At 50.2% G+C, this 70,271-nt stretch overlaps 2 protein-coding genes across 11 annotated transcripts; one reads left to right on the forward strand and one right to left on the reverse strand.

Moving 5' to 3' along the window:
- The first annotated feature begins 3,625 nt into the window (after positions 1–3,625).
- Letm1 (leucine zipper and EF-hand containing transmembrane protein 1) lies at positions 3,626–34,255 on the forward strand. Its single transcript, XM_038345636.2, has 14 exons — positions 3,626–3,884; positions 8,556–8,616; positions 13,404–13,854; positions 15,387–15,530; positions 16,323–16,460; positions 17,029–17,232; positions 20,503–20,622; positions 23,836–23,967; positions 24,383–24,523; positions 25,092–25,226; positions 29,244–29,378; positions 31,191–31,378; positions 32,652–32,790; positions 33,959–34,255. Exons 1-14 carry the CDS (start codon positions 3,806–3,808, stop codon positions 34,106–34,108), a joined length of 2,217 nt encoding a protein of 738 aa, XP_038201564.1. The 5' UTR covers positions 3,626–3,805; the 3' UTR covers positions 34,109–34,255.
- Positions 34,256–39,217: 4,962 nt separating this feature from the next.
- On the reverse strand, positions 39,218–53,089 carry Fgfr3 (fibroblast growth factor receptor 3). Of its 10 annotated transcripts, none has more exons than XM_038326611.1 (18): positions 52,937–53,089; positions 52,391–52,593; positions 47,324–47,593; positions 46,985–47,038; positions 46,245–46,414; positions 46,038–46,161; positions 45,761–45,951; positions 43,935–44,079; positions 43,283–43,473; positions 42,815–42,960; positions 42,447–42,568; positions 42,251–42,361; positions 41,986–42,176; positions 41,753–41,875; positions 41,605–41,675; positions 41,283–41,420; positions 41,057–41,162; positions 39,218–40,905 (listed from the first exon to the last, which is right to left on the reverse strand). In XM_038326611.1, exons 2-18 carry the CDS (start codon positions 52,491–52,493, stop codon positions 40,759–40,761), a joined length of 2,403 nt encoding a protein of 800 aa, XP_038182539.1. In that variant the 5' UTR covers positions 52,494–52,593; positions 52,937–53,089; the 3' UTR covers positions 39,218–40,758. The 10 variants fall into 10 exon arrangements, with proteins under 10 accessions (XP_038182539.1, XP_038182531.1, XP_038182521.1 ...); XM_038326603.1 differs by having other exon boundaries at positions 42,815–42,963; XM_038326593.1 differs by lacking the exon at positions 43,935–44,079 and adding an exon at positions 44,760–44,910.
- Positions 53,090–70,271: the final 17,182 nt, after the last annotated feature.

Consider the following 70,271-nt stretch of genomic DNA (forward strand, 5'->3'; position numbering starts at 1 on the left):
ACCTACCCCTCCTCTGCCTAGCTATTGGACATTCAACTTTTTGTTAGACCAATTATTACCAGGTGCTTTATGTAAACAATTTAAAACAGCAACATATCTTTACTGTTATTATCAAATCAAATATAATATAATATATATAAAATAATATATATATAATAAATATAATATAATATCAAACAGTTATTCTGCAACGCAAGCAAATGGAACACATCTTTACATAATCAAATAAATACAGCATGAACAAAAGCAACACCTCTATATTTTTTTAAATATTTATTTATTATATATGCAATATTCTGTGTGTATGCCTGCTGGCCAGAAGAGGGCACCAGACCTCATTACAGATGGTTGTGAGCCACCGTGTGGTTGCTGGGAATTGAACTCAGGACCTTTGGAAGAGCAGGCAATGCTCTTAACCTCTGAGCCATCTCTCCAGCTCCAACACCTCTATATTGTTAAAGAAATATTCTGCAACACAAACAAATGTAACCCATCTTTACTTAGTTAAACAAATATTATATTCCACAACAGGTGTCTGGTTCTTTTTCTCTGAAAAGACATAAATTTTAAAGGTAATATATCTCTGTATTAACACATGTATGGAATATGCAGTGTGCTAAAGATAAACTTTTGTTTTATGTTTGAACAGGTAAAAGGCATTTGTTACTTTTACAAGTTGGTTTCGACTGTACAACCAAACCTCTATTCATGCCATATGAAAGAATGGCATGTAATAATAAGTCATGAGTCCTCAAACCAACAAGATTTATCATGTTCACCCAGTTTCAGGTGTTCCCATGTTGAGGGATCAGCATATGAGTCACTGTTCTGTAGTATTTCTTGGCTTTTTCTCCTTTATGTCTATAGTCAAGATTTTCAAGTCTCCCGCAGTCAACTCTGATATTCATTAATTCTGAAGGAATCCATAGCTTTTCATTTCCTGTGGAAACAAAACTACTGCCTCTTCCCCAACACACACATTTCCTGACTTCCATTCTGAAGTTAAGGCATTCTTAAAATATATAGTTTGATTTAACTTAGCAGTTTCCATAATCCAATGTCTCTCGGAAGCTATTGGTTTTGTTCATTAGCATTTAAAAATTTAAAGTTAAGAAAGCACCATACAGGATCCAGATGTCCTATGTATCTCCCATCTTTATGTGGCTTATTCTTTTTATATTACTCTTTCTTTAAAGACTTTCTTATTCTTAAACTATTTTTTTCTATGACTGTCTATACTCATTTTTTTTAACGGTACCTGTTTAGAAATTTTCTCAGTCTGGACTGCTTTACTGTGCACCTGCAGCCTTTTCTGACCACAAGAACTGAGCCTTAAACACACCACAAGGCTCTGCACATGGTTCTGGCTGGCTCAAGCCAGCGGGCAGCAGCTAGGGGCCACGTTCTATACACCACGGCCTGCCTGAGACTACAGGACTAGGAAGCTGTGTTTGCTTCCATGTTTGTGTGTTTGAAACTTTTTTTTAAAGCTTTCTCAGGTTCTATGTGGAAATGTGTGTCCCCATGTTGGATGCCATATGTAGTTGGATTTTCCTTTAGGCTGCCAGCTCACGCATAATGACACAAAGACTCTTATTAACTATGAAAGCTCAGCCTATAGCTTAGGCTTGTTCCTAACTATCTCTAGTAACTTAAATTAACTCATTTACATAAACCTATGTCCTATCACATGGTGTTACCACTCTGTTGTGGAATATTTGTATACTATGTGAAGATGTATTGCTAAGATTGGTGTAATAAAAAGCTGCATGGCCAATCGGTAGGCAGGAGAGATAGGAAAAGGAGAGGAACTTGGGATGAATCTAGGCATATGAGGGAGCCGCCAAATGAAACACAGGTAGTCAGACATACAGAAGGAAAGAAAGGTAAAAAGCCATGAGGCAAAACAGATTAATAGAAACTGGTTAATTTAAGTAATAAGTACTAGCTAGGAACAAGCCTAAGTAAGCTATAGGCTGAGCTTTCGTAATTAATAAGAAGTCTCCATGTCATTATTTGGGAACTGGTTGGTGGGTCAGAGAAAGACTTGTTACATCTCTCTTCCATCCTGCACCTCCTGTTTCCTTTCCGCATCTCCTGGTGTCTCCCCTGTACCTAGATCCCTCTTCCTCTTCCTTTCTCGCCCCAGAAATTCTGCCTCTACTTCCTGCCTAGCTATTGGTCTGTCAGCTTTGGTTGGTTGGTTGGTTGGTTTTTTGAGACAGGGTTTCTCTGTAGCTTGGGAGCCTGTCTCGGAACTCACTCTGTAGACCAGGCTGGCCTCAAACTCACAGAGATCTGCCTGCCTATACCTCCCAAGTACTGATATTAAAGGCATGTGCCACCACCGCTAGGCTTAGCGCGTTTTTGGGACGGGGAGCGTTGTTCAGCTTTTTATTAAACCAGTCACAGCAAAATACACTTTCACACAGTGGACAAATATCCCACAACAGTTAAGTCCAGTGCAGGGGTTTGGGGGGATTTATAGAACAGGATAAGAAACTTTTTGTGGGGTAGTTTTATAGTCAAAGCCGAATAATGCTTTTCTTGTGAGGCAAGTGTTCTTATCTTTATGCTGAATTGCCATCCCTATGCTTGACTTAACTCAGTATCTGCTGTCCACACTACCTAGTGCACAGGAGAGCTTCCAGACATCGTTGGGAACTCTTGCTCACCTGAGTCCTGTGATGGGAAATCCTGCCCACGCAGGCCCAACTCTTAGGTTCTGGTTCAGAAAAAGGACCAAGTAGGTTAATCCTTCCCAATGGGCTGTGCTGGGATACTAGTTAAACATCCTTGCCGGAGGCCAGCTGGAATTAGAACTTGCTTGCATCCAAAGAATTAAGTTCATACTGAGGATCCTCACCTACTCTGCTGAGTTCACCTACAGGAACACGGCAAGAATGGGAAAAGCATTCCTCAGAGAACCAAAGCCGGGTGGTGGGAAGCAGGAGAGTCTCAAGGAAAGGTCTGGTGCTCTGGGATTAGGTTGCAGATCTGTGGAGTGCGTAGGGTTTTAGGTCTCCACAAACTCGCAGCCTGCCATTCCAGATGGATCTATACTGCCAGATCTATTCTGGAGTGGGCAGGGTAGCTGTGAGCTTCCACAGAGGTGACCCGCCAAGAGCACAGACCATTACGGAGTAGGATTGCTGGCCTGACCTCGAACCAGGGAGCTAGGGCCAGCTAGTAAAGCCTCTTCCCGGAGTCTGTCGCCCTGTCCTCGGAGACCGGTCTGCTCCCAACCTACCCTTCAACAAAGTCCCATGAGCCATTTGCTACGCTTAGGCTTAGTTGCAAGAAAGCAAGAAGCCGGTTCTTCTGCCGCCACTACGCCGATAGACCAAACTCCGAGGCTCGGTGCTGCGAACAAGCAAGACTGACTCCAGGAAGTCCTGAGCTCAGCGAGAAACCGCAAAAAGCTCATCCTTCCAGGACGAGCCTCGGCGAACGATTGTAGTCCGGGTAGGAAAGCCACCGGGTGCACGCTGGGATGGCTACACCGGGAACTGGCCGCTCGTTGCACACTGGGATTGGTAGTCTGGCGCGGGCTCGCCCCTCACCTAAGCAGAGCGGGCGCCTCCGGGCCAATGGGAGCAGCGCCGGCCCGGCCAGCCCCGCCCCGCGTCTCCGGACGTCTTTGCCGGGACATGGCCGCTGCCGGTACCGGGTCCTTGAGCTGAGCGCCGGCTGCCGGAGCCAACTGCTGCCGTCAACAGTCCGCGCGGGCCGGTCCCAGGCGTCGGGACGGCGACTAGCCGCCGAGGAAGCGGGACCCGCCATAGGACGCCGCCGCGGCGGGCGCATGGCGTCCATCTTGCTCAGGAGCTGCCGCGGCCGGGGCCCTGCCCGCCTCGCGCCACCCCGCGCCGCCTCCCCGCGGGGTAAGTGGCCGCCGCGCAGTAGACCTGTTGTGGGTGGCCAGGGTCCTGCGCGGGACACCCATCTACCCCATGCCCCGAGGCAGCACGGCGATGACAAGCACCCGGCGGCTCTATGCCGCCGGGGCTGGGCAGCTTCACTGTGACCTTAGTTGCCCTGGTCGCCGCAGGTCACCGCTACCGACGGAGGCGTTGGGAAAGTTCCTTAGGGCTGTGGCTGCCCTGGCGCTCCCCTCGATGAACGGAGCCCAGGCGTGCCCTTTGGCTAGCTCAGGCCTGGAAGCCGGAACTCCGGGGAAGGGAGATTGGGTTTTGGGTGATGCCAGCACAGTGGGCCGCTCCCTGGGGTGGGGTGGCCGCTGAGTGGAGTTTTTAAGAAAACTTGGATGTGTCCTGTTTGTAAGTTACGGTAAGGATAAAACTTGGTCTGCGAGAGTGGAACCCAAGACTTTATGGTTTACTGGTAGAAGCACAGTTCTCACCTTAATAGTTGGAGCAAGGCGTGGTGTGGAGCAAGGCATGGTGGCATATGCCCTTAATCCCAGCACTGTGGAGGCAGAGAGAGGCAGGTGAATCTCTGAGTTCCAGGCAAGCCTGGTCTACATTTCGAATTTTAGGCCAGGGTACACACAACAAAACAGCAACAGCAATGAAGTCAGTTACGATCGGTGAAAAGACAGCAAAGTCTGGGTTTGGTGTGGTCTTTCAAGCTGCCTCTGCCATAAGAGCTGTCCACCTGTTAACCTGTTCAGGATGCTGTAAAATAGTAGTACTTCTGGCCTTTCTTATTTCTATGGCCTATTTATGAATTAAAAATTAGCTGGTAATTTTTGTGTATGTTCTTATTATTCTAGGCGTAAGAATGTTTTCTGTAGTTAACCAGTGCCCTTTGAACAAAAGTACTGCTTCCCTGATAGTGGGTTAGTCAGCTGGTTAGCTGCGGAACCAATAGGGCAGGGCTGGGTAGCTGGTACGGGACTCACTGGAATAATGTGCTGTCAGAGGCAGTAGGCGGCATAGGATGAACATCGTTGTTTTTAATCATAGTGAATAAATTGAGGACAACATTGTGCCAAAATTCTCTTGACTCTGGAGTACCTACCTTATTCTGCACTTTTGTATGACATACTTCATTCTGATGTTCTCTTTGTGTTTCTTCTTTTTCTTCCGAGACACTTTCTGTTAGTCCTTGTGGCTCTTCAAATTGTAACAATTTCCCCTATTTTCTTGACCTTGACAGTTTTGATGAGAACTTAGGTCAGGTGTGTTATAGTGTCTCTTTTGGTGTTTTACTGAGGAGTTCTGGGGCGGAAGGGCACAGATTTTAAGTGCTTTTCTCATACATGCTGCCAGTTAAGGTAAACTCATCATGTTTGATGTTGACCTGGTTCCCGGGCCGAAGTGTGGCATTTCTTTCCTTCCCCTTCGCCTTGCTATGCTGTCCTCTGTGAAAGGAAGTCACTTGGTATGCAGAAGTGGGGCTGACAGATCTAGAGTGTGTGAGAAAGAAACATCCAGTCCACACTGCCACTTTGTAAGCCTGTGAGGACTAGTCAAGGCTCAGGGAAACCAAAGAAGACTGGCTTGGGGTGAGACGAGTTCCTGCAGCTGTTGCAGCTGTTGACAGCTGCAAGGTGCCCCAGACCTGGAAGCTTTGCATGAAGGTGAAGGAGACATTGCCTGGAAGGATATAAAAGTCTCTTGGAGACCAGGTGAAGCAGGGAAAGACATTTGGTCTTTATCCCTGTTCCTGAGTGATTAACAGCAATGGGTTTTACTCCTCCTCCCCCACCCAGACAGGGTTTCCCTGGGTAGCCCTGGCTGTCCTGGAACTCACTCTGTAGACCAGGCTGGTGCCTCTCAAGTGCTGGGATTAAAGGTATGTGCCACCACACCCAACTGGGTTTGTTACTGAAGGGAAGTGGGGAGTAGGCCTAGGTAGATGAGGGGAGGCCTGTAGTGAGATTAGAGGGCTAGGACTTAACCCTAACATCCTAGGAGGTGGAGAATATAGAGTGGTCAGTGGACCAGAGGAGAGAGTGCTGCAGAAAGAATCTGGGTTGCTCAGGACTGTACTGGGCGTGTCCTTGTCTCCTCTGGCTATTCACTTGTATGCTTTGTGGCAAGCTGTGACAATGACCAGAACACTATGCTAGTTTCTGTGAATTGTTCTAGCAGATTATCAAAACCAAGAGGGTCTTAAGAGACGGCACAGCAGTTAAGAGCACTGACTGCTCCCGAGGACTTGGGTTCAATTCCCAACGCCCACATGGCAGCTCACAGCTGACTGTAACTCCAAGATCTGGCAACCTTATACAGATGTATATGCAGGCAAAACATCAATGCACATTAAATTTTTTTAAAAACCTTATTTTAGACTTTAAAAATTTATGTGTACTTGTGTGTCTGTATGGGTATGTATACTGTATGGGTGCAGGTGCCCATGGAGACCAGAACTCATAGAACTGGAGTTACAGGCAGTTAAGAGCCAGCCAATGTGAATGTTGGGAACCGAACTCAAGTCCTCTGCAAGAGTAGCAAGTACTTTTAACTGCTGAGCTGTCTCTTTAGACCAAACCCCAAATTTACAGACAGCAGAAATATAGGCAGCCTGTGCAGCTTAGTGGAATATGGACCTGCAAGCCTATCACCCTGGATGACTTTGGCAGTGGAGCAGGAACAACCCTCAGATGTTATTTGGGGGAGAACCCAGGAAGGGATCAGAGTAAAGTCCACCCATTCCATCTTCGGGGTGCTCTGGGGGTGTTTCCTGTAGAAGTAGGATTGGAAGGGACAGAAAGGAAGTTCTGGGCCTCTTTGGATTAAGAAGAGTCTGGAAAAGTTTGGGTGACCCTAGTCTATATTTAACATGTAACACTTTCTGTCACAGAAACTTAACAGAAAAAACAAACAAACAACAACAACAAAAAAAAAAAAACCATGTAACACTTGTTGCTTGTAAGAATGTAGCTGAGGGCCAGCTAGATGGCTCAGGTTCTTGTTTTCTGACCTGAGTTCCAATCCCAGGACCCACATGGTGAAAGAATAGAACCAAATCTTGCAAGTTGTCTTCTGACCTCTGAATGGGTGCACATACAATAAATAAATACAAAAATAAAATTAAAAACAAACATGATTTTATAATAACAATGTAGCCAATATCTTTGTTATGAATTGTGAATAGTGGTGAAGGAACCAGAGTTTTCCAGGTTCTAGCAGATCCTAAATGTGACCTCTTTCCCCATAGAGCCAGAAGAGCTCCCTCCTGACATAAAAGGGTATATGGAGGGGGCTGGAGAGATGGCTCAGAGGTTAAGGGCATTGCCTGCTCTTGCAAAGGTCCTGAGTTCAATTCCCAGCAACCACATGGTGGCTCACAACCATCTGTAATGAGGTCTGGTGCTCTCTTCTGGCCTGAAGGCATACACACAGACAGAATATTATGTACATAATAAAGAAATAAAATATTTTTTTTTTTTTTTTTTTTTTTAGTTTTTCGAGACAGGGTTTCTCTGCAGCTTTTTTAGAGCCTGTCCTGGAACTAGCTCTTGTAGACCAGGCTGGCCTCGAACTCACAGAGATCCGCCTGCCTCTGCCTCCCAAGTGCTGGGATTAAAGGCGTGCGCCACCACCGCCCGGCAAGAAATAAAATATTTTTTAAAAAATGGTAAATGAATGCTGTTACTGCTACTCCCACTGCTTGGAGGATTGGGCCAAGATGACCTTGCTGGCCCTTGCTATTGCCTGACCTCTACATGGGCCTCCTGGCCCCTGCTGAGAATGGTACCTCTGGTCCCCACTGTACAGAGAGCCTGTTCTCTCCACCCTTCCTGTTTCACACAACGGTGTGAATGAACTCTCAGTGTGTCAGGAGAATTAGAGTGGATTAGGGAAAGTGTCCAAAGTGTGTTCTAGTGATCATCTCTACTGCTTTTCCATAAGTGGCTTCTTTTAGAAACTTTGCTTTGCTAGATGTGATGACACATACTTTTTATCCCAGCACTTGGGAGGCAGAGGCAGGCATATCTCTTGAGTTTAAGGCCAGCCTGTTCTACAGGGTGTTTCAGGACAGCCAGGGCTACACAGAGAAACCCTGTCTCAAAAACAAGACAATAATAATAAGATAAATAAAAATTTTGCTTTAATTACATTCATTGTGTGTGTGCATGTGTTCCTGGACATGCCATAGCATGCTTATGGAGGTCAGAAGACAACTTGTTGGGAGTTATTTCTCCTACCATGTAGGCACTGGGATTAAACTCAGGTCTTCAGGGCAAGTGGTTTTATCCACTAAGCCATCTTGCCAGCCTTATAGGGGCTTCTTGGTATTTTTTTCCCCAGTAGTTCTTGTCCCTTGGAATTGTTGTTTGGTCTGTAAGGCTGTCTGTTTGCTAGGAGTCAGTGTGCCCTTCACCCTGCCTACCTATACCAACAATAGCTAGTAGGGAGGAGTCCCACAGTGGGAGAAGACCATGGGCCTTCAGTGCCCCTTCCCTGGGGCTTAGCCTGAGACCCAGTTTCCAACTAGGGAGATGAGATACTCTGTTCCACCGTGCTTTGAAGCCCTTCATCATGTACAACAGTCCTCTAGAAACTTACTGGTAGGTTCCATTCAGACCTTCAAAGATGCCTGGTTGACACCTGTTTGCTGACTTTTCTTTGTTTCTGTCATAGGCAGTCGGAGGGATCGAGCTTGTCTCAGCTGTACCAGCACCGTGGGGTTGATAAGCTACGAGTAAGTAAGCCCATCACTACATTGTCACTGTGCATGTCTGCATGAGGATGTTGACCATATACCTGGAACTGACAGCTTCTTTAGTCCTTGCTTGTGTTCCTTTTAAATCTTCATGTGTTTGCTTCGATGGTGAGAACCATATAATGTTGGTGAATTTTAGGAGAATAAGTACCATAATCCTAGTACCCAGTTATGTATACTACTGGTATTTTGGTGTACTTCCATTTTGGTAGTTGTTTTTGTCTATTAGGTTTTGTTTGTTTGTTTTTTTCAAGGTAGTGTTTCTCTGTAGCTTTGGAGCCTGTCCTGGAACTCACACTGTAAACCAGGCTGGCCTCAAACTCACAGAGATCCACCTGTCCCTGCCTCCTGAGTGCTGGGATTAAAGGCAGACACTGCCTCCCAGCTTGTTTTTGTTTTGTGAGACAGGGTCTCCATATGTAGGATGTGTGGCTCAGACTGGCCTTGAATTTTTGACGGCCCTGTTGCTTAGACTTCCAGTTACTGGAATTACACATGTGCTCCAACATGCCCAGCCTGATATTTTTACTTAGGCATCGGGTTTTTGGTGTAGTTGTAATCAGTATAGTTTTGTCTACCTGGTATGACTAATTGTCCCGTGCTCACACAGCTGGACTCTTTAGTGGCTTTCCACAGAATCTTGCCTAGTTCTTTTCAGCTGTTTGTGGCAGTATTGGATGTGTTGGGATCTTTTCAGGACAAGGCAGACCCTCCCTTGAATACTTTGGTCCTTCAAGGGTACCTACAGCTAGTTGTCTTTGTCCCACTAGCCAGCTCCCAAATCATTAATTATTATTATTAATTATGAAAGCTTAGTTGATAGTTTAGGCTTGTTTCCTAACTAGCTCCTATAACTTAAAATAACCCATGTCTTTTAAACTATTTTTTTATCATGGCTCAGTTACCTTTATTTTGCCCATGCTGCTTGCTCTGTGTTCTGGCATCTCCTGTCTTCTTCCTAGCATCCTTTCTGTCCTGAAAATCTTGCCTAGCTATTGGCTGTTCAGCTTTTATTACACCAACCCAAGTGACACATCTTTACAGTGTACAAAAAGATTATTCCATGACAGGTACCTGCCTCAGGGATGCTCGCAGTATGCCCCTTACCTTGCTCTGGATGCAGAGTGAGTATCATGTATTTAGCCATTCCCTTTGGTACGTAAAGCCTACAAGATGACAGTGCCTATGAGATGGTGGCAGCATTTCAGATAAGGCTTTTATGGCGTTAGAAAGCCAGTTTCCCGGATCTTCTTGGAAGTGGCACCAACACTCTCTGTTGTATATAGGCTTGGGCTTGCCCCAGGGTTGCTGTGCTTCTTGCAGCCCAAGTTTCTACCTCAGCCCTGTCTTACCTAAGGACAGGCCAGGAGATGCCCTTGGCTGTCAGCTCAGGTCAGTGAAAGGGCGTTCATCTCCTTCCCTTCCATGTCCCTGTCACTTCCTCTGGGAGAGCAGGAAACCAGTAGTGCTCCCTTCTGTGCTCTTCTCATTTCTGGAGGGTTTGTGTTCACTTAGAGCTGTGAGCTGATTACTCAGCTCTGAAATCAACCAGTGGTGCTTCTTGTAACAGGTTTATTAATTCCCTAAAATAAAGACAAGTCATTTGTGAAGATTTGATTTCTGTTAAAGCATGTTTGACTTGATGCCCTGTCAAGTTCTGGGATGAACAGGCCTGCAGGCTTCTTGGACACAGCTTCATTTCTGTGGCTGGATGGCTACTGCATACTCATCATTTGGTCAGATCCCCGCACAGCTGACTGAAAGAGTCCTGTGCAGGCTGCCACCATGTGCCTGTTGAGTGAGATGTTGATTTGACTTCTCACTGGATAGTCTCAAGACCTCTGTCATGGAGCCATCTTTGTGCTGCCAGTAGTGGCATTAATGTCTGTATACAGAGCTGCTTTCACACTTTTATGTTTGTTTTGGGTGGGTTGTTTTGTTTTGAGACAGGGTTTCTCTGTGTTACAGCCCTGGCTGTCCTGTATTGGTGGAAAATTTAAGAATGTTATATAATTTGGGCTGGGTTGTAGCTCAGTAGTCAGCACTTGGTCTAGCATGTGGGAGGCCCTGGGTCTTATTCTTAGCACTGCCAACAACAACAACAATCCCCCCCCAAAAAAGTGATTTTTCCACTGCTTAAAAATGGCAAAATATTATGTGTAAGTTGTTAGTAACAATGGTTAGTAACTTCTCTGATAGGCCAGTGATAATGGCTCAGTGGGTAAAGGTCTCTGACACCAAGCCTGTTGACCTAAGTTTGATCCCCAAGATCCACATGGTGGAAGGGAAGAATAGACTCCTACAAATTGTCCTCTGACCTATGAGACTCTTATACCCAGTCCTCCCCCAATAACAACAACAAACTCTCTGATGAGTTTAAGAAGAGCAAGATCTTGACCCAGCCCTTGGCCAGAACACTGTGCTGCCCACTTCATCTTTGTATGTGTGTCTTTATCTTGGCCCATTGGCTGCCCTTGCACCTGCAGGCATCAAACCTTCTGTGGAAGCCACACCCTTCCTCAGTGAGGATGGGAGATTGATATTTAAAAAGCCCGATGATGTACTTGTTCCATGTGCAGAACTGTCTTCCTCTGTACTTGAAGGGGAAAGGGGAGGCCAAGGTAGGAAGGAAGGGCCTGCCGTCTCTCTGTTGGTAAGCTGAGTGGTACTCTGAATCTGGCTGTGCTGTCTTGTTCCTTGTAGCCTCACCCTGAGTGATGTAACACTATGGTTCAGGACAGAGTGGATTCAAGGGCCTCTTCACAGCTCCAAGATTGCAGACCAAGGAAAGCTAGAGATGTGGAACTGGGTGTGGCTTGGGAAGAGATGGACAGTACTTTACCAGAGCCCGAAGGAGATAGATGAAGTGGGGTCGGGGGGCTGCCATACATGCTCACAGATACACTGTGTCACTGTTTTCACTGGTCCACGGATGTCCATACCACTTTCTCTGATATCACTGCTTGCTGTCAAGTTATTGTAGGCTGTGACAGAGGACAGATTTGGAATTTGGAGCATGCCGTAGCCAGCAATGGCACCAGAGCTGAGCCTAGCAGCTAGAGTCTTGGAGCCCATTGAATCTCATGCCCTGATTCTGTGTGGGGTGATTGTGCTCTGTACCAGCTATCACTGTACATTATGCACTGTGAGCCAAGGCCATGTGCACCACTAGTGTACCTATGAAGCATTGTGGCTCTGGAGAGTCATACCTTGCTTCCCATTGCTTTGACAGGGCAGTCACTGTTAGCTCCATTCCTGGTAGGTGTATTTTAATATGAGATTACAAAGGAAGCTCCTGAAGCACAGAGAGGTCAAGTTATGAGGTCATTGCAATTGCAGCAAGTGGACCAGCATTTGTGTATGTGTAAGTGTGTGTGTGTGTGTGTGTGTGTGTGTAGTATTGTTGCTTGGGACAGGGTCTTACTATATAGTACTGACTAGCAAATACTGACTCACTATCTTACTCTGTAGCTCACAGTAGCCTCAAACTCAGAGGTCTGGATTCTACTTCTTCCCAAGTACTGGAATTAAAGACATGCACCACTGCTGCCCAGCTACACAGGCTTTTTAAAACTTCTATTTTAATTTTTATTTATTATGTGTAGGGACAGGAATGCATGCTATGGCACCAGGATAGAAGTCAGAACAATTTAACTGTAGGAGTTGCTCTTTCATTACCAGTGTGGGTCCCAGGGATCTAACTCAAGTCATCAGGCTTGGCAGCAGGCAGCTTTATCCCCTAAGCCATTTCATCAGCCCAGAACTGCAGATGTTGAGCTCCGACGTCTGCTTCAGTGGGTTACGGTCCCCCACGACAGGCCTCTGGAGTGATTTTAGAGTTGGTGGCCACCTAGAGGTTGGTTTGTAAATGACTAGTGGGGAGAGGTTTCTAATGTACAGTTTAAACCTGACCAAGGATTGTACAGCTCAGCTGTTTCATGATCCAATGGCAGTCTCAGCACTGACTCTGGCTCCAGATGGAGTCAGAAAAGGTCTACTTGATACAAACCCCGGGCTGCAGGTAAGCCTGGTCCCCACTGCAGTTGGTCTTTGTGGTTACTTTGTGAATGAGTACTACTTGGGTTCCAGGCTGTCCTGTGAGCTTGATCCTGTGTGGACGAAGAAGTCTAAGGTTTTTGGCGAACAGCCTCTGGCTGTGGCCTCACCTATTTTAGGGCTCCTATGGAGCCTTCACTCTGGTGAAGAGGCATAGGCCCTGATGACACACGTGCCTCTTATCTCTCCATGGGAGGCGTTTGGTAGCTGCATGCGTCAGAGTACACTAAGGGGGAAAGGAGACAGAGGTGGGGGAGTCATGCTAGAGCCCGGTAAGGGAATGAACCCTGGACTTTCCTTTGGGGTTTTCCCTTTGTTCCAGTGCCTTCTGTCAACCAAGAGTCACCTGTTGAGAGAGAATATCCAAACTGGATGGACTCTTGACTCTGGACCCCATACCCTCAAATTCCAAAGTTATGAATATCACTTCCTACGTCAGGTGCCAGGGACTTCTCCTATGTATGCATGTCTCCCTACTGTTGTGTGTCTTTGAGGACTTACAAGTTAGGCCAGTAAGGCTCACACTCAAGTGTGAGGTCCAGCTAGGCCACACACCATCCTAGCCTCAAATGCAAGCCCTTCTAAAGGCTTCCTTCAAAGAAGTGGGATACATAATTTGATCCACCATGGAGTATGATTTGGTATTTGGTACTGAGTGGTCAGATAGGTAGGACTTCTCATCGCAGTTTTTCTGTTGCTCCCATTTCAAGGGAAGTTCTGTCTCGCTGCTGTCCTCCAGTCAGCCCTGTGTACCTCTGCTTCAAAGGTGAGCCCCGCAGCCGCTGGACTCAGAGGCTTGAGTGCCAGGGCACCATTGCAAGGGCAACATGGACACCTGCCTCTGCAAGATTGGTTGTCACAGGACCTCAGTACCTTCCTGTGCGCAGTTGGCACTCATCACCTCCCCTAGGAGAGGACTCTGTGATAGAGAAGTCCCTTAAGTCCTTAAAGGACAAGAATAAGAAGCTGGAAGAGGGTGGCCCTGTGTACAGCCCGCCAGTTCAAGTGGTAGTAAAGAAGTCCCTTGGGCAGAAGATACTGGATGAGCTGAAGCACTACTACCATGGCTTCCGCCTGCTCTGGATCGACACCAAGATAGCTGCCCGCATGCTGTGGCGCATCCTCAATGGCCACACGCTGACCCGCCGGGAGCGCAGGCAGGTATGGATGGGACACACCGTGCTCTCCTTTCTACTCAGCTTATTCTACTCCTTTTGATAAAAAGTCAGTAAAGGTTTATAAAAAATGAACTTTTCTCATCCTCCTAGTGAACTGTAATGTGAATACTAACACATTGTTTCCTCCCTTGGTGATTTCCTTCAGCCTTGCCCTTGATCTGGGTCTGTTTCTACTTCCTAGACACTATGTCCCTCGAGGAAGTCTCAGTTATTTCTTTGACTCTGTGAGCTTGGTATGTAATTCCTTTTGTCCTTAAGCTCTGAAAAGGTCCTTCCTGGGGCTGGAGAGATGGCTCAGTCATTAAAAGCACTTGCTATGCTTAACATTATATGGGAGATGCCAGGTAATAGTGGCGCACACCTTTAATCTCAGCACTCGGGAGGTAGAGGCAGGAGGTTCTCTGTGAGTTCGAGGCCAGCCTGGTCTACAAAGTGATTTCCAGGACAGCCAGGGCTGTTACACAGAGAAACCCTGTCTCTGGGGGGAAAAAAACAAAAAGGACTTTGTGGGAGTTTGAGTTTAAAGATGACATATTAATCTGGCAGAGGAAATTTCAAGACAAGATCTTGTCACACAAGCCTGACCACCTGAGTTTAGTTCCCGAAGCATGTAAGGGTACAGGGAGAGAAATGGCTGCACCAAGTTGTTCTTTCTCTTCCATGTGTGTACTATGGCACACATGCACCCTCCCACACACATGATAGGTACACACATGTGCTTACACACATATAATGAAATAATTGTTTTTACACAGGTTTATAGTGGGGATCAGGGGCAAAAGCTAAGTGGAGAGACTTGAAAAACTTACAGTTGGGCCAGAAAAGCCAGTCAAAAGTTGGAGCTAAGGATAGTGCAGTTGTTAAAGAAATTGGAACCATGGGGCTGGAGAAATGACTCAGTAGTTTAGAATGTTTATTGCTCTTGAAGAGGACCTGGGTTCAATCCCAGCACCAGTATGGTGGCTCACAACCATCTCTAACTCTAGTAACCAAGACTTTAGACACTCTCATTTGACCTCTTCGTATACCAGACATGCATAATGATGCATAGACATACATGCAAGCACATAAAAACAACAACAAGAAAAAGAGAGAGAGATTGGGACCATTAAAAACAAGCAAGTACTTTGTGAGAAACATGCCTTTAGGACATCTAAGGAGTTGGCCAGACTGTGGCCTGTAGTAGGCTCTGCTGTGGAAAAATTTAAACTCATTTGAAGGACTTCAAAGGTTCCTCTACTTGCAGTGGGTGTTCTGGGATAGCTTTCGTAGATTGCTATTTTATCTAAATGGCCCTCCTTTGGGCCGGTCTCACATTCTGTGCATCTGGTGAGCTGTGGGTTAGCACCCAGTCCTATTTTTCTTAAGGCCATTTGCATGTTTAGACAGTGAGAAAGAGGTGGGTTTCTGGAGGTTATCTGCCAAGAGTCTGAGTCACACTGTGGTGAGTTGTAGTAATGGTAAGAGAGATGTTCCTGCCATGCTCTGCCCACTGATGTTTCCACATCTTTGCAGTTTCTCCGGATTTGTGCAGACCTCTTCCGCCTAGTGCCCTTCCTGGTGTTCGTGGTCGTGCCCTTCATGGAATTCCTGCTGCCTGTAGTTGTAAAGCTCTTCCCCAACATGCTGCCATCCACATTTGAAACCCAGTCCATCAAGGTAAGGCCACTGGGACTTTGAATGCAGTTTGAAAATTAGTCTAAGGATTTGGGCGACAGCTAAATAGGTAAAGAAATATTTGCATGAAAACACAAGGTCTTGAATTTAAATCCCTGGAAGCATGTAAAAACCAAGCTGGGTAGTGCATCTGTAATCCCAGGTCTCCTGTGGTGAAATGGAAGGTAGATATAGGATTTCTTTCTATATTATTATAGAAAGAAAGATCATGTGTCAGCTAGGGGCAAAAGACAAAAGAGACCCTGTCTCAAACAAGATGGTAGTGAGGACCAATACCCAACGTGTCTCCTGATCTCCACACACAATGTCCGCACTCACATAAGTCAATGTACATACACATACGTTAAACATAAAACACACACCAAAAAAAATAAATAACAAATAGAAAATGAGTCTAAAATTCCTTCAGACCACAGACTGTGTTGTCTGGTTCTTTTGTGATGCACCAGCTGAGCTAAGTGATTATGTCAGACCAAATGAGGCTCCAAAACCCCACTGTCTGGTCCCTCATGAAACAAATATACCAACGTCTGCTGTGAGGTAGGGTTGAGGCTTCACACAGACATTTTTTAAAAACCATGAAGTAGAGTTTAAGAATATGTCACACTTAGATTTTGTCCCTTGAAGGGTATGGGATGTGGGCGACTTGTCTTGCAGTAGGTAGCAGTCTAAGCAGGCTTCAAGACTACTTCCTACTGTAGAGACAGGTCGTGGTGGAATGCAAGAGGGTGCAGGGCACAGCTGGACTATATAACCTTCACTTTGCTCTCATAGGAGGAGAGGCTGAAGAAGGAGCTTCGGGTGAAGCTGGAGCTGGCCAAGTTTCTCCAGGACACCATAGAGGAAATGGCCCTGAAGAACAAGGCAGCCAAGGGAAATGCCACCAAAGACTTCTCCGCATTTTTCCAGAAGGTGTGGTATTCCCATCTGTCACATGATTATTCAGATGTCAAGCACTACTAGGCCTTTTCTTCCCTCTTCCTTCCTTTACTTCTCTTTCTCTCTCTCTTTTTTCTTTTCTTTTAAATTGTATACTCACCAGGATAAAGCTCTAAGGACAGAGCTTAAGCTAACTGCCTGCTCCCTGTGCTCAGCCCCTCTCAAGGGAGCTGTAGTGTATACAAATGCACCTCTTCCTGCCACTGAGAAACTGGGGTATGGCATGAGAGCCCAGGGCAGTGCCACAGCCCTGATGGAAAAAGTACAGCAGGACTGACTGCACACTGGCATTCCCAGTCTCCTGGTGGACAGCAGCCTGGATGGTGATGCACCAGTAGGTGCTGTGTATCTAGTGCCTCCTGCAGGCTTAGAGTATCTGAGGTATGACCACTCCTGGAGAGCTTGGTGACAGGTAGGTGGTCTGGCCCTCTGCATCCGCTCTCTCTATTCCTTACTTCCAGCTGGAACCCAAGGCTAACTCTAGGAACAGGAGAATGCATAGTTTGGACTTAGTGATTAATACTTGGGATTACTTCTGCAGATCCGGGAGACAGGAGAGAGACCCAGCAATGAGGAAATCATGCGTTTTTCCAAATTATTTGAGGATGAACTGACCCTGGATAACCTCACCAGGCCTCAGCTGGTGGCACTGTGCAAGCTGCTGGAGCTTCAGTCCATCGGCACCAACAACTTCCTGCGTTTCCAGCTCACCATGCGCCTGAGGTCCATAAAGGCTGATGACAAAGTGAGTTGCAGTGAAAGTCACAGCTGTTGCAGAGTCCTGTTCTGGCCACTGTGAGGCGCCCTCTCATCTCTGTGTTTTGCACACATTCCTTTTTCTCTCCGCAGGGCTCTGTCTCTCGCTTTTCTTGTCATTATTGTTCTCACATAGCTCAGGCTGGCCTAGAACTTACTAAATGGCCCAGGCAGCCTCACATTTGTGGTGATCCTTCTGCCCCAGGCTTCTGAGTGCTGGGATTACAAACATAAACCACCACACCTGGTTTGTTTGTTGTTGTTGTTTTGTTTATTTGTTTCTTTTTGCTTGGGAAGAACAGTTCTGGGTATTGAACCCAGAGCCTCACAGTGCTATGTAAGCACTCTGACTCCTGGGCTGTTCCCTTAACCCTCTTTTCTTTTCCCTACTTCCTTTAGATTTATTTATGTATGAATGTTCTGACTGCATGTATCTATGTGTACCATGTGTGTGCCTGGCACCCTCAGAGTCCAGAAGAGGGCATGAGATCCTGGAACTAAATAGATGGTTGTAAATGACTAACCATAGGTGACGGGAACTGAACCCTTGCATGGTGGAAGAACAGCTAGTACTCTTATCTGTTGACACTCTCTCCAGCCCTGCTCTGTTTTCTTTTTCCATTTTTCATGCATATGTAGTATTTATGTGTGTATGTATTGCTCGTTTGGGGGGAGGTGTGCACACGCGTGTGTGTGCGTGCGCGCTGGCGTCTGCATGAGTGAGTTCATGTGCACGTGTAAGCCCAAGGATAATGATGGGATCGTCCTCAATTGTTCTTCCATCTTACTCAGTCAAACCCAAAACTTAACACTATAGCTAGTTTCCTAGCCAGCTTGCTTTAGGCAATGCCCAGCCTCTGTCTTCCAAGGCTGGGTGTCATGTAACCCAGGCCAGCCACCTACTCACTATGTAACCAAGATTAGAATTTAGCCAGGCAGTGGTGGCACACATGCCTTTAATTCCAGCACTTGGGAGGCAGAGACAGGCGGATCTCTGCATTTGAGACCAGCCTGTTCTATAGAGCGAGTTTCAGCACAGATTGCAAAACTACAGAAAAACCCTGTCTTCAAAAACAAAAAGATTAGAATTTAACTCTTTTTCATTTATTATGATTTATTTATTTTTATTTTATGTCCATTGGTGTTTGCCCACATGAATGTCTGTGTGAGTGTGTTGGATCCCCTGGAACTAGAGTTACAGACAGGTATGAGCTGACATGTGGATACTGGGAATTGAACCTTAAAGACAATTTTTCTAAACATTTATTTACTTAGTGTGTCTGTGCGTGTGCAAGCATTGGGCATCACACATTATATGTGTGGAGTCAGATATACTTGCGTGAGTCAGTTCATTTAATCTATAATGTTGGTCCCAAGGATCAAACTCAGGTTATCAAGCTTAATGGGAAGCGCCATTTTGCTTCCCTGGCCTTCAGTCAACTCTTAATTTTCTTGTTTCCCCCCGTAGGGATTGTGGTCATGTCTCACCACACCTAGCCTTAGTACTCTTTCTTTACTTTTTAATTTTGAACAGACAGGGTCTCAGTTATCAAGCCAACCTTGAACTTTGAATCTTCCTGCCTCTGCCTCCCAAATCATGGAATTACCAGATATGACTTGCCTCTCCCTGCCTTCCTAATTTCTCTTCTCTTCCCTACCCTTCATTCCTCCCTTTCTCTCTCTTTTCATTCATTTATTTTGAGGCAGTCAAGGGCTCTCTACCTAGCCCTGGCTGTCTTGGAATTTGCTCTGTATACTAGGCTGGCCTTGAACTCACAGAGTTCTGCCTGCCTCTGCCTCTGCCTCTGCCTTTGCCTCTCAAGTGCTGAAATTAAAGGCGTGTACATGCCCTTGTTTTTCTTTCCCAAATATACTAATTATAGTTCATATCCAGTATTGTAGGACTGGGGAGTCTGTGAGTCTTTGGCCTTTGTTGTCCTTCTTGCTTTTGTCTGTTTGGTATATTTCATTTTTCTGAACTACAGGCACTGACTGTATTAACAGAGAGTCTTTCAGGAAGGACGCACTCAGTGAGCAAGCCCGGGGGCCTTGGGCTGGGAAAGTGTCAGGGAGCTAGCAAGGAGAGAGCTAGCAAAGAGCTGACTTTTATCTTCAGCAGGCAGTAACTGTTACCTCCTCTCTGTCAAGGTGTCATTAGAGACAAGTGGAGACCCATGATTTCCCCTCTACCTCTCACTGTCACATGGAGTCAGGACTTCGACACCTGTCCACAGTAACGAGACCAAGTCCTGTGGTGTCAGTGGGAGCTTGGTGGGAAGCAGTAATGAGGGACTTCTGCCCTGGCAGCCAGGGTATCTGCAGAAGTGGAGAAGGGGGTGTTTACCTTAGAGAGTCAGCCAGTGCAATCAGAGCCTATGCCCTCACTTGTTCTAAAGTCGCCCCTTAACTGTAGCAAGTCTTTCTCTGTCCAGCCAGCTAGCTCCCAAAGCATAACACAGAGACTTCTTATTAATTATGAAAGCTTGGCCTATAGTTTAGACTTGTTCTTAACTAGCTGGCTCTTATGATTTAAATTAACCCATGTATTTTAATCTATGTTCCATCACATGGCAATACCTCTCTTCCATCTTGTACCTCCTGTTTCCTCTCTATGTCTCCTGTCTTGTCTTGTGTACCTAGATTCCTCCTCTCTTCCTTTTTCTCCCTGGAAATCCCACCTATACTTCCTGCCTAGTTATTGGCCCTTCAGCCTTTTATTACACCAATCACAGCAATATATCTTCACATTGTGTAATAATATCTCACAACACTTAACTTGTGGGTGGGACCAGGTAGTAGTGTCTCCGGAGAGACACCTATGTCACTTGTAGCAACAGAGTCACGTGGAACCTTGCTGCAGAGTAGGGATAGAGAGCTTTCCTTTTTAGACCAGGCTGGCCTCGAACTCAGAGATCTACCTGCCTCTGCCTCTCAAGTGCTAGAATTAAAGGTGTGCACCACCACTACCCCACCTTTTTTTAACTCTTAAAATTGTATGTGTATCAGTGTTTTGCCTGTATGTGCATCACATAATGTGCCTGGTTCTAATGGAGGTCAGAAGAGGACATCAGGTTACCTGGAACTATAGTTAGAGACAGCTGTGAGTCAGCATGTGGCTACTGGGAACCACATCCAGGTCTTCTTGCAAGAGCAACACATGCTTTTAACTGATGAGCCATTTCTCCAACCTCAGTTGTGTTAACATCAGTGTCTTAGATCCAGATGATCTTGAAAAGCAATACTTGGCTTTCTTTTCCAGTTGATTTCTGAGGAAGGAGTGAACAGTCTGAATGTCAAGGAATTGCAGGCAGCATGTCGAGCACGAGGCATGCGAGCACTTGGCGTCACAGAAGACCGTCTGAAGGACCAACTGAATCAGGTATGTGACCTCAGTGACTAGTTGGGGAGGTTAGTAGCTTTCTCCTCTGTTAGGAATTATCTACCTTTCCTCCAGACCAGCACAGGTATATGCTGGCATGTGTGCGTGTGTGTGTGGTGTGCATGTGCGTGTGTTCAAACTAGAAAAGTCATTAGGTTGGCACAAGGGGTATGCATACCAGGCCCAGAATTCAATCCTTAACAGCGCATGGGAGTACACACATACACACAAACCTGAGCATGATGAAACGTGCTGAGTCAGAAGGGTCACTAAGTTTTTTTAAATATTTATTTATTTATTATGTATACAATATTCTATCTGTGTGTATACCTACAGGCCAGAAGAGGGCACCAGACCTCATTACAGATGGCTGTGAGCCACCATGTGGTTGCTGGGAATTGAACTCAGGACCTTTGGAAGAGCAGGCAATGCTCTTAACCTCTGAGCCATCTCTCCAGCCCCAGGGTCACTAAGTTTGAGGTCATCCTGGGTTATAGTATAAGACCCTATCTCAGAACAAACAGAAGGAAAGAGGTCTAGGGCTATAGGTCAGTTGAGAGACTAGCCTAGCATGCACAGGATGGATCTCTAGTGCCACCTGACATGGCTGTTCACATCTGTAATCCTGGCACTCAAGATGTGGATGCAACAATTAGAAATTTAAGACCATCTTCAACTAAAAATTGAATCAGACCACCCTCACGACTTGACTACCATCATATCCACCCTCTCAGCTACGCCGAGCCTGGGCTTGGTATGTGGCACTGCACCCTACCTGAGCGTGAGGGTCCTCAGGCAATAGTGCCTGTGCAGGTTTATGGCAGTGAGTGACATTTACAGCCCCTCGTCTTTAGAGGGATGAGTCTGGTCTTCCTCCTAACTCGACTTCACACCTGTCCCCCTTGCCACTTTGCATGTACTCTTCACATGTGGCCAAGGATGAGTGAACACCTACTTTCCCTCGAAACACGTTTCTGCAACCCTTTATTTGTTGGTTTTTGGTTTGGTTTGGTTTGGTTGGTTTTTCAAGACAGGGTTTCTCTGTAACAACCCTAGCTGTCCTGGAACTAGATCTATAGACCAGGCTGACCTTGAACACACAGAGATCCACCTGCCTCTGACTCAGGAATGCTGGGATTAAAGGTGCATGCCACCACTGCCTGGCCCTTGCAATCCTTTCTAATTTGTCTTCCAAGGGCTTCTTCATCACTTAGGTTTCCAGCACAGACCTAAAGGCTGTGCACCTTGGTGAACTGTGAAATCCAAGGTCATGGTCATTTGACCTCTGCCTGTCTTCTGCGGCTGCTCTCCTTTTTCACTTAATCTTAGCCCTTCTTTTTTTTTTTAAGGTTATTTATTTTATTTTTATGTGTATGAGTATTTTGCTTATATGTCTATATATGTACCACATGCATGCCTGGTGACCTTTGGCTGTTAAGAGAAGGTGTTGGATGCCCTGGAACTGGAGTTACAGACAGTTAGTTGTAAGCATCCATGTAAGTGCTGGGAATGGAGCCCAGGCCCTCTACAAGAACAAGTGCACTTAGCAGCTAAACTGTCTCTCAAGCTCCTCTTCTCAACTTTTGGCCTCTGTTTAATGTGTGCACAAGAGATAACAGCTTTTTCTGTCCACTAGAAAGGTGTCATTAAGGTGTTCTTATAGGCACAGAGCCATGGCGTGCCTGTGTGTGAGTTCTTGTTAGAGGTCAGAGAACAACTGTTAGGAGTCTGTCCTCTCAAGTCACCTTGTGGGATCTAGGGATCAAACTCAAGTTGTCATGTCTATAAACAGAGGTCTCAAGCCATGTGTGGTGGCACATGTCTTTAATCCCAGTACTCAGGAGGCTGAGGCAGGTGGATCTGTGAGTTTGAGGCTAGCCTGCTCTACGGAGTGAGTTCCAGGACAGCCACCCTACAGAGGGAAACTCTGTCTTGGGAGTTGGGGGAGGGAGGACGATGTCTCTATCTGCTAAACCTTCTTGTCAGCCTTCAGTTTGTTTTTAGCATAGTGTTGTGGGTTTAACTAGAGGCTGCACATACGCTAGGCAAACTTTTTGCCACTGAGCTACAGCCCCTGTCCTCTAAATTTTGTTGTTGTTGTTATGTGAGACCAGTTCTCACTGTGTAGCCCTCACTGTCCTGGAGCTTGCTATGTAGACTATGCTGGCCTCAGACTTAGAGATCTGCCTGCCCCTGCCTCTTGAGTGCTGGGATTAACGATGTAAGCCACCACATCCAGCCTGCCCTTCAAATTTTAAAAAAGAAAGAAAGGACAATTTTTCTAGACAAGATCTCCTACTATATGATCCAGTCTGACTGAATTTCTAGGTATCCTTCTGCTTTCTATAAATTTTTTTATTTATATCTAAACACATGGACCAGTAAGATAGCTCTGTGAGTAATTGTGCTTGCCTCCAAGTTTGACAACCTGAGTTTGATTCCCAGAATCCTTGTGGTACAAGAGGAGAAAGACTCCCAAAAGTCATTCTCTAACTTCTATTCATGTGCTTCTGCGGCATGTGCTGCCACCCCCTCCCAAATAAACAAATGTAAAATAAATGAATAAAAGCATAAAAGTTGCAATAGTAATGGGTACAAGTAGTATATATATATGGTACCCTACATGTGTGCGTGTGATCTTCTGCTTCAGCTAGTGCAGGGATTACAGATATCCACCACCATCCCTGGGCCAGTGTACCAGCCTGTATTCAAGCACAGAGCATAGTGACCATTTTTGAAGTACCTGGAGCTGATGGTCAGTTGTTCAGTTTACTAAGGTGTGTATGTGAGTGTGTACTTTATAGTATATATATTGGATTTTTTAAAATCTTCATGTGTATGGGTGTTGTATGTATGTTTGTGCATCTTGTGTGTGCAGGTCCCATGGAAGCTAGAAAGGGGTGTCAGATCCCCCGGAACTCGAGGTACAAACAGTTGTGAGCTGCCATGTGAATGCTAGGAACTGAACCCAGGCCCTTTGCAGGAGTAGCAAGTGCTGTTTCCAGTCCCTGAAAGATATTTTTGAAATATATTTGGGAAATGTGTTTTAGTGACTTAATGAACCTATTTACTCAATCATGTTTGCTGTGGCACCTAGACTCTGTGTCCCTCAACTAAGTCAAAGCCACAGAAGGGAACTCTGGGATGCAGGAGAGGTACTGGGGCTGTGGGTCAGCAAGGAAAGCACTGCTAGTGCATGTTCTTTGATTCCAGTGGCTCGACCTGCACCTCCATCATGAGATCCCCACATCATTGCTCATACTGTCCCGGGCCATGTACCTCCCAGACACCCTCTCACCTGCTGACCAGCTCAAGTCCACCTTGCAGACCCTTCCAGAAATCGTGGTATGTATTGTCGGAAGATTCTGTTGACTTGTTATCTCTGTGGGCTTAGTACCCTCACCTCCACAGCTATGGGAGCCTCTCTACCTTGGTCTTGCTGTCCTCTTCACAGCTCCCTGGTTCATCTCCCTGCTCAGCCCCCATGTGCTCAAGCACAGCAGTGCTAGGGTGGCAAATCTGAATTGATGTATTTGAGATTTGCTCTGAAACTTAAACAGTTCTCTGATGGATGGGGAACTTTACTTACCCTTGGGATCCTGGAAGCACCTCTGAACACTTAGGAGGCAAAATCCCACTAGTGTATTCTATTTTGTATGAAGCCTAGGTGGTAACATTGCTCAGCTCGAGGTAAAGGTATTATAGGTCTGGCACCTCAGGCTCACTGGCAGTTACCGTCTCCTTCCACTTTCCCTCTAAGGCAAAGGAGGCTCAGGTGAAAGCGGCAGAGGTGGAGGGCGAGCAGGTGGACAACAAGGCGAAGCTGGAGGCCACACTGCAGGAAGAGGCTGCCATCCAGCAGGAGCACCTGGAAGAACTGCAGAGGGCTGCCGAAGCTGTGGTAAGCAGTCTGCTGTGACTGTCTAGGACCAAGGCTGTCCCAGTCCAAGTTTTCTAGAGCCTGCCTTATGGCCATGCATGTGACTCTCAGTCCTATCCTGTCTTTGCCTGCAGGGGTCAGAGTGGTACAGGAGTGCTTAACTGTGGAGCTATAGCTCTCAGGGACAGTGTAATAGAAGACACAATTGGCATAGGAGGGGCTGGCTTGGTCACCAAGGGACCCACCTTCTCAGGGTTGTTTTCCTAAGAGTGGCTGACTCCCCATAACTGTGCTCACCCCTTTGCTCTATGGTCTCAAAAGCTGCAGGAAGCTATGACTGCAGCTTGGAATTGCCTAGGTTATTCATGTCCATCCGTTCACATGGACTAGCCCCAGAGACGGGCAGCATGCTCTGACTGAGTCTGTTGAGGAGGCTCAGGTGGCCTGCTCATCCTAGGGCAGGGGAACAACCACTGCTGGGTGATCTGTGGGTCTTCTTTGTCACTTAGTAGATTATGCCAAGTGTACCTGTCAGGAGTAAATGCTGAGTGTGGACCAAGGTGACAGTGTGGTACTGCTTACATTTCAGAAGGACACCCAGCCAGAAGTAGCAGAAGCCACCATTCCTGGGAGGCCAGGGGCCGAGCTTCAGCCAGAGGTGCCTGTTGTGAGTGTGTCCTCAGAGACACTGAAAGATACAGCACCTGTGCTAGAGGGATTGAAGGTGAGCTGTACATGACCAGGGGAGGAGCAGGGCTGGGCTGTGGGTTCCTTAGCTCCTAAAGAGGTCTTGCTGGAGAGGGCATTTTCTTACCCTCCAGCCAGTCCACATTTCAGACCCTCTCAGAGATCATGGTATGTGCTGTTGGGAAACCCCACTGACTCACTCATTTCTTGGGTGGGGAGGCTCACTTCCACAACCATGGAGCCCCTCCAGGGACACTTTTACTCCCTGGAGAGATGAAGTAGTGGCCAGGAGGCAGAGCCAGCCTTAGGGCTATGAGAAGCTTAGAGCCTTTGACACTGAGATGAGGCTGCCAGGCTCCTCATGGGTTTCTAGGCCCCTGTCCTCCTGTTGGGCAGTGGGAGGGAAATAAAGGCTGAGCCCTCAAAGCAGAGCTTCCTGTGCAGAGGACCACCCTGGTGTCATTTGCTGAGTGATTGGGTGTGAGGCTCCTTGAGAAACTTCTGTCAATTTGTTATCAATAAATTGGACAGAACATGAAATATCTTCTGGGTCCTTCTGTCCTCAGATGCCAGGGGGATCCTAATGAATTCAATCAATGTGATGGGCAGGTTAAAATTCCTAAGTGGATAGAAGACAACTCTTGGTAGCTGAATGAAAGAGAAGGAGGAGAGAGACTGACTAAATGAAAGCTGTGTGTTCAGGAAGTCTCCACTGGGGATCCTGGAGGATGGCAAAAGCCCTTTGCGTCTTGAAGGGATTGGATGATCAGGATCACATTCAGGGCTTAGAGGAGGGGGGTAAAACTTGTTCTTGATGAAAGCAGAAAGTGTGGAGAGCTGAGGCCGGCAGCTGCCTCTAACAAACAATAGCCTTTGCAGGAAGGGAGCTTGACAAAGTTTATGACCCCGGCCCAGCCCCTGGAGTTTGGAGAGCAGAGTGTGGGTGAGCCCAGCAGAGCTCAAGGGGCTCCTTTGAAGCCTGGCCTAGAGAGAGCAGGTTGCTGCATGGCCCCGGAGACCCCAGAATAGACACACCACCCGTGTGATCTAGGCCAGAAGGTCATGGCAGTGGCAGAAGCCCCCAAAATCGGAACTCAGTGGTTCCCAGGCAATCCTGCAAGAAGCAGCAGGCTGTAGAGGCGGAGACAGGATGATCCCTTGTTGTTCGTTGTTTTCTACTTTTTGATTCCTTTCGGGGGGCTGCCACCCAGCTCCCAAATAAATCACACATGGAGGCTTATTTTTTCTTATGAGTATCTGGCCTTAGCTTGGCTTATTTCTACCCAGCTTTCTTTAACTTAAATTATCCCATGTATCTTTTGCCTCTGGGCTTTTATCTTTCTCTGTTTCTGTATGCCTTTCTTTACTTCTTTCTCCATGGCTTGCTCTGTGGCTAGGTGGCTGGCACCTATTGTTCTTCTTTTTCCAGATTTCTTCTTCTATTTATGCTCTCTACCTGCCAACCCCACCTGTCTGTTCTCCTCCTCACTATTAGCTGTTCAGCTCTTTATTAGACCAATCAGGTGTTTTAGACAGGCAAAGAATCCCAGCTGCACAGAGTTAAACAAATGCAACATAAAAGAATGTAGCACATCTTTACATCATTAAACAAATACTTCATGGCATAAGCATATGGAACACATCTTAAATTATTATTTCACAACAATCCCTGGGGTTTAATGGCCAGCCAGCCTAGGTGAATTGGTAACCCCCAAGTTCTAGTAAGAGGCTCTCTCAAAAACGAAGGTGGAGGGCTGGAGAAATGGCTCAGTGGTTAAGAGCACTGCCTGCTCTTCCAAAGGTCCTGAGTTCAATTCCCGGCAACCACATGGTAGCTCACAACCATCTGTTAATGAGGTCTGGTGCCCTCTTCTGGCCTGCAGGCACACACACTGACAGAATATTGTATACATAATAAATTAATTAATTAATTAATTAAAAAAACGAAGGTGGGGGATGGAGAGATGGCTCAGTAGTTATATTGCTCTTGTTCAAGTTCTTTTTCCAGCACCCACACCTGGAGGCTCACAACCACCTGTAACTCTAGCTCTAAGGGACCTGATACCTCTTGTCTTCTTGGGTACCTACTTTCCTGTGCACATTCCCACATATACACATACAATTAAAAAGTTAATTTTTTTCTAAAGAATTCACAGATGGGGCTGGAGAGATGGCTCAAAGGTTAAGAGCATTGCTTGCTCTTCCAAAGGTCCTGAGTTCAGTTCCCAGCAACCACATGGTGGCTCACAACCATCTGTAATGGGGTTTGGTGCCCTCTTCTGGCCTGCAGGTATACACACAGACAGAATATTGTATACACAATAAATAAATAAATATTTAAAAAAAAAGAATTCTCAGATGTAGCATAGTAACTCATGCCTTCATTCACAGTACTCAGGTGACAGAGACACACACACATAAATAATGTAACTATATATATAATAATAAATAAATAGTAAATAAACTTCTCACAACTTAATAAATAAGAAGACAATTTTTTTTTAAAATTGTCATTATTGGGGGCTGGAGAGATGGCTCAGCAGCTAAGAGCACTGGCTGTTCTTCCAGGGGTCCTGAGTTCAATTCCCAGCAACCACATGGTGATTTACAGCCATCTATAATGGAATCTGGTACCCTCTTCTGGCATGCAAGTGTATATGCAGATAGAGTGCAGTATACATAAAATAAAGAAATCTTTTTAAAAAAGAGAGAGAGAGAGAAAGAAAAAAGAAAGAAACAAATTGTCAGTATTGAGCCAGATGGTGCAGGAAGAGCAGCCAGTGCTCTTAGCTGCTGAGCCGTCTCACCAGCCCCCAATAATGACTGACTACTTAGGAGACTAACAAAGGAGATTCATAAGTTCAAGGACAGCTTGGGCAATTTAGTGAAAGCCTTATCCAAATAAAAAGTAAAATAGCAGTGGTTAGAGAAATGTCTTGGAGTTTAAGAACACTGGCTGTTCTTCCATAAGACCCAGGTTTGATTCTCAGCACTCACGTGGCAGCTCACAACTGTCTGTGACTCCAGTCCCAGGGCATCTAATGCCCTTTTCTAGTCCCTTCAGGAACAAGGCAGACATGTGGTACACAGACATACATGTAGGCAAAACACACCCATACACACACACACACAAAAAAAAAAAAAACCACTTTTTAAAAAATATAAAATAAGGGACTGGAAAGATGGCTCAGTGATTAAGAGCACTGGCTGTTCTTCCAGAGGTCCTGAGTTCAATTCCCAGCAACCATATGGTGACTCACAACCATCTATAGTGGGATCTGATTCCCTCTTCTGGCCTGTAGGAATACATGCAGGCAGAACATTGTATACATAAGTGAATAAATCTTTTTTTTAAAAAAAAAAAAATCTAAAATAGGGCTGAGAACATGATTCAATAGAGTACTTGCATAGCATGCTTGGGTCCTAGGTTCTGTGCCCAATACTGCAAAACAGAAAAAAAAATTGACCTTCTCTAGTGTTGGAGAGGGTGTAGAGGGCCTAGATCACTTTGGAAACTATGGTTTGCTAAAGCCTCAAACTTATACTCTGTGATCAACTGACCTAGTCCTGGGCATTGCCCCACCAGTGGCTATACACAGACATTCACAGCAACTGTCATTGTAATCACTGAAAGCCAATAGGAAGGAGAAAGATATGCCTTGATGTTGCTGTCCAGATTAGAAAATCTTTACCATTAGATGCCAAAATAGGTGAGCTGGTCAAAAGAGACAGACTTAATAATTACACTCCTATAAAGTTCTAGAAAACAAAGCCTGTCCTGCAGAGCAGGAGGCAAGTCAGTCTTGCCTGGGGATGGAATCCTGGGGAATAGAAAGGAACATTTGGGGATAATCAGTGTGCTCATTCTGCTGGCTATGGGACGAGTGTGTTGGGGTACAATGCACCAAGAAGATGCAGAGAGATGAGCTCCAACTCACTTGAGGCTGTCCTTAAGTGCTTGCCTATGTGGCATGAACAGAAAGGCTTTCAACATTTAGGGACAGAAGCCATTGTTCCCTTGACTTAGGTTATCTTCTTATTCATTTCTTTCTAGGGAGAAGAAATAACCAAGGAGGAAATTGACATCCTCAGTGATGCCTGTTCTAAGCTAAAGGAACAGAAGAAGTCCCTGACCAAGGAGAAGGAGGAGCTGGAGCTGCTCAAAGAGGATGTCCAGGACTACAGTGAGGTGGGTGGGTACGGTGCCGGGATACGGACCTTGTCCATAGGCCTTCATCAGCTGCTCACTGCAGAGCATGGGTAGAATGCAGCTTTATCAGACCCCAAAGCATCGAGTAACACTCTTGTCATGTACATAACAAGGTGCCCAGAGAGAATGTGGAGAGAAAAGTCAAATGGAAAGTAAATTTTAACCAAGGATACAGTTGACAGTAGAGCACAAGGCTAGCATGTAGAAGCCCCAGCTTAGAGTCCGGGCACCACAGTAATTCTGATGGGGCCACTTTGTAGGTAAATGACACCTTTGCTGGTACTAAGTAGATAGTGATAGGTATCTGAACCTCAGTGTCATGTAAACAGCCTGGTCTCTTGATACATGAAATCTTACTTTCATTCATAACCCTTCAAGAGACTTTTTTCTTTTCTTATCTAGTGGTTGTCCCTCCCTTCCTCCTCCCCTTTCTTCTTTCCTCCCTCCTTTTCTTTCTCTCATAGTGCTGGGATCGATCCCAGGGCCTTGTGCGTGCTAGACAAGTGTTGTGCCGCTAACTATATCCTCAGCCCAAACAGATACTGTTTTCTTTTTATTTATTTTAAGCTTTTTTTTTTTGGGGGGGGGGGGGTTGAAGACAGGGTTTCTCATTTGCTATAAAACCAGTCCTGAACAAACTCTGTAGACCAGGCTGACCTCGAACTCACAGATACATCTGTCTCTGCCTGCTGAGTTCTGGGATTAAAGGCACCACCACTACCTGACTTTTTTTTAACTTCTTTATTGAATCTTTGGGGGTTTCACATAATGCACCCCAGTTCTGTTCACCTCCAGTCTTCCCATATCCCCTCTCATCCCTGTTGCATTCTAGCACTAGGGAGGCAGAGGCAGGTGGATTTCTGTGAGTTCGAGGCCAGCCTGATCTACAGAGTGAGTTCCAGGACAGCCAGGGCTGTTTCACAGAGAAACCGAGTCTTGAAAAACCAAAACCAAACAAGCAAACAAAAAACAGACATTGTTTTCTAATCTGAGGTAGCAGTGTTATTATCCCCACTCTGTTGGGCAAGTAATGGTTTGGAGATTGCTAAAAATCAGTTTGCTATTTCTCATCTTCACTGTGGTAGCTTCCCTGGCTGTGTGACTTCTCCATTAGAAGCCACATTTTCACCAGACAGACAAGACAGTGCTCATTCCCCTTGGCTCTTCACCCTGCTCTGTCCTATTATCTTTGCTCCTTGTAAAGAAAGAAGGTGCTTAGAACTCCTTGAGCCTTTGGATGTTCATTCTTTAGTAACTACAAAGGAACTTGATATTCAGAATAGATTTTTTTCCCTCTAATACAAAAAAAAAATTTTTGAGCTTACAAAAATAAACATGGGCACAGTAGGCTGCTAAACCAAAAAATTAGTAAGAACAAATTTGCATAATAGACATAAGATCATCCAGTTTCTGAGGCTGAATTGAATTCTTTTATTAAGTGCTAGGGATCAAACGGGATCTTGTGCATAGTAGGAAGCATTATACCACTGAGCCACATCCCAGCACAAATTAATGATTTGATTTTCTTTTCAAGTTCAAATTAATATAGAGCCCTCCCTCTCTTTTGATACAAACTTTTTTATCTATCTATCTATCTATCTATCTATCTATCTATTTATTTTGGTTTTTCGAGACAGGGTTTCCCTGTAGTTTCTAGAGCCTGTCCTGGAACTAGCTCTTGTAGATCAGGCTGGCCTCGAACTCAGAGATTCGCCTGCCACTGCCTCCCGAGTGCTGGGATTAAAGGTGTGCACCATCACCGCCTGGCTGATACAAACTTTTTAAAATTAGGATTTACAGGAGATCAAAAAGGAGCTTTCAAAGACCGGTGATGAAAAATATATAGAAGAATCCACAGCTAGCAAGAGGCTGACAAAGCGAGTCCAGCAGATGATTGGGCAGATCGATGGCCTAATTGCACAGCTAGAGACCAGTCAACAGAATGGCAAACTGGGCCCCCATGAGAGTTCTCCAGCAGGGTAAGTGAGCCATGAACCTGTTCTAGCCCGGCTGCAGCTGACAGGTGCTTTTGCTGGGATCTAATTCCAAAGCAAATCTTTGGCCTCTGCCTGCCCACCCCACCTATTGCTCAGGAGCAGCCAGGACTCCAAGAGGTCTTTGCTCCTATTTTTCTTTCCTTCACAGCTCGGTTTCTATATCCCTGAGCTTGTTTTACTTAGGGAGCTCAGATCTGTCTCTTCCCTGCCTGTGTCCCCTGACCCGTCTTTTCTCCCCTTCCATGGTGCCATCCCCTTGAGCTTGAGCTTAAGTTGACTCCATGTTCTTCAGACTGCCATCTCCCACTTCTTCCCTATTCCAAACCCTGGTATTATGACACTGTTGTGGACAGTCTGCTTGTTTAAGGAGCCACCAGGAGACAGTGGCACACTCCATGCTTTTGTAACCCAGCTATGAGTAGGCTTGCCACAGTCCTGACCATAGACTCTGCAGGGAGGGCAGGTGCTTGCAGCTGGACTCTGCTTCTGCTCCGGGCCCTGTACCTAGTAACCCTTGTTACCTCCGGATGAGGATGTTTTCTCTCTTATATTGTCTGTTGGCTCCCTGGCAGACACAGCCTAGGGACCTGTGGTGCTCTCCATTGTGGGGTGGGTGCCCATGGAAGCCAAAAGAAGATATCAGATCCCCTAGAGCTGGAATTACAGACAACTATGAACCACCCAACATGGGTTCTAGGAACTGAACTCAGGTCTTCTGCAAGAGCAACAAGTGCTCTTAATCACTAAGCCATCACTAATCACTCTCCAGCCTCAAGATTTCTTTTTCAGTTTTATGTGTGTGTATAAGTGGTATGTGTGAGTGTGGTATTTGTATATGTGTTATCTCTGCAAGTGTATGTGTGCTGGTATACATGCTTATGTGCACATGGAGGCTGTCAGCCTGCAAGCCCATGATCTTGCCTCTGCCCCCACCCAATAGAACTAGGGCTTTAGACAAATATGTGACTACTCCGAGCTTTTATGTGGCTTCTGAGGATTTGAACTCAGGTCCTCATGCAGTAAGAGCACTGATAGCTGCTAAACAATCTCCCCAGCATCCAAGGATGTTTCCTATCAGTCTCCATGATGGCATTGCATCCTAAAGGGAAAGAGCCTGAGGATCTCACTGTGGGAGGAGTCATGCTGACATTTCCAGTTCATGCATGGCCGCAGGATCAGAGCCTATGGGAAGAGCTATGGGTAAGGCATGAGGCCGAGCACCTGGCCAATATCACATGCAGACTACACTCCCCAGGGAGAATGTCATCAGTGTCAGTGAGCTCATCACCGCCATGAAGCAAATCAAGCACATTCCAGAACACAAGCTGATCAGTTTGGCTTCAGCCCTGGATGAAAATAAGGACGGCAATATCAACATCGATGACCTTGTTAAGGTGGGTCTCAGTAAGGACTGAGCCAGCAGGCTAGCCTGACTGCTTTTCTGATTTAGGGCCCAGGGGTTTGGGGAGGAGCTGCTTTTTCAGAGCCTTAAGACTCTCAGAAGGGAACTAGAGAGATGGCTCAGTGGTTAAGGACACTGGCTGCTCTTACAGAGGAGCAGGGTTCAATTCCCAGCAACCACATGACTGATTACAACTGTCTGTATCTCCAGCTCCAGGGAGATACTGGCACCATCACACAGGCAAACACCAATGTACATACAATAATTAAAAAAAAAAAAGACTGTATCAGGAGGTTGGGTCTGCAGGCCCAGGTGTCTCAGCCCTTTGCTGTCAATTGAAATCACACTGGAATTAAGAAGTTATAAACATTACAGACATAATGGTGAGATAACAAAATTGAGTCCCTGCCCTGCCACAGGCCCACTCTATCAAATGTCTCCTTGGACTGTTTCTGCTTCTACCACAGGACCTTACATCCCTATTAGCTCTGGAAAATGGTGAACACACCTGTCAGGACCCCTTTTGGGGGCTGCCTGAGACCTGAGAAACACCGAGTGGGTAGAGCATGTAGGATGGTGGCTAAGGTCCAAGTACATCAGCCCACATACCCAAGTCAGGACCCAGCCTCTAGGGGACATCTGGATTCCAGCCTGCAAATTACCATGGACCTACCTAAATTATAAATCATGTTTTTTGAAGGAAAAAACCGCCTTCATGGTTTCCAGCACACTTGACAAATTAGTAGTTTTTCTAGCCAGAAATAATAATTACCATTAGTTCCATTTTAAATCAAGGCACTATCAGATGTACATGCTGAGCATTTTCCTCGCTCTCCCCTCAGTCTTCATGGCAGGAGCAGATATATCCCAGTGCCTACCCCTTGCTGTACCAGGGAAGCCACGTTCAGGACAGGTCCTCGACCTCCAGCACTATGGCAGGGCCATGCTGCCTGGAACAGGGACTTGATGCCACAGTCTTGCTGTGAGGTCTGTAGCCTTGGGGGTCTGATACCCAGGCACCCATAGCCTGCAGTGAAATGACCAGTGCCTAGCCAAGAAGATGGCTCAGAGGAGTCAAGTCCTGCCTCCCCAGAGCTGTCCCCGGGATACTAGATCATGCAGGGATGCAGCCTTCTAAGTCCCCTCTCCTGTGTGTGCAGGTGATCGACTTGGTGGACAAAGAAGATGTTCAGATCTCTACCACCCAAGTAGCCGAAATTGTGGCCACACTAGAGAAGGAGGAAAAGGTGGAAGAGAAGGAAAAGGCCAAGGAAAAGGCTGAGAAAGAGGCCGCAGAAGTGAAGAATTAGAACTGCCTGGCTTTTGGCCCACAGGGTCTGCCTTCATCATGCTACACCAACCACAGTGGGGATGACACAAGAGTGATTGCTATGAGGTGATTCTTAGTGGCAAATCTAATATTTTATTTGGAATAAATCAGAAACTTCCTTAATCAAGCAATTTTTAATTTTCATCATTCCATGAAGATTCAGTCAGCCTGGAGCCCTAGAGCCCTCTGAGTGATTGTGTCTGGACTCATGCCTTGGTGTGGTACTAAATGGCCCTAACCCTTGGGGTAAGGGGACAGCCACCACTAGGATCATAGCCTCACACTGACCCCTAGCTCCAAAGGTAGCTTGGGCTAGACTGGGTAGGAAAGTATTCCCTGTTTATGTCCTTACTCGCTTAGGGTCTGGCCAAGCCTCTGTCCCTTGAGAGGAGAGTGAGAACCAAGTGGACTCCCAGCACCTGTGTGGAGCCAAGTAAATGTGCCTGCATTTCTCCAGAGGCCTTGGAATAGAAGGTAGACAGACACAATGCAGGCCTCCTCTGCGCTGAAGATGCTGGAGTCAGTCTGAGGACTTGGGATTCCTCCAGGAGATCTGTATACTCACTCCTCCACAGTTGTGTCGTAACTACCGGTCCTTGACAGCATTGTCTCTCTTGTATGGATTCTGAAGCATGTTGACTGGAGCGTTCTCAATTTACCATTGATTTCCACCTAATTCTATAACTGACTAGTACTGAATTTTCACACATGGCTATTCGCCTAGCTCATGAGTAGTTCTGTAATTAACAGGGGACATACACTGAAGAAGCCTTTGAAAATGAAATTGGGCAGTCCACATTGCTGAGTAGCCCTGGGGGAAAGAGCTGACATCTGAAACCTGAACATACCTGAGGCTTTGTGTGGCTTTTAACATAAAACTTAAGTCCTGCCCAGGACAGTGGCCAAGATGGGGCTTCACAAGGCTGTCGTCATAGATGCTCTTGAATGTGCTCCTGCCTACAGCAGTGAGGAAGTAGTCTGTGGTGCCACAGAGCTTTCGGCGTGGTGTTCCGTGCCTGCTAATGGCTCGCTGGCACCCCTCTGAATGGAGATGCACTAGTTCAGCGTCCAGAGTGCTTGCTGAGTGGCCAGCACCCTTTCTTACTTGGAGATGGCTGCTTGGGCAGGCCAGGGCTGAGTATCTTGTGGCCTCACCACCATCCTCCCACTGTAACCCCATCCTAGGAACACAGAAAGCAAGATCATGAGTTCAGCTTGGGCTATCCTGTCCAGGAAAAAAATTCTTGGGACTCCAGACAGGATATAGAAGATGTTCAGAGAAGCAGCAACTAGAATGGAACTTTCTCGATTTCTTGAAACTTTTCTTAAAGGAAGCATATGATGCTAAGCAAGAATAAAATAATTCTTACATGTAAGCCTGTGCAGAGTAACCGTGGAAGGAGCCTAGTGAATATATGATCACATCTGTGCGTCCTTGTGTACCCTAGCAGCCTGGTTCCCACTGTTAGTGTGTACTTCTGAGGACAAGATTGTGGTTGCCAAGTGTGTCCCCACAATGAATTGTTTCTCTTTTGAGCAGCATTCTGGGACCTGTCCTTTGTCTACCTATTATCTTCATCCTTCATTGTTACTGGGCACTGTCAGTGGCTGTGTTGGCTGTTGCTGACTTAGGTATTTCCCTGCTATACTGTGTACTCCGCCTCTCAGGTCACACCATCACCCTGGAAAGTGGGTTCACCCTGTAATGTTCCAGGGCCTAGCAGTGGATGCTTGCCTTGGTTTTTGGAACTGGCCCCACATCTGTTTCATTGCTTGACTTCAGTACAGCTGGGTCAGGTTTAGAAATGGCAGGTCTACTGGACAGTGATGGTGGTGCACACCTTTAATCCCAGCACTCCAGAGGCAGAGACAAGCAGATCTCTGAGTTCAAGGTCAGGTTGGTCTACAGAGCAAGTTCCAGGACAGCCAGGGCTGTCATAGAGAAACCCTGTCTTGAACCATACCACCACCACCACCACCACCCCCCAAAAAAGGAAAAGAAGTAGCAGCCCCATGACAGAACTGTATATGAGCTGAGCATTTAAGAGCTGGCTGTATTTCAACTCTCATAACTGCTCTGTACTTCAGTGCTTGCCCAGGGGCCGGGTGCCCACACCTGTTAAATGAAATCTTGCATTCCTTTCTACACTCCAACCACCATCCCACACAGGATTTGGAAAATGCGAAGGGCACCATGCAGTTCTGAAAGGCCATCCTCATGGTCTTGGGCTGTGCCTCCTGGGGCCATGGTAGGGGAACAAATTCTGTACCCTCTTCTGACTTCCAGGGATCCCAGAGCCTCCATCTGGGTCACATGTAAACATCTTCCATGCCCATGTAACAGCCCAAAGGGTTTCTTCTGAGCCCTGAGCATTCTGCCTAGTAAAGAGATCGAAGGGAAACTCAGACCTCCTAAGTTAATGAGGAATGTGCTGTGGGCATCAGGTGTGCTCAGATTTTAGTGGGGCTTAATCCTCCCCGCAGCTTCTCAGTGCCAGCTCGCCTTTAGGGGCTCAAGACTTGGTTCCAGGCTCATGCTTTGTGGGACATGAGGAGACCGGTATCCCCTCATCCTGAGGTATCCCCTCGTTCTGTGGAACAGCCCTGCTTTGTGGAGTCAGGCAAATAAGTACTTCTTAGAATTGAAGCTGACTTGGGGCCCTGGGAGACTGGCAAGCAACAGCTTCATGTAAGGAGGTGACCGAATAAAGTACCACTACTGTTGTGTCTGCTGTAAGACGATTTGTCCAGCTCAGTCCTGACACCTACCAGGCTCTCCCAGCCTGCAAACTCCCTCAGATGGCCTCAGACTTGTCACCTCACAGCCCCACGTTGTGTCTGTCGTGAGCTGCACAGGGTGGGCAGGAGCTGGGACTGTGGCTGAGGAGTCCCAAAGAAGTGGGACCTGTGCTCACACTAAGTGTGTACTACTGTCTCGTAGACAGAGTCCAGCCATAGGGACTTGTAGAGGGCAATGGGCCGGGTGGAGGCAGCTTCCCAAGTCCCACCTTGGTGCTTCCCTGGGGTAGCCCAGCTGGGAGGAGGGTAAAGTTATATATAGTATGTATCTCCTGATCTTCCCAGGACACCAGCACATCTTGGGTGGTCTCCTGTAGCCATTCTTGGTGTCTTCTAGAATGCTTGATTGAAATTCCATTGGTCTCCAGGACCAAGAGGTACAAGTTGCAGGGCAAGGGTAGGAACTGCTTGCTGGTTGGGATAGGCATTTAAAGGGCACAGCATCTCACTGGCTGTAGTGAGGACTAAGTAAAAATTCAGACGAGATGGATTTAGCCAGGAAATAGAAGTCCCCAGGAGACTCGAGAAAAGCCTTATGTGCCAGGGGAGTAGGGATGTGATTGTGCCCGAGTCTCCCAGGACATTTGACACACAAAGAATCAGTTTCTTGTCTTCTTGGGAAAATCAATCTTTCTCTTCCTTTTTAAAATTTTATGTTTTGTTGAAAGTATGTATGTACCCACAGAGACCAGACAGAAGAGGTTGTCATATCCCCCGGAACTAGAGTTAAGGATAGTTGCTACCATCATGTAGGTGTTAGAAATGAAAGCCAGGTCCTCTACAAGAGCAGCACGTACTCAGCTAAATCAGAGTCATCTTTCCAGCCCAGAGGAGAATTCTTGCTGCTGGTCCTCAGACCATTGGGAACACAGCTACATGCCAGTGGATAAGCAGAATAAGCAGGCTCCTGAGAGCTAGCGTGTCCCTGATGCTAGCCAGTACAAACTGGAAACCATCCTCCATCACTACCACCCGTATCTAAAAGGCAAGGTAGTCAGGTAGATTCCTCCAGAGAGCAGACAGAGCAGAAAGAGCCTGACTTCAGTAAGGAATGGGAGATTTGAATGCAAATCCAATGCTTGTGGCTTGAGCTACTCATACTCCTTTCCCATTGGGCAATGCCCATACAGTAGACTCTGGTGGTGCAGCTCAAGGCCCGAACGTTTACCTCTTCTAAGGTGGAAATGGGACTATTATGGCTAAGAGTGGCCCGACCTATGGCCTCTGACCCTCAGGTCCACTTTGTCACCATGGACGAGCCCCTTAATGTTAAAAACTTTTCTTGGATGCCATAGGAAGCTATGCTCAACATGGCACTAGGGGGCGCCACAGACTGGCAGCTGACCCAGGACGTGTCAAGCCTGGTTCAGGGATGGGAATATATCCATCTGGTCACACACTGCTCTCCAGACTTTAGTCAGGCCCTTTAACTGCCACCCCCTGCTTGGTCACTATCATCAGGTGTCTGTGTGGCTGGAATGGAAACTGTCTGGTCTCCATTTTGGGGCTGCTATGGTGAACCAACAACAGAACAAGACCTACAGCTTCCTCTAAAACCCAGTACCTCCCTGAAGATCAAGCTCCATCTAGAACCAAAACTTCAGTTAGTGTGGCTAAGTCTCCTGACCTAGAAGGTCGGCCTGATCCTAGCTAGAAGAGGAGACAGAGAGACAGTTCATTCAGCCCCCAGGTCTCCTAAGGTTAGAAGTATGACAGACAAAATGGATGTAGGAAGGAAGGAAACACTCAAGTTCTCTCTCCATTGTCCTGGAACTCCCATCACCTGCATCATGCTTGGCCCAGGGTAGATTGCTTAAACCAGAGGTCTGGCCACCTACCTTCCTGCAAAAGTTACCACATACACTTAAGCACTTTCTGTCTTCATGGGATCCCTTCTGTCTTCATGGGATCCCTTCTGTCAAGACAGCCAGGAAGCTAGAGAGGCCAAGTGCACTTCCTTCACACACCCATGATCCCCTCCTGTGGATGCATCTCTAGTGCATCCTGTCCTGTGGGACCTCTAGACTCTGGTAACCCTAAGGTTCTGCCTGCTACTTAGGCCACAGGAAAGCAGCCCCCACAAAGCCCAGCTGTCCTTACTTTGGGAGGGAAAAGCAGATAATTAGTACTCTGGGAGCCCCAGACCAGCACCTTGTTCTAGGGAGCAGACCCTGCTGATTCCTTAGATGCCCTTATGCCTCCGCCTCTGGCCCGTCTCCCCCACCCCCCTATCCCCGGCAGTAAGGACACGGTTGCACAGGTCCCAGGACACAAGAGAGCACTCTGAAGATCAGAACCAGTTCTCACTTTATTTTTTGGAAAAGTAAGTTGGTTAACAAAATCACATCTGCCAATGTGGTCTGACAAACTATGTGCTGGGTCCCAAGAAAAGTCACCCTGAGCCACTGTCCTGGCCCTGCTGGCTGATAGGCAAGGGACAGCCACCCAAGCCTAGGGCCCGTAACAGTACAAAAAGTTAACAAACTGAATTCACCACTCTTACTCCCAAACTTTGAAAGGTAGCAGTCTAGGCTATAAAGTCTAGAAGCACTGCATAGAAGTGTTAAGCCTATAGCAAATACAACTTGTAAAGACTCAATAAATTATATATAGATATATATATAGATATATATATATAAACTTGCAACATCTATTAACATCTGAACCTCAGGCAGGGCTGGCCCCCTCCCTGAACATAGGCTTCTACCTGGAATACGTTATCAATTAGAATAATCTGTATGAAAATACCAGTCACCTTGAAACTTTAAAAAAAACTCCTGAAGGAAGGTCCTATATAACTCTAATCCCCCACAAAAGAGGGCCAAAGGAAATAAAAAATGCTCACTTGAGCCAGCTCTAACTAAGAGGGCTGCTCAAGCTTCCAAAGGCCCACCTCCAGCCTTGATGTGGGCCAGATGCACCTCAGCAACCCCCTAAATTCAGCATAAACCTCTTCAACTGTTAATAAGTTATAACTTAAAATTTCTGCAATACAAATACCCTGGGACTAAATGATAGGAACCTGGGGATTCAAGGGTTGATAAATAGCTTTACAAATATACAGGTCTAGATACAAACGAAACTGTGGTGCCAGAAAAGCCCCTTGCCTCTCAGCTTGCTCTTGGCATTTTACCAGTGAGCCCCATGGGGTATCCTGCTCCTCTGGGCCTCAGCTTTGCCTGCCTCCATATAGATATTCTTTTTTTATATATGTATATATATATAGTACAGGACATCTATTTATATAAATGTACATTTGCTTCTGGAATAAACCTTTTAACAGACATTATGGCTCCCACCTTCAGGTACCCGTAATTTCAGTCTGAGGGGCAGGGTGGAAAAGGCCTGGAGGTGGAGAGCTGTGACTTACCCCCAAGCATAAGGTGCCATATTAGGAGAGAGGCTCGCCACATAGGGCAGAGCTTCTCTGCAGGCTCAGCTTTGGGCACCCAAAAGGCCAAGGTCCACCCTGGACATGGAGTATGGCCCTCTCTGCAACGGTCCCTGCAAGGTGGCAATGGGAAATGAGGGAGCCAGAACCCCAGAATTGCACAGGATGGGCCCTCTTACATTCTACATTTGGTGCTCCCAACCCTGGCCAGTCAGGAGACCACTATACAGCAGTGCGTGTCCCCACGCGGCCTCTGCACCCAGGAGCCAAGGGCACGCGCACGCACACACACACACACACACACACACACACAGCAAGTACTGTCCACTGTTGGCCCATCACACTGGGCTGGCTGGGGTCCACTGCACACCAGCAGTAACAGGGCGGGCCAGGGTCCGCGTAAACATTGGCTGGGTTTGATCTGCAGGACTGTCGGCCCCTCACGTCCGAGGTCCACCATTACTGGGTGGACCTGGGGGCAGTAAGTCATGGGTAAACACGGAGTCATCCCCTGAGGAGCTGGAGCTAGGCGTATCCTGGCCACCCGGGGAGTACTGCTCAAACGGCACTGACAAGTCCAGGTATTCCTGGTGGCAGAGAAAGCTGTCAGGACTGTGCCTTGGCACCCTCTCCAATCCCATGGCCATCTGTGTTCAGGCTGTGCTCCTGAAGGGCAGCCCCACAACTGGGGCTCCAAGGAGCAATACCCCCACAGGGAGCAGGACCAGTGGCACTTACATCGGTCGATGTCACAGTAAGGATGCGGTCTAAATCCTCTACCAGCTGCTTGAAGGTGGGCCTCTGTGAAGGCACTGCATGCCAACATTCCCGCATGATCATGTACCTGTGGCAAAACAACTCTGAGTTCCTGGCCTGCTGCCGAACCCTACCTCATCCCAGGGACCCTGGTAGGAATCCTGCCATTCCTAGGGACTGGATAGAAAAGGAAGGATGCTTTGCTCACAGGTCATGTGTGCAGTTAGCTGGCTTGTCCATGCGGTGGCCCTCTTTCAACAGCTTGAAAAGCTCTTCCACTGGGATGCCAGGATACGGTGAGCCCCCCAGTGTAAAGATCTCCCAGAGCAGGACCCCAAAAGACCAGCTGCAAGGGAGTGAGGACAAAGGCCGTTACTCCTGGCCCATTGCTGCAGCGGCCCTGCGCCAGGACAAGGAAGATACCAGGGCTGTGCTGATGGCCCAATGAGGAGGGTCAACTACAGCCTGCGAACACCAGGACCCTGAAGGCTCTGTCCCCAGAACTCCCTCATCCTATGTCGGACACGTACACATCACTCTGGTGGGTGTAGACTCGGTCAAACAGGGCCTCTGGTGCCATCCACTTCACCGGTAGCCGGCCCTGGGCAGAGGGAGAGGTGTTAGCTCTCATGTGTCCACTGGTACAGGGGCCCCACACCCTAACCATCCAGGACTCACATTTGTAGTCTTCTTGTAGTAGTCTAGATTATGTACGTCGCGAGCCAGGCCAAAGTCTGCAATCTTCATCACATTGTCCTCAGTCACCAGCACGTTTCGGGCAGCTAAGTCTCTGTGAATGCACTGAGGAGACACACAAGGGCTCAGCTGACCCCAGCCCAGTCCAGGCAATCTTGTCACCCACCCTTCTACCCAGAGAGGCCCCAGCTGGTCTGGGCCCTGTCTCTGCTCACCTTCTGGGAAGCCAGGTACTCCATGCCCCGTGCCACCTGGTAGGCACAAGATACTAGATCCTTGCAAGTAAGCTGTTCTTCTGGAAGCCTACAGGCATCAAAGGAGTAGTCCATGCCTGGAGGTCGCCGTGCCCGCAGGAACTCTCGCAGGTTGCCCTTGGCTGCATACTCCACCAGCACATACAGGGGCCCTGGGAACACACACACCTGAGATGCTGCGCTACTCGAGTCCCCGCCCACCAGTCTGCCTGCCTGCTGCACCTACCACCCTGGGTGCAGGCCCCCAGTAGGTTGATGATGTTCTTGTGCTTGCCAATCATTTTCATCATCTCCATCTCTGACACCAGGTCCGACAGGTCCTTGTCAGTGGCATCATCTGGGCCAGGAATGAGGTGTCAGTTGGTAGCCCCACAGCCCTCAAAGGCCCCTTCTATTTCTCTTCGGTGTCTCTCCATTCTCACCTTTCAGCATCTTCACAGCCACAGTGACAGGCTTGGCAGTGCGGTCCTTGTCAATGCCGATAGCTTCTGCCATGACAACCTGGCCAAAGCAGCCTTCTCCAAGAGGCTTACCAAGTGTCAGCCTGCCCACAGAAGCAGAGCAGTTAAGTGTGTGCCTAGCACCCCCCAGGTCTCATGGTCATGTGTCCCTGGGTCCTGGAAGCCTACTGGACATTTGCTTGTGAAGACAAAGAGTAACCCCTCAGGTCTCACCCTGTGCTCCACCTCAGGAGCATCACCCCCCCCAACAGGTCCCTGCCTAGTAACCAACCCCCACCAACTACACACTAAACCCCACCAAGTACATATTGTCTATTATTACCACTGACCGAGTCCTGGATAGCTCCCACTTGGGGTCAGCAGGAAGCTCAAGTTCAGAAACATTGGCCAGAACAGGACCTTCTCCTGAGGACAGCCGGGCAATGCGGACCAGGGGTGTGTTGGAGTTCATAGAGGAGTTCGACTCCAAGGATACCTGCTTGGGTCATCAGGGACAGGTTGGTACCACACAATGTGGGCTCAGCATTGCAAAGGGGATGGGGTGGTATAGCCCCCAGGAACAGCAAGGTCAAGTCTACGTGTGGGGCCAGAAAAGTACCGACTGTTCTATAAGGGTTACTGAGGACGCCTAAAAAAGCGTTTGCCTCTTAGAATTCGAGCTCCAGGTGGGAAGAGAGATAGGAGGGATCAGCCCACCCAACTGCAGAGAAGTGAGTCCCAGGCCTTGGGTACTATCGGACTTTAGGAGACCCGAGGCACGACAAGGAGCTCAAAACCTGGTATCTACTTTCTGTTACCTGTCGCTTAAGCGGGAAGCGAGACACCTTGTGCACGGTGGGTGAGCCCAGGCCCTTCTTTGGGGGACTGCGAAGGCGGCAAAGCGTCACAGCTGCCACCACCAGGATGAAGAGGAAGAAGCCCACCCCATAGCTGAGGATGCCTGCATACACGCTGCCAGCCTCGTCCGCTTCCATCAGCTCCTCCTCAGCTGTAAAGACACAAGTTTTGGGGCCTCATCCAGCCTTTTTGGGCTTCCCACCGGCTGGACACAGGCACCAGTGGGGGAGGGAAAAGACCTAGGATACTCAGAGACAGGGGCCCCAAGGCCCCCACTTGCCTTGGTAATGTAGTCAAAAACTTCTGTAAGTCAGCAGACCCAGAAGAGAAGCCCAGCAGAGCCAAAAGCACCCACACTGCCACCCAGGCGCCCAGGAGATGCCAGAGCCACAGATCAGGACTATGGGGGCCCATGTGAAGGATGAAAGGGAGACCCTTGCAGGACCAAGATGGAGCAGGTTGATGTTCCCATACCAAGCACAAGGCCAGGGTGAGTTTTCTCAGGATGGGCAGCAGTAAGCCATAAGGGGCCCCCTGCAGTCACGGGCAGCTTTGGCATGTCCTGAGCCAGCACCCCAAGAGGACAGGTGCAGCGTGAGCAGAAGCCAGTACCTGGCAGCACCACCAGCCACGCAGAGTGATGGGAAAACCCGATAGAATTGCCCGCCAGGCAGGTGTACTCCCCCGCGTCCTCAAAGGTGACATTGTGCAAGGACAGAACCTCTAGCTCCTTGTCGGTGGTGTTAGCGCCTGCCGTCTACAAAAAGAGAACAAAGCGCGATAGGCAAGCGCCAGCACTTCCCTTTGGGAACCACAGCAGTCCACACGGAGATGATCGAGCCAGGCTGCAAGGAAAACGCCGCCACCACCACAACCACGGCCACCACCATGGCCCTGCCAGACAGCCACGGAGGCCCAGGGCCCTCTGCCTTCTGCACCGAGGCACTGAGCCTGAAGCCAGTCCCTCCACCGGTGGCGAGTCCTCTGTCCCAAGGTGAGCAACAGGCAGGTGGGCAGCATGGTGCCAACACAGAGGCAGCATGCAGAATTAGTGCAGAAACAGGAGAAGTACACAGTTGGAAAGATGGGCAGGTGCATGAATAGAAGGCAGAGGGCATCAGAGCCAGCTGGAGATGGGTGTGAAATCGATGCTCACAAACAGCACAGGGCTCAGCCCCTGGGAGGCTCTAAGGATCTTCAAGTGTGTCAAGTGGGGAATGCAAGGGGACAGCGCAGGTCAGGGGAGGGGCTTTGAAGCAGGTCAGTCAATGGTAGTAGCCAAGGACCACCAATGTATCTGAGGGACCACACGCAGAATGTGAGCCGCAGGCGGGGTCAAGCAGGACAGGGGTCGTGCAGGGCATGCAGGCAGGTGCGTGGCTGGAGCGTTGGAGCTGGAGCTCAGCGTGCCAGGCAGGCATGGGACAGAGTCGTTACCTGCTTGGGGCCTGTGAACACGCAGCCAAAAGGCCTTCTCAGCCACGCCTATGAAATTGGTGGCTCGACAGAGGTACTCGCCCCCGTCCCGCTCCGACACATTGGCCAGGCGGAGGCGTGCGTCTGCCTCCACATTCTCACTGATCCAGGACTGCGGGGACAAGAGACTGGGCTCAGGCACACCCCGAGCCAGCTCCAGAAGGACTGAGGATGAGGCAGGGCAAGGGAGATCCCTAAGGATGGGCTGGGGGCTGGGCAGCAACACCTAGAAGGCTGCCTAGAGGAGGCACATCATGGCAGTGGTAGGTGTGGTTTCAGAGAGGCCTTCTAAACAACCACACACACACATGCACGCACGCACGCACGCACATCCCACAGAATCCACAGCCTCCAAACCCTCGCCCCAGGGGTCATGTCAGGGTAACTAGCTTATACTCATGAACGCCCAAACCCATAGTGGGAGGCACACCGGACAAGGCCCCAGCGGCCTCTCTCAACAGCCAGGATTCTGTTCCTGCCAGTGTCTATTCCCCTCCCCCACCAGACCTCCTTGTCTCTGAACAGATGTTTCTCTTTGGGCTTCCAGTGTCACAAATGTCCCAACTCGGGTGGCCCCCACCCAAGGCCATGGAACAAAGCTCCAAGCGGACAGAGGCAGGGCAGAGCCAGTGCGACACTGCAAGCAGATGACACCAGCCAATCCAGCCAGCTTGGGTGTGTCCAGCCAGTCCTCTAGGATCCAGAGGGTACTAACTCAGCCATCATCCTCCTGCCCTGGGTCACAGTAACTGTCACCATACTCAGAGCAGACAGGGAAACAAGTTCCATGGCAGGGCAAAAACAGAGCCTGCTGGGAGCTCAGAGCAGGTGAGAAGCCTGCTCAGAAACATCAACACCTGGGCCTAAATCCCAACATCTCTCTCAGCCAAGAAGGACTTAAGAACTAGGGCCGAGGCAGCCCCAGCTGACCCATCCACCCACCAGATGGCGGCAGAGCCTACCTTGAGCACAGTGACATAAGGTGTGCCGTCAGGGCCCACCTTGCTCCCGTTCACTTCCACGTGTTTCAGCCACTGGATGTGTGGCTGCGCATCACTGTACACCTTGCAGTGGAACTCCACATCACTGCCCAGGACGGCTGTCTGGTTGGCTGGCAGCCCAGCCTGCAGGATGGGCCGGTGTGGGGAACGCTCTGCAAAGAAGCAGCCAAGTCAGGGGCGGGGTGGGCCAAGGAGCCCAGGGATGCCCTGCCTTAACAACCCACGGCCAGGCCCTCACCCAGCACGTCCAGGGTGTATGTCTGTCGGATGCTGCCGAACTTGTTCTCTACCACACACGTATAGTTGCCACGATCAGAGGGCACCACACTCTCCATGACCAAGCTCCACTGCTGGTGCCGAAGCTACAGGTAAAGTCAGGGCATGAGCGGATGCAGACTGTACCATGTCCAGGCCCTGGCACTCCAGGCCCCTCTCCCAGACCCACCTTGATGCCCCCTATGCGATGCTCCCCTCGGAATTCTTTGCCGTTTTTCAGCCAGGAGATGGAGGGGGTAGGGTTGCCAGCAGCTGGGCAGCGGAAGCGTACAGTGTTTGCAGCTGGCACAGCCAGAAGTTTCTTATCCATACGCTCTGGTCGAGTCCAGTAAGGGGCCCCTGGTGGCACAAGTGCCCATAACTATCAGTGCACCCCTCCCAAACCGTCTGCCTGCCCACCCTCCAGCATGCTTCCCTTCTATATTGAGAGTCCTCTGCTTTGCTTGGTCGGGCTCCCTGAAGCCACAACACTATGCACTCACAGCTGCCCCACTCTCAGACCTGCCAGGCCCTCTCCTTGCCTTTTGGTGCAGACTCACTGCTGCAGATCCCCAGAAGGCAGATCCCAGTAGGATGCAGATCCTGGGAGACAGCCAGGCCAGGCCACCCAAGTACTCCATCCGCACAACCTAGCCTCCCCATCTATAGCTATGCACATACTATCTTTGATGCCCCCCTTACACAGCATGGATCTCAGCACAGCACAGCCACCCTCCTCTCCTGCTGGCCTAAACCAACAGCCACCAGGGTCCTTAATCCCTGGTTCGACTTGTTCCTCTATAGCAACCTGAGCTCCATGACTGACTACTCTGCAGGCCAGCTCCACCTCCTTGTAGCAATGTCATCCTCCAGTCACCAAACTACGGGAAGGAGGCAGCCCAGCCCAACGTGCATAGGTTCTAAGCTCACCTGTATCTTCGGCCACATCCTCCCCATCTTCATCATCTCCTGAGGATGGAGCATCTGTAATAATTGCAAGTAGACAGGGGTTGTGACACCCCAACATCCAGAGATCCGTTGCTCCCCATATTTGGTATCCACTGCTCTCCACATTCAGGGCCCACTGCTCCCTGTCTTTGGGGTCCTACTTTTGCAATGCCACTCTTTCAGACAGTACATACCTGGGGGTACCCCCCTCCTCTGTATCTGCACCAAGCAACACGCCGCAGCCACCCTGCCCAGGACTGCATGATCTCCCAGCTATTAAGATACTCAACACACTTGCAGCTCCGTTCACCCACCACTTACCTGTCACACGCACACTGAAGTGGCACAGCACGCGCTGAGTGAGCCGCTGCTGGCAGCTGTAGACCCCTGCATCCTCATGGGAGGCATTCAGCACTTGGAGCCTCTGGGGTCCTACCAGGATGCGGTGGGAGGCCACCAGCCCTGTGCCATCCTTAGCCCAGAAAGTGGGACCTGTGGGGGCACCTCCAGGCGGATTGCAGCTTAGTTCCACGGTGTCCCCACTGCCAAAGGCCACCTGCTCCTGCTGGCTAGGTTCGGACCCCGGAACCTCTGTGGATGAAAATGGAAAGAGATGTTTCAAAGCAGCAGCTAAAGGCCCCGCAGTCCACTTTGTAAACACACTAGCATGCTAAAGGCCCCGCAGTCCACTTTGTAAGCACACTAGCATGCTAAAGGCCCCGCAGTCCACTTTGTAAACACACTAGCAAAAGCTATAGCAGCCACTTGAGGGCTGTGCTCCTGGGGCCCGGGTGACAGTGTTCAAACCAGGGGTGGAAAACTGTTTTACTGAGAGCCCAGGAGCATCAGCGTTGCAGCTCCCAATGGTCTGTGCTAAGGCTTCTGGCTCTGTCCCGTATTAAGAAGCTGTCTTCCAAAGACACGGAAGAGGCACAGCAACACCCCCACTAACTCAGAGACCTAAAGTGTCGTGAAAAGTGGGAGACAGCTCTTTGATACAGTACCTCCCCAGAATGTCTAAAGCCCTGAGCTCATTCCCAGCACCAGAAAAAGTGTCATCAACTCTTCTTCCTCTGATTCTTCCACCATTTGGAAATGCACAAACAACCCTTGGTTTAAAGGGAAGCATAAAAGCAGGTTGGGGACAGGCTGTTCTTCACTGGCCTCTGGCTCAAAACACAAAGAAATAGGGAGTCCTTTCAGGGCCCTCTTAGCACCCAACCCTCGTCTTGGCTTCTAAAACCGTGTTAGTGGAGAGCCAGGGAACAGAACACACTTAGCAATAAATAGCAAGGGGAAAGCTGGGTATGGTGGGGCTCACGCATTCAGAAGGCTGAGGCAGGACTGCCACAGGCCGGAGGCCAGCGTGGCTACAGCGTGAGACCGTCTCAGAGACAAAATAAAAATCAATGAAAAAATGGACAACGACACAAGGCCGTGCAAGAACCCGGGGGACAGCCATGGCTGGGACACTCCGTAAGGGCTGCTACCACAGGAGCTGCGTCCTCACCAGAAGCCACCGATACCAGGTAAGGGGTCCCTGGGCTGGGACAGTCCAGGCCTTGCAGCTTAGATGCCCCTTCTACACAGCAGTCAGTTAGAAAAATAGGACCAACAGACAGCAATAACACCAATCAACCTGGATATGTCTGTCTCTGGCCAGTGGGATAAAGAATCCAAATGAGCTTACAGGGCGACTAAGGACATGGGACCCCCCATCACGTCTCTCCTGCCCAGGTGCAGCCCTGCTCATGAGGGGCCTTGAAGACCTCACATTCAGGGACTCACTACCAGCTGGGCGATCACCTCCAGGCCTCCCTGCCAGGATCCAACAATGCCCATCATAGGGGCAGCTGGGCTCACGGCCCAGGACAGGAGTGGGTGGTCCCTGAGCAGACCTCCTCCTTCAGATCCAGCTGGACTGGCTATAATGTCACTTGTCATTCTGCCGACGCATGGCCTAGATTCGAGGCCCAGCTGTCCACTCTGGCCACAGCAGTCCTTGGTCAGGACCAATTCTGCCCATCCCAGAGTCAGCCCACAGGCTCATAGTCCACGAGGACTCAGAGCCAGAGGGATCCAGGAGACCCTGGAGTTACCCATGATGCTTGGCCACAGAGCCCTGGGGCTTTAAGTTGTCCTGGCCAGATGCCACAGCGGGGGGGGGGGGGGGGGGGGGGGGGGGGGGGGGGAACCTTCTAACTGGACTTCCAGCTTTCCAATCCTGCTGCCACGTCCTATAGAGACCACCCAATGCCGGGAGCCGTTTGATCCCCCCCCCCCAACAGGCTAGTCAATAGCCTCAGTCTAGGCTTTGGCCCAAGGGCAACAGTCAGTTGGTTCCGGTTTGGTCTGGGCAAGACAACAGGTCAAGGCGTTCCGCACTAACTCAGAGGCGGACTAGAGGAGGGCGCAGCCACCCCCGGGTCAGCGGCTTGGGATGGCGAGGGGAAATGGTTCCCGGCAGCTAAGACCTGACCTTTGACCTGTCCTAGGCCCCACCATCAAAAAGGGACCAAATGCAACACACAGGCACTGGCACTTCTGCTGTACCCATGGAGGGGACAGCGTCCCCATTAGCACTTGATATGGAGGTGGACCTGTGTGCCATATACACTTACCGGGGCAGGCTAGGAGACACTGTGTCCCATTTAGGCTGTGCTAGGTCTGGTGTCACCCAGATGGCCTAAATTTCCCTTGCTAGGTTACAATGTACAAATCCCAACTTGCAGACCTGAGGTCCAAAAAGGACTGGTTAAGTGGCTCGGGCCTGTACCAGGATGAGAACCTCTTCCTGGTCATCTCAAATAAAACAATGCTGTGTAGACCCCACGGCTGACCAGCTGCCACAAGGGCTGTTATCCCGTCCCGTTGAGACACGAGTGACCACTACAGAACTAGCAGCAAACCCAGTCTGTTTCTGAGGTCACCCTAAGGACTCCAGGGACTTCAGCTTTGGAGCCAACACCAGGACCCGGATCCAAGCAACATCTGCTTTGGGAGGGAACACACCTGGTGTAGGAGGTATGAGCAGGTTTATGATTCAAACAACCCAAGAGAAAGGAGGGTGCCCCAAGAACTCTGAAGCCAAGGAAGGGTCTCTGGCCTTCCTCTCCTCCCCTGCTCCCCGCCATCCCACCAGGAGGCGTTCCACTTTCTGCAGTTTCATAGTAAAGTCAAGACAGAAAAGAAGAAAGAATCCAGAGGCTGGGCGGGCTAATGAGGGTTTACTGAGGATTATCGGGTTTAATCCCCGAAACAACCCAGCCATTACCAGCCCTCTTCGGCATGACAGGTGAGGAAACTTAAGTTCCAGGAGGGCACCCAAGCCCAGGCAGGCCTCAGCCCCAGGTGGCTTTGCTCACAGCTCAGTCATTTCCCAACCTGGCAGGCCACCTTTCCCCCAAACCTCACCTTACCCAGAACCTGCCCTGGGTAATTCATTTGCCTTGTAGGCACAACGGTCTAAAAAGGGAGGGAGGAGGGTTCCAGGTCCGACAGACCCCAAGTGAAACGTCAATGTGGCCCGACGCTCCCACAAGGGGCAGCTAGGTTCAGCATAGAATCCAAAGCTTCAGGGCCTAAGATCAGCCCAGGTTAATGAACCACCCCAGGACCTGCAGAGCTCAAAGTCCAGCTCTGCCGGAGGGGAGGGGGGGGATGAGGGGGGGCGCAGGCAACGCCCAGAGATGTGCAAGGCTCGACTTCTGTCACCCTCTGCTACAGACCCGTGTAGGGGTCAACTTCTGAACCCCCTGCGGCCTACTATCTACTCACAGAGCACACCAGCTGGGCTCGTCCCTCCAGGGGTGGCCAGGGTAGACTGGAGCCTTAGTCCCGCCCCGCACTCTTGACCCCAGCCAGCTCCAGTTCGGTAATTTATGTTCCCGGGGAAAGCGCCAGCCGAGACCTCAGTAAACTTCACCAGGTCTTTGTATTTTTACTGCCCGGCCCATCTCGTTAAGGAACCGGATTAAGTTTATTGGTCTATCAATTCCCTACCTGTCTCACAGGCTCGAACGCTGGGGCGCGGGACGGGCGCAAATCCCACCGATCCCGAGCCGCCGGGCTCAACTTCGGTTCCTACAGCAAGGTCGTGCCAGGCCGCCACAGTCACTGCCTGTAGCACAGTGAGGGTGTGCGCTCCGCCCCGCCATCCCTACCCTTGCTCACTGACACCCGAGGCAGGGAGTAATATCTTCATCTGAATACACATGCTAATGTGGTCCAGTCGCGGCCATTCGGCGCCCTGGAGCCAGGCCGTCCTAGCAGGCGCTAAAAGCGCGCGCTGACCTCCCGACCGCCTCTGTCACGCCGCTGAAAGACACGCACATTCAGGCTACCGGCCCACTTTCATTCATAAAAAAAAAATGACATTGTTCCGAGAAGCTGCAGCCGCTGAGGGAGAAAGGGGCGCGGGGGCGCCGGGAGGGGCACGCCGCCATCTGCCTCGTCCCGCTGCGCTCGCCGCACTCGCACCTCCCCGAGAGGCCGCGCCGCCATCAATGCGCGGTCTGTGGCCGCCAGGGTACAAAGGAGCGGCTGTTCGGCCTCAGCTCGGGTGGGGCGACAGCTTACCGAGCGAAGGCCTCCCTCCGCGCGGCCTCCCGCCAGACCACTGCTCTGCTCTGCCACGCTGCCGCCGGGCACAACAAGGGGCCGCGCACGTCGCACCTCTGGGTGGCGGCAGGACGCAGGGCTGACTGGCCATGGCTCCCTTCCGTATCCTCAGCCTCCGGCCCCGTCTGACGGCACTCCGTGTCCCAACGGACTTTGGCGGCCAGCCCGGCTACGTAGGCGGCGCCACGATCCCGGGACAACCGCCCTTCACCTCCCAGAGTGCCGCCTGAAGGGCGGTCCGTGCGCGCCCCTGGGAACCGACCCCTCAGGCCGCCTGCAGGATCAGAGAGGAGCAGCGGCGCTGAAGCTGTCACCTTGTCATGCGAGACCATGAGCGACAGTGCTGAGCTCTGGCTGGGATACTACTCCTGTCCATTTCCAAAGTCCAACCTTCACTTTGGCCAAAACTGAGCAACTGTGCCAGGAACACGAGGGAATCAACAACAGACACTTTCCGTCCTCGCAGATAAGAGGAACAACAGTGAGAATCATGGAAAATCGGCTCGCGAGCCCTCCCGCGTGTCAGGGACCAGGATCACCGCGCACCGTTCCCTGTGGCGCCTCTCACTAGTGGTGGTTCTGAGACTCCAGACCCACCATAAACTGCCGCTCCAGATCTGACAGCGATCTGCGGGGCGTGACACAGAATCGGGACGCACTGGCCGTGGTGCTCCCCACCCAAGAACAGTTTGCAGTTCCCAAAACCTCTGTGGGCCAAGATCGTCCTCCCCGCACCCCCGGAAGACACCTTAGATTAGTCCTTCTTACCTGCCGTTCTCCGCACAACTCGCTGCTCAGGGCCGGGTGGCTCGGAGGTAGCTCCGGCCACGACAGCAAAGCAGAACGCTAGCACGCAGACCGGGACTACCATGGCTGGAGCGGGGGCCGCGGCGTCCTCAAGCCGCGCGCGCAGGCATGCTGCACCCCCCCCCCCCACGCCCGGCTCCGGCGGGAGGGCGCCGCTCCGGAGTCTGCGGGAACAGAGCACAGAGTTTACTCGGGAGGGCAGAGGAGTGCGGCCTCGCTCCTGCGCCCGGACCCCCGGCCGCCCCGCCCGCCGCCTCCCTTGGCTTCGGGGCCGCCTGGCGCCGGCCGCCTCCTCCCAACCGCGGTCTCTTCCTCCTCTCCTCCCTGACTGCCACAGAACCCTCCGAGGACAACGGCAGTAGCGGCAAACTTTCCAGATCGGGAAGCCCGTGCCCGGCCCGGCCTCGCAGCACGCACAGACCGCTCCAGCTCCAGTCAGCCTCGCATCCTGACCGCTTCAGCGCCCGCCCGACCCCTCCAAGCGCGGGCCGGGTCTTTCACACCAACCTGGCGGTCGCTAGAGGCTCACCACGCGCAGTCCCGGTCTCAGATCTCAACCCTCTCTCCCAGGATCTCTTCTGTCCCAGCGGCCGTCCGCCCTCCGGTGAGTCCCAGGGCCGGAGTGGACCGAACGGCGCCAGCTGCTCCCGCCACCCCCGCCGCCACAGTCACTGAACTGGGGCTGCGGGGCGCGCAGCAGCCAGTCGGGGGACGGCCTGCTCCCGCCACGCCCCGAAACGCCCCTTCCCGGGCGGCCGAGGGGCGGGGGATCCGAGGAGGCGTGGTCAGGCGGGGGCGCCGGGAGGTCCCGGAGGGCGTGGGAGCCGGGCTGGGACCAAGCGGGAGAGGCCAGGGTAGCACACTCGACCCCTCGAAGCAACGTCGAGCTCTGGACTGTCTGCCGGCATGCTGCCTCGTCCAATAAGACGAAGGGGCTCAGAGGGGCAGCGTCGGTGGCGTTTCCAGGTGTTAAGGCGGCTTCACAGTGAACGGCCCCTGAGCTGAACCTTGTGCAAAGAGCCGCAATTCCGCGGGTGCTGAGCCTGATTGTATTCCAGGCGGACAAATGGGTGTGAAGCGGCCTCGTGGTGAAGGATGGAGCAGCGTTTACACGACGACTGAAGACGCAGGGATTGCATCCTAGAAAAGGATACTGTACTTATCAAACCAACCAGTGGTGACCCACATGAGCTCAGCTGCCTGAGTGCCCTGCTTCAGGGTGATGTTCACACTTCCCCAAGACACAAGTTTGGAAGTAAACTTAGTTCCCAGCCTCGGAATAAGAGAAGAGTTAGGGATTCCAGGGGGAAGAACTGGCTGGCTGAACTCCAGCCTGGGGAGATCTTAAGGCAGCACATCCATCCTGAGGACACATTCCATCTGCGGATTGTCACACTTACAGCTGCTCCCAGGAGGATCAACCTGGCCACCCCATCATGTTGGCAAGCTGTTGTAAGTGCTGCCTTGCAGACCCTCTGAAACAGGACCCAACACCACCACCACCACCACCCTGTGACTGGTGGCTTCTGTATCTCACAAGGCAGGGAATCTTGTCTCACAGTCAAGCTTCAGGCCTGAGGCCAGGAGCAAGATAGGGAAGTAGGTGGGGTCTTGGCTCGCTGTTTCTGTCCATCTGGCTGTGGTGGGCTTGAAGGACTCACCCTGCTTATCAGATACAAGGAAGGTGGGCTGGGCCATGAAAACCTTTCAAGGGCTCACTGGTCACTTTTACCTTTCCTCATCTCTGAGAGGGCTGTCCCCAGAGCCTCATGTTGAGGCTCAGTGTCCACCCTGTAGCTCTGCACCTCCTTCTACGGTCACTCATGTTGCCTGCTCTGACCAAGCACACCTCCCTGCAGACTGACTAGGACCCAGGCCTGGGCTCCCAATGCACCCCCAGGTAGCAGCCCACGGTTCCTCTCCCAGGATGCCACCCCAGGGGATCATAGCAGACATTCTCCCCTAATCTGCTGGCAGATTAATTATCAGTAAATGAACCAGAATGTGAACTCTGACCGCTATTTCCACCCCCGTTCCTCTGGAGGCTTTAGCAGACCCCTCCACACCCTGTTCCAACTGGGAGCTGAGCATCCGTCCAGACAGCAGCACTTTTGTACTCCCGTGATGACTCCTTGGCAGAAACATTCACTTGGGAATCCCGGACTGGTAGTGGTTGTTCTCTGAACCCTGTGCCCAACAGACCACATCTCCCAGGCTTCCTTGCTTTTCCAGCTTCTAGTAGATTTGGCCAATGGGCAACACATGCAGAACAGAAGGCTCCAGACAGGGTACTTCTACGCTTCTGCTCCTTCCCCAACCCTGTGGGCTGGCACTGGCCAGTTCTTGTGGACTCTGCTCAGCTGCAGCAATGTGGGGAACTAATCCCCGTCTTTAAAAATTAGTTGTGTGGAGTTCACAACTTGTATTCCTGTCCTAAACCTACTGCCAGATTAAAACCTGGTTGTCTTAAATTTACTTTCACAGTTCAGGACAACAGAAGTCAAGAGATCAAGATGAGCTGCCAGTGGGCCCTAGAGGAAGCTTCTTCCTGCCTCTTATAATTGGGGCTTCCAGGCATCCTTGACTTACGTCATCTAGTCTCTGTCTCTATCTTCTTCTGTGCATTATCCACGTCTCCCATCTCTCGTCCCAGGAGTCAGCACACAGACCTGCCTGTGGGGAAACCAGCTTTTGCCCACTATGTACCTGGCAGTTCCTGAGCACATCCTGACATGGCCTGGGTGTTAAGGACTCTCCAGCGTGGCTGCCACTCTCTGGTGGCCCTTACAGCAAAAGAGCACAGCATTTTTTAGACTCTGCGGATTCTATGGAGTTGATCCCCATGTCCCCAGTCCCCATGACCAGCCCCCCCAGTAGCTGCAGCTCACTTTGTCTTACCTTATACCAGGACATAATTCCTGGAAGGCGTGGCTGTTGTCGGTTTAATTTTACTTCATAGTTTTTTGAGACAGGGTCTCTCTGTGTAGCTTTGGAGCCTGTCCTGAAACTCGCTCTGTAGACCAGGCTGGCCTCGAACTCACAGAGATCTGCCTGCCTCTGCCTCCTGAGTGCTGGGATTAAAGGCATGTGCCACCACCGCCAGACTCAGAGTGATTTTTTTTCCTTGTATAGAGTTATTCTTCTCCAGTCAGTAAGTTCAGCAGGAATCCACATGCTTGTCAGAGAGCTACACAAGGTAAGGCTGACCCCACCATTCTGTAATCTGTGCCAGATTGGCACCAGCCCTTAAATCTCCATAATGTTGTCCCAAATTTAGCCACTATTTTATCCCAGGCCCCTCACCTGAACTCCAGACTGTTACTAAGACTCTGAGAAGGTAGGCATCTTTGGCCCATGGCAGAATCCCAGGGGACAAGGGGTGAAGCCTGCCAAAAGCCAGTGTTGATAATGGGGTGGGAAGGTCTCCTAATGCTAAAGTCCCCGTCCATACCTACACCTCCTTGGCTACTTCCTGGGACCCCATCAACTGTTTAAGCCCCACACAGACAGATGGAGTCTTCAGTGAAGATGAGTCAGGCAGAGACCAAGTCAGGCACGCTGGGAACAGCTAAGGGGCTCAGCTCCATCTGAGTGGAAGCTGGTGGCTTCAGCTTTCTGGGGCCTATGCTGCTCAACAAGAAGGAGAGACTGTGGAGGGGCACCAGCTACACGTGCCCTGGAATAGCATTCCCACAGTAGGCACCCTGATATCTGTCTTTCTCTGACCTCCCCAGCCAGGACAGGGCTAAGGCTGGGGAGATGGCAGTGAGGTACTGTCAGCAGAGGGACCCTCCTGGACAGACCTGAATTCATTACTCATCTCCTACCACAGGGCTCCTGGCAGCTGCTATAGGGACAGTGGGCCTGGAACCCAGGCAGGGGTAGTCTCGTGATCCTGAGAAGCTTGCCCTCAGGTAGGATGCCTGGTCCAGCAGGGGGCTGCTGCCATGTGGCAGAGTGAAAAGATGGGGACATTAAACCCCGAGAAAGGACAGCCCCAGAGCTGCTCTGCCCCTCCAAGGAGTCCCCGTTTCCTCATCTATGATGGGAAACATTGTTACTGTGTGTCAACAGGCTCAAGAGTCAATGCAACGCTATGTGAAAGGGGCTCAGAACTCCCCCTTACAGGACTGGCCTGACCCCGTTCTCCCAAAGAAGAAAGAGATCAGGTTTGAAGGGGGTGTGGCTATGAGTGACTAAGGGAATTTCTGCTCTTCAGATTTACTCTCAGAATTTGATAATTTAAAATAAAAAGTACATTTGATTTGCACATTATAAGAGAAATGGATTTTCGGGGGGGGTGAGTCAAGACAGGGTTTCTCTGTGTATTCTTGGTTGTCCTGAAACTCACTCTCTAGACCAGGCTGGCCTTGAACTCACAGAGATCCACCTCCCTCTGCCTCCCAAATACTGGGTTCAAAGGTGTGCACCACCACCTAGCACAGAAATGGAATTTTGAAGAACATGAACAAGAAGAGAAAATATTCCAAAAGCCTTCAGCCAATACTAGCTACTATATAAGGTCCTTAATTTTAGCACTGAGCTTCCTGGCAGGTTGAGCAAAAAGGGCAATAACATGAGTCATGCACTGTTGGGAGCCTGGACATACTGTGATATTCCAGACCAAGCTTTCTGGCCTTTCTGCCCCTTGGTTCACTCAGACCACTAGACCTCAGGTCCTAACTTGGGTTTGGAAAATGTGCCTGGCTGAGCAAAGAATGGAGATCAGAGCTGTGGACAGACGCAGGGCAAGGGTGAGGCTGCCTGGCATAGAAGGGCTACTCAGCAGAAAGCAGAAGAATTGACAAGAGGCCACCGCAGTGCCACGAAAGCCCTGAGGAGCAGCAAGCGCACAGGGTAGTGCCGAGCAGAGAGGGGTTAAGGCCTCAACAACTCAAGGACTGGCAGGGCCAGGCCGGTAGCTGCTGAGCAGTTCAGAAATCTATTTTCCTAAGCTCTTGGCCTGAAACCTCAAGTGTATTTTCCCTAAGTTTTATTTTTTCTTTGACCCCAAACTCTGGTAAATTTAAGGGAAATTTAATTATGGTGTTTTGGGTCCATTTACACTTAAACCCTCTCAGCATTTTTTTCCAGGACCCCTTTGCAGTTCAGCACGCCTTGGAAGCCTTCTAAATGAATGTTTTATTATTATTTTTTTAAAGGCCTTGCTCCCCCCTCCTACTCCCCAGGACTAGCTTTCCTGCCAAGAATAAACAAGTCCTAACTCTGCAGGCTCCGGCAGAACTAGGAATCTAGGCCCCAGGGCCCAGCAGCCCTTGCCACACCCTTCTTCTCCACCCCAGTGGGTCTTTGTCGCACTGTACCCCTTCCTCTCAGCCCACTGGCCCCTCCTGGCATCACCTATGGCAGTCTTGTTCTGCCCCCCTCTGCTGGTTGGCCCTTGCACCCATCATCCATACGTGACCCTCAACCAAGCATCCAGCTCCAATCTGAGTTTAGAGTAGCTAGTTGGGGTGTGTGTGTGTGTGTGTCTGTGTCTGTGTGTCTGTGTGTGTGTGTCTGTGTGTGTGTGTTCGTAACCCTCCTCCAGATGGCTTGGACTGGCCGGACGGTGCTGGCTCATGCCTTTAATCCCAACACTCGAGAGGCAGAGGCAGATGGATCTCTGTGAGTTCAAGTCCAGCCTGGTCTACAGAGTGAGTTCCAGGACAGGCCCCAAAGCTACACAGAGAAACCATGTTTCAAAAAAACCAAAAATAAAAAAATAAATAAAATTTTTTAAAAAAATCAGATGACTTGTGTTGGATAATCCAGGTCCTGTGTGGTCAGGAGAAAGTGAAGATGGTAGTCTTTTTTTTTTTTTTTAGATGGTAGTCTTGGTAGCTGTTGACGGAACCCTCACAGCAGCCCCATTTGACAGACGGGGAATAAGGAGGCACTGTCTTAGAACTTAGTCACCAGAGGTGACCACAATGCTTCTAGAGATGTTTCAGCTGAGCTTGGGAATGGTGGAATGTTTAGGGAGTCCTCAGAGCAGTCGGGCTCGGAGCCCCATCAGCCTGAGGAAAAGGGCCAGCCCACCCACAAGGCCCAAGACTTTTTTTTTTTTAATATTTATTTTTATTATGTATATAATATTCTGTTTGCGTGTATGCCTGAAGGCCAGAAGAAGGCACCAGACCTCATTACAGATGGTTGTGAGCCACCATGTGGTTGCTGGGAATTGAACTCAGGACCTTTGGAAGAGCAGACAATGCTCTTAACCGCTGAGCCATCTCTCCAGCCCCAAGGCCCAAGACTTTGAAAGTGCTGGAGGATCTGGGGATGCTGGGGAATATTGGCAATACCGGCACATAGGCTGCTCATGGCTAATTAGAAGAGGTGGGTGTTTGCAAAGAACTCACCAGATAGAGGCTGCCAACTCACTACCTGCAGCCAGTTCAGGAGCCTCACTCTCCAGGAGTGTCCCAAGGGCCACAGGCTTACCCTTAAGCACCTAAATCTCCAGAAGAATCCAGTAAGAGGATACAGCCTGCCTAGCAGTGGGCCCGGGTCCCTAAGCTAGTCCCTGCCCTGGCTCACAACCTAGGCATCCAGGGCCTGGGAGCTAAGCGAAGGGAACTAGATGTAGGGGTGAAGGGCAGAGGCCTGCTCTCTTCAGTCCGCATCTGAAGGTGCTTTTGCTGTCTGCTGAACTCCATCAGGGGCTGGTGGGCGACGTTCTGCAGCTCAGCTCCAGTACAGGTGCTACCAGGAATACCAAGGAGTGTTCTGTGACCGTCTCTTTTCTGTCAGGATCCCTTTCGTCAGGGTCTTCTCAGGGGCTGAGCAGAAGGTACACCCAGGAAATTCCTGCCTAGAAGGCAAACGCAGAATGCAGGTACATTGAGAGTCCTGAGGTTTGGGCAGGCAGTTGCTCCTTAGACACACGTCACGGCTCCTCACTGGGAGCGCCTTGTTGACCATCTAGTTAGCCCCTTCTCTCTGAGCCACCACCTGCTCTCGGCCCTCAAAGCCTCAGCACTGAGCAGGATGGACACGCAGTCTGAAACCCCTAATAGAGATGTCTTTGCTTCTGGATGCCCTCTCCTCCTAGCCACGCCCATTGCCTGCCCTGGCCCTGGCTGCTGACAGCTTTATTGTCCACTGGGCTGGAGAGGGACTCAGGGTGTGGTGAGTCAGCCCTCTGGGATGTGAAGGTACCGATCACCACCAAGGCAGAAGTCTGGGGTCTGATATGGGGTTCCCAGGCAGTGTGCACCCCCACAACAGCCCATTCCTGTGTCCCTGTTCACACTAGTCCCTGTTCACACTAGTCCGCCCCATGATCACCATCTTCATAGGCCCCAGTTAGGGTGCCATGGCCTCTCAAGCCCAAGTCAAAGACGATTAACGGCTGGCTGGGACAGAGATACGGAAAGTTGAATTCTGAGGAGCAGGGTTAAGGGGAGGTCCTGTCTATTCCTGAGGTGGGCACACCAAACTCCTCTCCTTGGAGCTTTGTGGTTCTCAGGTCCTGACAACTCAGCTCAAGAACTGTACTCCAGCATCCAAGAGAGCCTGGCCAGAGAGCCAGTGTCTCCCCGGGGCAGAGAAGGGGTAAAGCCCAGGATAGCAGCTGGGGCCAGAGCCCAGGTTCCCAAGTCCAAGTTATCTTAAAACTAGGATCTGTGTTGCCTCAGTGTGGATCAAAGCCGCTTACCCAGCCTGCCACCAGTGCTGGATTCCCACAGTCATCCACCCTCCCTCCCCCTCCCCGTTCCCCTTCCCAGCAGGCTTCATTCTGGCTTTGCTACCCCAGCCTCCTTGTCCACAAGGACCCTCCCACCCTCCCTTTCCCTGGAATGTTCTCCTGAGCCTTTATACCCACTCTTGTGACTCCGTGGCTTATTTCCACATCTCCCTGTCTGTCACGTAAGAGTTCTCATCTTTAGGAAGTCTATGACCGGCTTCCAGGAGGGGGTAGACACTACCAGGTCTGCAGTAGAGGGCTACAGGGCCCATCTATGGACAATACATCAGTTAATCTGGAGGCAGAAGACAGAGGCTCAAGACAGATGACTCCAAGGCAGGATCAGGTAGGAATCATTGGCAGCTCAAGTCCTAGGGACGCCTGTGTCGTTATATACAGTCAGTCAAATGCCCTGAACAAGAGAGCTGCTGTGGACCAGGGTAATGATGTTCCTGAGAAGATGTTCTGCGAGTTCCTACTGCCCCATGCCTGCCTGCCTGGGTGCAGAGGATTGGGTTGGGCTTGGAAAACTGGGTCAGAGCAAGGCTGGGCAAGCCCCTGTGCCAGCACCACCTCATCTCACCTAGCAGAGCGTATGCCCAAGGCAGGGTAGGGACTCTCATGGAGGCAACCTGGGACCTATACCCATCTGGGCACAGCTGCTCCTGTCTTGTGTGCACTCATGTGCAGTGATGTGGAAGCCACAAGAGTCTCAGCTAGAGCTTTAGGCTTCCTTCTTCCCCTCAGGTGTCTGCCCTAGGTCAGAACAGCTGCAGACAGTCCCAAGCCCAGGATACCCCACTTTCCAGGCTAGCCCACCAAAGCTGGGTAACCCATGTATACTGGGCAGCCTGAGTGATCACTGCCCTCAGGAAAGGACTCGCTGCTGAGACCCTGCACCTCTGGGGCTCTTTTAAGATGAGGATAAGGTAGTACTTGATGCCAAGTCTTCAAAAGAGCAGCAAGCCACCTGCCCTGAGGCACACAGCAAATCAAGAACCACCCCTTCTGCCTGCCCCAGGAACATCTATCTGGGCTCCCTGCCCCCCAATCCCCAAGCACATCCTCCCACCCAATGACTTTCAGGGCACCCAGCCAGTTTCACTCATGGTTACTCTAGAAAAGTTGCCAGGATCAGCAAATGCTATCCCATGCCTATGGGGCGAACCTCACTCAGGGGTCTCCTCTGTGCCCAATGTTCATTCTGATTGTACAAGGGGGCAACACTGACCTGGATCACGGAAGGTAGGATGCAGAGGGGCAGGGCATCCTTCCCCATTCCCTTACTCCATCCCTGGGACACCCTCTGGCCCCACAGAGACCTAGGATTTCCAGGCCCGCTTTTCTGCACATCCCACTGTGAAGTTGATCCCAGTCTCCCTTGCTGGGTCCATAAGAGAGGGCAAGTCTCCAAACTATGATCACACACCCACCTATCAGCTTTAAGAGACCCTCCTCTATCTCCTAAGATGGGGAATCTCTGCCCAGGACCCTTGCTACAGTCACTCATGGTCTGTGCCTATAGGGGGTGAAGCTCCTTGTCACTCTGAGCCCCGACTTCTGCTCCCAGGGACAGGTCTCTGTCTCACCTTGAATCACGGACCTAAGGATCCCAGAGCAGCACCCTCACGCTCTCTATACACATGCACACATGCACATGCACACACACACACCACACACACACACTTGTTCTTCTTGTAAAGGGCTTAAAGGATTCTACTGCTTGCTACTGTCGAGCTCACGGAACTGGTAATGCCAGAAACCAGCAGGTTGGGCAGGTGGAGACTCGACGGGTGCCGCTCCCCTAGGCCTCTCTATTTGACTTCTCCAGGCCTGCCCTGAACCTCGTGTTCTGGAAGAGAAAGTGAAGACAGCCCCACCTGCCTCAGCTATGCTCAGCATTGAAGGTTAGACCACCTGCCCTGATGTCACGTGCTTTCCCAGCCCAGCTCTTTCCTGGGGGCTCCTGAACATCTCTTATGTGCAGGATGACAAATCCCATCAACACCAGGACTGAGATGGTCCCTTACTGGCTTCCAGCCTTGGCCTCTAGCAGACAACCACCTGACCATCCTTCCCACTATTAGACAATGTTGGGCCTGGGACCCTAGCTCATGAAAAGCTTTGGGCAGGTCTACTCTGCAGTGTTGTTTGTAAAATGTGGACCATAAAGTACAACCTGGGCGTAAGAGAAGGTTTAGGAACTGAAGACTTCTGGAGGGCACAGTGTGGATCTTGGGGACATTGTAATCACGACCAATCAGGAGACTCTCAGCCCTGGGATGGCTGGCCAGGAGCAAAGAGACAGAAGATTCATATTTAGTGGCAAAAAGCATGTACGGTGAGATGTTTGAAAGCAGTAGCCTACGATGGAAATGAAGGGACAAGTGCTAAGAAGGTGGGTAGACCTGGTCTAGGTCAGGGTTCAGAGTTAAACAGGATGCTTGTAGCCTAGCAACAGCAATGGTCCAGCAGCAAAGCATGAGCAAACACATGGTGAAAGCAACTGTGTTGGTACCTGTAACCAGGACATGCAGGAAAGGGGTGGTTCAGACCCGCCCACAAGGCACGTTCAGAGTCTGCAACCTCATTCTCTCTCACGTAGAGGTCAGCCCTGGCCCTGTCCTCTGCCAGAGTCCACCAATGCCACAGCAAACTTTCTGAAGGCCCTCAGCCCATGGCCATCTCCCAAACCAACCAGGTGAGCCAGGGAGAAGTCTCGATTTACATAAGGGATTGATGAGAAAACCGGAGGTGAATTCTAGGAGTGTGTACCTTGTGATTCTAGACTGACAGAATTGGGGCATCAGAATCCACTCCAGGGTAGCATCTCCATAGCACGCATGCTGCAGATGGAGTTCCAGGACATCCATGGCTACACAGAGAAACCCTGTCTCAAAACAAAACAAAAAATCCGGGTTAGTGAGTTCACATCAACAAGCCATTAAGAGAAAGTCTGCTATTGGGTCTCAGCCCAGTCCCCATGCCACCCTAGATCTCCAGTGCTTCTCCCGGGGGCTCTGTCCTTAGTTACAGACCACTGGTCCCTTAACAAAAGGGGAGGAGCTAATGACTGATGGCGACAAGCTGAGCCCAGTCATCGACCATTGGCACTTTCAGAAGTGCTCTGAGGTATGTAGACGGGCATCAGGTTGAAGGTTGACTTGGGGCTCCTAAAACTCAAGGTCAGCTCATCAGGTGACTGAAGTACAGCTATGTGAGGCCTTGACCAGAGTCTTACCTGTGCTAGGCCCTCCAGGAGCAAATGTGGCCCTAAGGGCATTTCAGATGCAGAAATGAGCAGGGCACAAAACTTGAACACTGCACTGTGCAGGAGCCCCTGAGCACCTAGGGAGAGCACCAGATTCTGACCCAGTGGTATGTGGTAAAACTTCCTGGGGAGATGGAACATACATATTTACTCCTCCCAGATAGGGAACCCACAACAGACTAAAGCACAGATACCACCAAAGTCCAACCTGGTGAAACATGGGCTTTAATGGGGTTACTTACAGGAACATGAGTAAGGGGTTACTTATAGGAGTGGAAATGAACCAATGACACCTGCATCACCCAAGCTCATCCCAGTACAGGTGACAGCTCACAGAGCTGGGAGCCTGAACCGAATAGCACAGCCTGCAGGCAGCTCACCAACTTGGAGAGTGTCCTTTCCAGGTGCCTCAGTTGGCCTAAAATCTCTTCCAGGCAGCCTGGCTGGTTTCTGGTTTTTCCAGGGAGCTGGTCTGATCCCATGAGCTATCTTTGCCCCTTCATTTGTCCGAGGGGGGCTCTCAGCATTCATTGTTTACTCTGTCAGGGAGGGGACTAGTGAATCTGGTCAGTTTCAGGGACTTCCTGAAGCTATTTTGAGTTATTTACCTTCCTGTTCAAGGCGCTTCCCTGCAGGATGTAATGTTTCCATCTCAGAAGAAACTGTTACACAACATCAAGGCTCCCACAGCAGGGCAGCATGTGACCCACCCCCAGCTGCTACCAGCTGGCCCGCAGGAGAGCCAGCATGGCTAGATGTCTTCCACCAGTGTTCAGAGATTGTGGCTCTTAAGGAACACAAGAGCCATTGACAGCCTTATGAGCCTTACTTGTTCAGGGTGCCTGATGCGTGTCAGCTCCCCAAAATCCAGGTCTGCTGCCTTTGGACTTCTGGGAGACTCCTAGAAGGTTTGGCGTTGAAACTTCAGCTGTTCTTGCCACACTTCTTGGGTGTGTTTTCTCCACTATACCAGCACCTGCCTGGGAGGCTTTGCCAACAGCTTGGACCCTCTTGTGAATGACACTTCATGCTAGGAGGCAGCTCAGATAAGTCCAGTGCCCCATGATAGGGGACGGTGTGTGTGTGTGTGTGTGTGTGTGTGTGTGTGTGTGTGTGTGAGAGAGAGAGAGAGAGAGAGAGAGAGAGAGAGAGAGAGAGAGAGAGAACACCAGGGTCTAGGGCCCACTAGGAGAGGGACTGTTTGTGAACCAGGGGTTAGAGTCCACTAGGAGACTATTGGCCAGGCTAATCACTCACTCTTTCCTAGTCTAGGGTCGGTTGCTGGAAAGGAGGTTTTGCTGAAGCTTCACTGGGGGAGGCTGAGCCTGTCCAGGCCTTCGGCTGCCAGAGAGGAAAGTGCCTGTTGGGAAAGCAGGCACAGCTGCTGTGCAGGGTGAGCCTCGCACTTCCTAGAAAATACAGCTTTTGCACATCGTGTTTATTTAGGCCAAGAAAACAAAAGCATTCCAGAACTTCAGAGAGGGAGAATTACTGCCCTTGGGCCTTTGAGCACTTTTGAGCCCCCTGGCAGCTGAAAGGAGGACAGAACAGGGCAAGAGCTGGGGTAAAGCACAGCTAGAAGAGTGTGTGCCTCTAGTATGAAGTCCTAGGTTCAATCCCCAGCTCTACATAAAAGCCAGGCATGGTGGTGTGTGCCTATAATCCTAGCATTTGGGAGGCTGAAGCAGGAAGATCCCAAGAAGTTTGGGGCTAGCCTGAAATATATAGCATGTTCCAGTCCCCATGGCTATATAACCAGACTTTGTCTCAAAACCAAAATATCAGGGCATGGTAGCACATGCCTTTAATCTCAGCATTCAGGGAGGCGGAGGTAGGAGGAGCTCTGTGTGCCTGAGGCCAGCCTGGTCTACAAAGTGAGTTCCAGGACAGCCAGGCTATTACATGGAGAAACAATGTCTTGAAAATAAAACTAAAACCAGAAATAAAACAAAAAAGAATAGTGTGGCCAGGTATGATAGCACACACCTAAAATATACCAGCACTCAGAATCTCAAATTCAAGGTTAGCCTGCGCCACATAATAGGATCGATCTCAAAAAAAAAAAAACAAGCAGGGTGTGGTGGCACACAACTTTATACTCAACCCTAAGCACGTGGATTCCTTGGATCTCTGTGAGTTCAAATCTAGCTTACACTACAGAGCAAGTTTCCTAGTCAACTAGGGGTACATAATGAGACCTTGTTTCCAAACAAACACAAAGAACACTGAAGCCAAGTTGAGTAGAAAAGAAAATGTAGGGCTCATCTCCACCTTAATATTCTATGTCCTTGTCCTCGCCCATCCTGAACTACACGTGGAGAGCAGCAAGGAGCCACTCTCGGAGAGGACAGAGCCACAGTGCCACCATATTCTGACACTGAGTTGTCTGGCAAGACACCTCATCCAGAGGACAGCTGAGAGACACTGAGCATGGACACCTATGACTAACACTTGGCCGTGAGTAGGACGGAATGCAGCGCACAGAGCTGTTGGCTACTGCATTTGCCCAAAACCACCTGATATTCTCATGGCCTCCTAACAATATTCCCCTTTAGCTCCCTTCCAGGCAGCCCAGGAGCCATACAACCCTGAGTGGGCTTGTTTCTACTCTCTGACAGAGATCTATGGCTCTTGGACCCCTTACACAGCCAGGACTTCCAGCACAAGCTTTTGGGCTTTCTCTCTCCCGACACTTCCACAGCAGCTCCTCAGATCACCTCAGGGCCTTTGAGAGTCTGCTCCTCTCCCTGGGGTTGTCCCCACTCCAGGTTTCCGAGCTCATTCCTTAGAGAAACATTCCTGCCTCACTCTCAACCGCAGGGCAGAGGGCCCCAAGGATGATGACCTCCTGACTTGGAGCAGGGCCTGTGATTGGACCCAGAATTATAAAGTGACCAGTGAGTGACTGGCTAAGCCCCGAGGCATGATGGATGCCCCACCCTGCACATGAACATCTAGAGGAAGCTAGCACTCAGGGTAGGCAGTGCCTAGACCGCTCACGAACAACTTGGTTCTCAGCCTGGCTGCTGCTTTGCTACTCCCACCAGCCCAGCCAAGACAAATGCTAAGGGATGATGGCTTAGAAGGTGGCTCCTGGGCCCAGCTAACTAGAGGACATCCACATTCCACTCTGCTGCTCCAGCTGACCAAGGGCTTTTTTCAAAGTCATGTCTGATGAAGTGTTCTTTGAAGTAGACCATATGTGGCCACCCACATACAGAGGCTTAGGGGGCCAGACCTGGCCATGGCCAGGGCTTTCCCGCAGGGGTCAGAATGAAGCCTGCAGCTTGTTCTAGAACCAACATCTTGATAGATACTAGATACCTGCCCAGAGAGGGATACAGATGGCTGGATTTAGGTCTTGGGCTTCTGACAAAGCAAAGTAAGGGTGGTCCAGGCCCCGGACGTCATGGCCCTATGTTGTGGGCCTCCTCGCTGGTCAGTAGCTCTCCCCACCCCATTTCCTCACATCAGCTCTATCTAGATGATCATTCATTTCCTTGTTCACACCTCCCATGGCCCCTGGGGTCATTTGAGCCATATACCCTAAGGCCCTATACCTCTGTAGCTGGAGAGCCATGGCTGACCGGAAACTGGTTGTACAGAAAGGTTGGCCTAGTGATCCCCAACAATACCTCCCACCCCCTTTTCTGCTGTGCCACTCTAAAAAGAGCTGGGGGTGGGGGGTTAGGGTGCTGCCAAGAGCTCCTTGTTAGAGGCTCCACCTACCCTGCTCTTTCAGCCTACTATCCGTTATTGTCTGGGGCCCACTGCCCCTCAGCTACAGGGGTGGCTGCCGTGTCCACGTAGGATGGGTGCCAGGCTGCCTGCCCTCACTCCTTACTCAGCTGATTATGAGAACCAGGACTTCCTGCAACCCTGCAGAGCCTCTGCGCTTCCTGGTAACTGCCAGTTCCAGGTTCCAGTTCTCTGATAGCCTCCTGGAGTTTGGTCCTGGCTGGCAGGAGAAAACAGACTACACACCAGTTCTTAGGACCAGCACTGCAGACCAGCCCAGGGTCAACGCAAGCTCTTCCTGGGGCACTGGAGATGCTGGTGGACACTGCTCAGCTTAGTACCTGGTCAGTGGTGGGACCACAGGGCAGGATACAGAGAGCGAATGCAAGCAAAATTTCTCGGGGCTTCAGACAGCCCCACAGCACTGCCTTCAAGCTCTGGGGACTCAGTGGGGCTGGGAGAGGAACTGCCACTGTGCCCTTCCCCACATGGCTACCTGGAAGACACCATGCCTTCCAGGGGGTCCCAGGGACCTAGAGGTCCTGGGAAATATGGGCAATAGGGTTGGCATTCAAACCTTGAATCCTCAAATATGTGTGGGTGTTCGCTGTGCTAGGCAGGGACAGTTATGCACAGACCAGAGACAGGGGCCCTGGTTTCAATGGGACTGAGGGGGAGAGCATGCGAAGGAGGGGTCAGCCAGCCTGTCTTCAATAACAGGCTTTACTCGGGGCATGACATGATATGATTAAGGCTTCGAGAGCTCCCTGGCTGCTGGGTGGAAAGGGGCTAAGAGGGCAGAACCTGCGGTCAGCCAGATGGACAAGACCCATGCTTGCCCAGGGACAGCCACAGAAGGCATGAGTGGGGTCCCCAGGAGCAGCCAACATCAGTAACACCAGGGAGAGAGGGTGGGGGCAGAGGAGGGGTCCTGAGTTGGGGGGCTGACAGCTCAATCCTGCCCGTCACTGCTCAATGGGCCCTTGTCCCCCTTCCATTGAGTGCTGCATTCCCGGCCCCCTGGAGACGGCCTGGCCACGGCCATCTCCGGGGAGGCAGGAATGCGGCAGGCGGGGCTGGAGCTGGGGGTGGGGGCTCCTGTTCTCACGCCCGGGGCCACTCTGGCCGACTCAATTGGAATTTAAATGCTGGCTATTGTTGTCCCAGGAATGGCCAGGAGTCAGCTCTGCCCTAGGGGCTTGGCCAGGCCAGGACTGGAGGGGCTAGCCAGCCTCACTGTCAGCCAGCCAGCTTCCACCAAACCCAACCCGTCCCTCCTGCAGGCTGGTCCCCAGGCCTCCTCCAGGCAGCCCTCCAGGACCCCTCCGACTCTTTCATGGCTTCCCAGCTTTGATGGGTTTGGGACAATGGGCTAGGAAGGGGCTAACTGTGAGGCCTGCTTTCCCATGCCCTATAGTCCTTCAGGGACATCAGGGACAAAGATGAGTGGACAGAAGGGCTCAGGACTACATTGGAGACCTGGAGAATCTGCTTGGCAGGAGACTGAGGTGTGGCTACCCTGAGGTATCTCCATGTACAGGGCATTTAAGGCCTCTGCAAAGACCTGACCCAGGCTGAGCTGAATGGCTTTTCTTATTTGGACTTAAAGTGGAGAGTCACCTCCCTTTCTAGGTCCAAATAGGGACCCCAAGAGGATGTGTATGGGGGACACCTGGCTTTGAAGGACACACCAAGAATCATATGTAGGCCTGCCAACCTTCTGTAACAGGAGAGGGACCATTGCGTCTCTACTCTGCACATCACCACTGGCCACACAACTCCAGACCCCCACCGGGAGCCATCCTCCTGTGGGTAACGCCTCTGTGCCCTTCGCCTCATATTCCAAATCTTCCCTAATGTGGCTTGAGCCTCCAGGCGATGAACGCATCCCTTCATCTCTGAGGACCTCTGAGAGCTGGGCCAGTTGATGGGAGCCTGGGACTGCCTGCCCCCTGCCTTGCCCACCACCTCACTCTCCTCTCCTCTTCCTCTCTTGGACTTTATTCATTTATTTATTTGCTGAACCTCTGACGTCCCTGAAAGGGGCCTTTGTCCAAGCAGACAATCATCAGCACAAATAGAAACGGAGCTGTGTTTGAGCAAAGTCTGGTGTGTGTTTGTGGGGGTGAGGAGTGGTCCAGGCCGGAGGTGGGGCGCACAGCCAGTGAGCAGCCTGCCAAGGGGGTCTTCCAGAACACCAACACATGCCTGGCCCATGCCAAGCCATGAGCCTTGCAGAAGTGACCCGTACTCGTGAGCCAGGACACAGATCCATCCATCCATGCCCCTGCTCCAGTCAGTCCTGTGAATGAATGAAAGGGGGGAAATCAAAGAGGGAAAATCCCAGAGGATGTGGCTGCTACACTCACAGAGGCTGGACCAGGCTTGGGGCCCCATCTTCACAATGGCAGAGACTGAAAAGAAGACACCCAGGAAATGTTACCATAGTCAGGTTCCTGAGCATACCACCCTCCTGTTTCTAAAATAGCCTTTGTAAGAGCCAGAAGGCCTTGGCAAGTGAGAAGAATAATGAGGAGAAAAGGAAAAGTTGCCCCCACCCCCTCCCATGCTGACCCATTAGATTGCAATTAAGACTTGCTGGTGGAGCTGGTGATGGTGGTGGTGGTGGCAGCAGCGATGCACACCTTTAATCCCGGCACTCAGGAGGCAGAGGCAGGTGGATCTCTGTGAGTTAGAGGCCAGGCTGGTCTACAGAGCAAGTTCTGGGACAGGTTCCAAAAAAACTACACAGAGAAACCCTGTCTTGAAGGAAAAAGAAAAAAAAAAAAAGACTCACTGGTCTGGAAGGATAGCTCAACAGTCAAAGAGACCTGATGCTTGGTGTTCTTGCAGAGGACCTGGGTTTGGTTCCCAACACCCACATATTGGCTCACAACCTTTAATTTCCAAAGAATCCAATGCCTCTTTTGACCTCACACCCCTGCACACATGTGCTATATATACACACTCAGGCACACATAAACACATAAAATACTTTATAAAACAAACAACGACCAGCCAGGCATTGGTGGTGTACAGTTTTAATCCCAGCACTCGGAAGGCAGAGGCAGACAGATCTGAGTTCAAGACCAACCTAGTCTACAGAACAAGTTCCAGGACAGCCAGGACTATACCTGACA

The sequence above is a fragment of the Arvicola amphibius genome, chromosome 1 (genome assembly GCF_903992535.2).
Source record: "Arvicola amphibius chromosome 1, mArvAmp1.2, whole genome shotgun sequence".
Classification (NCBI taxonomy): Eukaryota; Metazoa; Chordata; class Mammalia; order Rodentia; family Cricetidae; genus Arvicola; species Arvicola amphibius.

Coding starts and splice junctions, on each gene's coding strand:
- Fgfr3 (XM_038326536.1), bottom strand. CDS start 51,713: ATGGCCAGTCAGCCCTGCGTCCTGCCGCCACCCAGAGGTGCGACGTGC. Junction 42,961..43,276: donor CGCTTAAGCGACAGGTAACA/GAAAGTAGATAC, acceptor TGACCCAAGCAG/GTATCCTTGGAGTCGAACTC. Junction 41,421..41,604: donor TACACCCACCAGAGTGATGT/GTACGTGTCCGA, acceptor ACTCCCTTGCAG/CTGGTCTTTTGGGGTCCTGC.
- Letm1 (XM_038345636.2), top strand. CDS start 3,806: ATGGCGTCCATCTTGCTCAGGAGCTGCCGCGGCCGGGGCCCTGCCCGC. Junction 13,855..15,386: donor CCCGCCGGGAGCGCAGGCAG/GTATGGATGGGA, acceptor ACATCTTTGCAG/TTTCTCCGGATTTGTGCAGA. Junction 17,233..20,502: donor CCATAAAGGCTGATGACAAA/GTGAGTTGCAGT, acceptor TTTCTTTTCCAG/TTGATTTCTGAGGAAGGAGT.